The 60,948-nt window shown below is 42.5% G+C and overlaps 4 protein-coding genes and 1 long non-coding RNA gene across 10 annotated transcripts in view; 4 read left to right on the forward strand and 1 right to left on the reverse strand.

Annotated features, from left to right (window-relative positions):
• rps6ka5 (ribosomal protein S6 kinase, polypeptide 5) overlaps positions 1-6,270 on the reverse strand; it is an 18,421-nt gene extending 12,151 nt beyond the window's left edge. The window contains exons 1-9 of the mRNA XM_053434259.1: positions 5,982-6,270; positions 2,664-2,735; positions 2,297-2,515; positions 2,065-2,180; positions 1,837-1,938; positions 1,385-1,468; positions 1,158-1,261; positions 925-1,075; positions 568-729 (exon numbers count right to left, since the gene is read on the reverse strand). Coding sequence (XP_053290234.1) covers positions 568-729; positions 925-1,075; positions 1,158-1,261; positions 1,385-1,468; positions 1,837-1,938; positions 2,065-2,180; positions 2,297-2,515; positions 2,664-2,735; positions 5,982-6,051 — 1,080 coding nt within the window. The 5' untranslated portion in view covers positions 6,052-6,270. The remainder of the gene's footprint in view (positions 1-567; positions 730-924; positions 1,076-1,157; positions 1,262-1,384; positions 1,469-1,836; positions 1,939-2,064; positions 2,181-2,296; positions 2,516-2,663; positions 2,736-5,981) is intronic.
• A 1,640-nt stretch (positions 6,271-7,910) lies between these two features.
• On the forward strand, positions 7,911-16,978 carry hadhab (hydroxyacyl-CoA dehydrogenase trifunctional multienzyme complex subunit alpha b). Its single transcript, XM_053434260.1, has 20 exons — positions 7,911-8,069; positions 9,282-9,323; positions 9,433-9,503; positions 9,585-9,718; positions 9,873-10,011; positions 10,121-10,240; positions 11,478-11,580; positions 11,735-11,857; positions 11,960-12,078; positions 12,336-12,392; positions 13,663-13,772; positions 13,864-13,998; positions 14,358-14,529; positions 14,624-14,710; positions 14,806-14,946; positions 15,084-15,152; positions 15,258-15,453; positions 15,568-15,682; positions 15,904-16,049; positions 16,200-16,978. Exons 1-20 carry the CDS (start codon positions 8,003-8,005, stop codon positions 16,343-16,345), a joined length of 2,292 nt encoding a protein of 763 aa, XP_053290235.1. The 5' UTR covers positions 7,911-8,002; the 3' UTR covers positions 16,346-16,978.
• A 454-nt stretch (positions 16,979-17,432) lies between these two features.
• On the forward strand, positions 17,433-43,347 carry kif3cb (kinesin family member 3Cb). Its single transcript, XM_053434261.1, has 8 exons — positions 17,433-18,830; positions 18,937-19,038; positions 39,734-39,856; positions 40,113-40,231; positions 41,004-41,120; positions 41,963-42,077; positions 42,772-42,950; positions 43,145-43,347. The coding sequence occupies exons 1-8, from the start codon at positions 17,433-17,435 to the stop codon at positions 43,293-43,295; spliced, it is 2,304 nt and encodes a 767-aa protein (XP_053290236.1). The 3' UTR covers positions 43,296-43,347.
• On the forward strand, positions 33,174-37,199 carry LOC128450674 (uncharacterized). Its single transcript, XR_008340032.1, has 3 exons — positions 33,174-34,075; positions 34,803-34,856; positions 35,496-37,199. It is a non-coding gene; the product is annotated as an uncharacterized LOC128450674 (long non-coding RNA).
• Positions 43,348-45,478: 2,131 nt separating the features above from the next.
• On the forward strand, positions 45,479-57,844 carry asxl2 (ASXL transcriptional regulator 2). Of its 6 annotated transcripts, none has more exons than XM_053434252.1 (12): positions 45,479-45,651; positions 46,949-47,031; positions 47,992-48,100; positions 48,364-48,499; positions 49,672-49,790; positions 50,672-50,792; positions 50,998-51,060; positions 51,668-51,828; positions 51,953-52,049; positions 52,150-52,255; positions 52,559-53,303; positions 53,423-57,844. In XM_053434252.1, the coding sequence occupies exons 1-12, from the start codon at positions 45,595-45,597 to the stop codon at positions 55,154-55,156; spliced, it is 3,531 nt and encodes a 1,176-aa protein (XP_053290227.1). In that variant the 5' UTR covers positions 45,479-45,594; the 3' UTR covers positions 55,157-57,844. The 6 variants fall into 6 exon arrangements, with proteins under 6 accessions (XP_053290227.1, XP_053290228.1, XP_053290233.1 ...); XM_053434253.1 differs by having other exon boundaries at positions 51,001-51,060; XM_053434258.1 differs by having other exon boundaries at positions 45,598-45,651; positions 47,939-48,100; positions 48,364-49,533.
• The last annotated feature ends 3,104 nt before the right edge of the window (positions 57,845-60,948 follow it).

Genomic DNA, 60,948 nt, shown 5'->3' on the forward strand with positions numbered 1-60,948 from the left:
AGAAAAGCCTGTTAATGGATCTATTGATCTGCCAAGCTCAAGGATCCAGAAGGCAATCAGAGTTGAAATTTCATGCAATACATCAGACAGCCATCAGCTGGCACGGAGTTGTGGGCCACATTACGGTTCAAAGCTACATCAAAAATAGTCATTCACATCTGTTACTTCAATAAGAGCTGCATATGGCAGCAATTACCCCAATAAAAGCTCCTTTAGTCAATTTGAATACCAATGCACACAGACAGACTCATGTTGACTTACAGCAACCTTTTGAGGACATTCAAAACTTCACTTGATTACTTCAATTGCTGTTGAGTGCGTGGAATATAGTCACAGACAAAAAGTGGATCATGTATAAAGCTATTTTTCAGCCATGTCAACATTTCACTCTGCCTGCAACCACAGCCCAGACAAACATCGGCACAAAGGAGATGCAAATAGAGATGTTGCCCTGTGCAATGACCTGCAGGGGAGCACAAAGGAAATATTTCTGTCTGTAAACCACCAGACACTGAGTCACAACAAAAACCAGTCTGGTTCTCCAACATATCTCCCTCCCCTCCCCACCTGGAAGATGCGGTCACAGTTCTGAGGCAGCGCTGCGGGGGAGTAGGTGGGGTCCATCTCCGTGAACTCGTCTGCGAAGTTGCTGACGTCCAGCTCGTCCCGAATCACCGGCTTGAAGGGAGCAGGCATCTTCTTAGCTGCCAAGTCCTCCCAGTTAATTTTCTAAAGTGAGTTTTAGGGGAAAAAAGGAGACAAAAACATTGCGGTTGGTCCCAATCCTTATTAACACAGTGTAAACAAATTCCTTTAAGCTCCTCACTCAAAGTGGCCCGATTACATACTGAGGAGTAACAGCCCACCCTGCTATTTAGCTTTGTCTCAACACAGAAAAAATCCCTGAGAGGTTAAGAGATCCACCTGGTAAAAAGGGTGTTTCTTTATATTCTCTGCTCCATTCGGACCTGAGCCTAATCTCTTCTTTGGATCTTTGATGAGGAGTCTCTGGATGAGGTCTTTGGCGAGAGGTCCCATGTCTTTGGGGAACGGAGGATCCTTCTTTGAGATCCTCCTGTGATGTGTGAGACAGACACAGTCAGTGCTGCAGCATGATTATAACTGGGGATAAGTTGGGGATCGGGGAGAATCCATACTTGGCGATGTCTGTGTGAGAGTTCTCGTCTCCATCCACTGTGAAGGGGGATCCTCCGGTCAGAAGCTCGTACATCAACACACCGAGGCTCCACCAGTCCACCGCCTGGAATGCATGAAAGCAACCGCCCGTGACTTAGACTTATTAGACTGAAGGAAAAGAAAAACCCACTGAGGAGAACAGAAAGAGGAGACACACAATGCTATTAAACATAAAACTGTGAATTACCTTATCATGTCCAGACTCTCCTCCCTCCAGAATCTCCGGAGCCATGTATTCAATGGTGCCACAGACAGAGAAGGCCCTGTCCTCCTGTTTAAAGAAAAACATTAACGCATTAATATACATCTATCAAAAGACATATATACCTCAAAACACAGAGGATATCAGAGCCTGGAATATGACCGAACTGTCCAAGATTGAAAACCAAGAAAACCTGGTTTAAACTGTATTGTGACTTACAAAAAAACAATAATTAAATAACATAACATAACAACACTTAAAGATCAGAGATTAATGCGCAAAAGATTTCTTTCATATAAGATCATTTAAAACTAATTCGGCAGAAAATAGAAAATAGTGGCATTGAAGGTGCTGTTAAAGTGCTTAAGGGAAAAATACATGTTTTATAACTTATTAAGGGAAAAGAATAAGTCCCTAATGAATTATGACACATGTACCTGATCGAATTCCTTACTGAGGCCAAAGTCTGTGAGAACTATATGACCACTTGAATCCAGCAGAATATTCTCAAGTTTCAGGTCCCGATACACGATCCCAAGCTGCACCAAGAAAATGACAGAGAGAATATTGACATGTGACAGATAAAGTATGTAAACAGCATGCAAAGCAAGATGTCTATTCTAAAAAAGACACAACAGTTTGATTGTGTTGAATCCGAAGATTACCTCGTGTAGATGTTCCAGTGCCAGCACTATCTCTCCACTGTACAGGGCCACCTCTTGCTCTTTGAATCGCACCCTTTGCACCAAATGTGTGAAGAGTTCGCCGCCATTTACATAATCTGTTATGAAAGATATCATGTATCATCCAAACTAATATACGTTGTCGTGTATTTCTGACTTTTAACATACTGGTATAAACACAACACAGGGTTATAAACGTGAAAAATATCCTCACCAAGAATGAGGTGCAGCTTGGTGTCCGTCTGAAAGGCGTAGTGGAGCGTGACGAGGAACGGGGACTGGCGGATGTGCTCCAGCACTTGCCGCTCTGTGCGTGTGTGCTCAGCAGTTTTTGCCTTTTGTACAATGGTGGCCTTCTTCAAGACCTTCATAGCATACAGCTCCCCCGCATCGTGCCCGCTCACTTTCCGCACCAGGAACACTTTGCCGTACGCTGGTGGTTTAAAAATCAACAAAGGACAGATGGCAAAGTTCAGTGACAAGCGGTGGCTTGAACAGAAATGAATGTCAGTGTGACTGGTGTGTGCCCAATCATGTGTTTGTCGTGTTGTGTTCAACACAGAGAGACAGTTGTCACTCACCTCCTGTGCCCAGCACCTTTAACAGCTCAAAGTTTTCAATGCCCACCCTCTCTACATGGCCCGTCAGGTTGGCTGAGGTTCAAGGACAAATAAGAAAAAACACGCTTTTAATTACACAGTTTACATAACACAATAATATATAATCAGTCTAAATTTTTCCTCTGAAAAGGTTCAAAATGAAAGTTGCATCTCTATAACAAAAGCTCATATAATATACAGTATTAATGAGTAGCTAGACATGAAAAGCCCACTGTTCCACATGAGGTATTTTACTACTGATTGACCACATGATGCTTATCTGGGACACGGGGGAAATGTATGTTTATATTCACTACACTGACAGGTCTGTGGCTTGTGAGTGCAGCGGCTTTATAAAAAAAAGGTTTGTGCTAGTTGTCGATGCAGAGTATAAAGATGTAGGTTTAATCTAGCTCCTCTACAGTATAGATGTTCCTGCTCTGAAACAATGAAAGGTTAAAGAGGTACTTGGTTAACCAGTGAGCTAATGGGCTGACATTAAAGTGATAAAATCATCCTCATCTGGACAAGATCCTTGAAAACATTCTCATTATCTATGTAGCAATGTTGAAATAGCCAAATTGTAAATAGATTTGAGACTGATCATCTGTTTTGAACTGTTCTCTCCAACAGCTGTGGACTTTGCATGGCCACCAGAAGGCACATTGCATCACCTGACCAGTCCTCTAAACATCTTGTTCTGTAACTGGTGCCAACTCGTTAATAATGTATTCTGGTATTGTGATGCAAAGAGGCTCTCACTCGTGCTGCTTTGAGAAGACCGTGAGACAACAAGGTCAGACTCTGCCAGGCTAAAAAACGTTGGAGAACCGAGCTGTAATCTGGATCAGCAATCAAAAAGATACTGGGACCACGGGTAGAGATCGTTGGAAATACTGCAAAGAACTTGCAGAGGATCAGTAGACGTCCTTCTTATAAATAAAGGTTACAAAAAAAACATTACTCTTAACTTTCAGTCAAATAGTCAACAGTATAAAATGATCTTAAAAGCATCTGCATGCAAACATTAACCTGCAAAAGGGTAAATTTTCTTTCATCAAAGACTCTTCACTGAAACCAGCACGCACACTGGCTTCTTGTGTCTCTCTCGGCCACAGTCTCTCTCCACAGCTGACTGCGCATGGCATTCTCTTAGACATGCAAAGCCATTCTAGTGAACACATTCATTCTGTCTCACACATTCTGAAAATATGCTACTGAACAATTACAGCGCCTCATTTCATCTTGTTTCCCTGTTACACACGAGAAGAAATGCTGCCACTGCCGGGGGATCCAGTTGCATTCTTCACTTTCAAAACAAGAACACTATCCTTCGGTTTCAAGGGTCAGTGGTTCAGGTTGCATAACATCCTTGTCAGGCTGAGCCGGTCAAGGCCAAGTTGGATTCTGGATGTTTATTAATAGGCTAACAGAGGTGTACAAGGAGAAGATGCCTTGCTGCTTGAAAAGAGGAAGCTATTCAGTTTACAGGAGGGAAATATCAATGTCCTCAGATGAAAAAACTCAAATGGCACTTAAGATTCACAGATTTTTATTTGAATCTGCTCCAGATTAAGCACATTCATACAAACCACCTTCTAAATGAAATGGCTTCTTCCCTAAAATGTACCACATCCTTCCACCAGCTTTTGTAGTAAACCGTCCAGCAGTTTTTACATAATCTTTCTCACAAACAAACAAACCAACCCAGAAAACTAATAGGAATGAAAACATAACATCCACAGTGGAGGTACAAATATGAATAGGAATAGAGCATTGAAAAATGTATCCTGCAAACAGAGATCCTTCACATCTTGCAGGTGGATTAGTACAGAAAGGTATACTGCTGATGTTTGCTTGAGTCTGGCCTTTACTATACTACAAGGGTACAAAGTAGAGTTCAGTTGATCCAGTGGTATTTACAACTAAACAGACTGCATATTTGGGGCAGGGCAGTAAATGGGGGGTGCAGCATAGTCATGTTCCAGCCTGAGCAGCAGCACTGTGTCATTGTTAAGCTGTTACAACTGAGACAGTATGCAAACATCTTTCAGAGGCCCAGTAGACACGCAACTACACTCAGCTCAGCTGCCAGCCGGGGGTTTAACAAGGAAATAAGAAAAGAGATCACATTACTCTGGTTTAAGCGTCTTTACACTGACTTCCAGTATCACTGAGGATTGATCTGTTAAATGATTGTACTAGTTTTCAAGTCTCTTGATGGTAGAGCACCCTCATACAATACCGTTTGTTTACCGGAGTAAGTTCCAAACCGGTTCCCTGAGGTCTTCTACCTCCGGCTTGCGCAACATCCCAAAAATGAACTAGAACAAAAGTTTGGGGGAAGCAGCAGCTTTCTGTGGAGCTTTTTGTTTTAAGTCTGTGTCTTATTGATCTATCTTATTCCAGGTCTTTGATTCCACTGTAAAGCACTTTGAGCTGCATTCAATGTAGCAAAGGTGCTGAATAAATAAAATGTATTATTATTATTATAAGAGCTCAAATGTAAATTACAACAGCAACAAGAAGCATATTTCCTGTATATTCTTTTTAAAGTCACGTTGTGAGATGGTGCTGGTTCGTGTCCACACTACTTCCTTCTCGTGCAAACACAGAACAACCACCAGCTGATAACTGTGTGTGTGTGTGTGGGGGGGGGCAATGCATTGAAACGTGAAGCGTTATTACATAAAGCATTAAGGTGTCATGTGCAGCCAAGCTAACGTTAGCTTTGGTGACTTGACAGCATTGCAGCTGTGAGTGTGTTTGCGTGTGTGTGTCTGTGTGTGTGTCTGTGTGTGTGAGTGTGTGTGTGTGTGTGTGTGTGTGTGTGTGTGTGTGTGTGTGTGTGTGTGTGTGTGTGTTAGCAGCTAACACACCCTCGCAATGACAGGAAACTCTTGGTCAATACGAACTTGGTCGATGGTTGGATTTCACCTGGTTACACGTTAACTAGTGGCTTAAGCTAATGTTATTACCCCCGGGCACGAGCACGGCTATCAAGAGGCAGTAAGCTAACGTCGTAGGGGGGGGGGGGGGGGCGGTTAGGTAACATTAGTTAGCGTGAGTTAGCGGCACCGTTACAAGTATAACGAGGACACGTTCGCCTCCCGCCGCCCATTTCGGTTCGGGACTCGAGCAGCGGGAACGTTAGCTCTCATCGACTGTGACAGTTTGCTGCTGCGAGCTATTAGCAAGCTAACACCCCCCCCCCCACACACACACACACCAACCCTCCCCTGACACGTGTCTGCAAACAGAACCAAAAAGCCCAATACACACGAGGAGACTCGAACTCACCATGTTTCAGCTCGTGCTTCACAGTGAACAGGTCCTCTTCTCTGGAGGAGCCCTCCATCGGGGATGGCATCGAAATAGGGGTGGGGGGGGGCTTCTTGCTTTTTTTTATTGAAAGCTCGGCTCCAGCCCGCCGGGTTAGTTCTGCACCGCCGCCATGCAGAAGCTGAGATGAACCGCGATGTGCCTCGGGGGAGCGGGGATCTGAACCTGGAACCTGTCGGAGGTGCGAGCAGGAGACTGTTGACAAACCCCGGCAGCCTGCGGAGCCTGGAGGAAACACTTGCTCCCGCACATCAACACTGCCACTACCCTCGCGACCGGCCAGTCCCCCGTCGCTGATTGGTGTTGCTACGGGGGAATCTCGCCCCTGATTGGATGATTCTGTGCTGGCGACACGGAATCCCGCCCTCGTGCTCAACATCATGGCCAAAGTCAGAGGAATTAATTCACATGAAAATAAACAATACACTAAAATACACGCTAGAGAAGTGGATGTGATGTGAAGTGTAAATATTTGTGTTTGTTAAATTGGCTCAAGTTGATCTTAGTGATTTATAATGAGACAGACAGATGGGTAATTTTAAACATTCCAAATTAAAACTTTTGACATTTAGACAAATTTATACTTTTGATATGTGATGAAATACCCTCTGCAGATTTGAGTTTGAACAACTGCAGGTATAAGCAAATTAAGCTAAACATATAGATAGATAGATAGATAGATAGATAGATAGATAGATAGATAGTAAGATAGATAGATAGATAGATAGATAGATAGTAAGATAGATAGATGGATAGATAGATAGATAGATAGATAGATAGACAGACAGACAGACAGACAGACAGACAGACAGACAGATAGATAGATAGATAGATAGATAGATAGATAGATAGATAGATAGACAGACAGATAGACACATAGATACAGAGAGATATATATGGATAGATATATGTGCTAATGTGGATATGTAGTACTGCTTACGTGAAAATAATTTATGATATACAAACAATATAACACTATTATATCATAATCATTATTACTTGAGTAAAAGTACTTATTTCTGCAATGAGCGAGTACTACTTGGTTATTAGCTTAAACATCTATAATAAAAGGTTGTTCCTTTTTTAAAAAGCCTTCAAATTTTCCAGCAGCAACTTAAACATTTGGTTTTTCCCAAAGTGAATTTTGTGGAGAATGGTATGAGACAGTATATGATTGGGCAAGAAAGAAACCAGGTTAGTTGAGAATAGAGGTGACGGAGATTAAGATCATGATTAAATCATACGGTCAAGTTCATTTGGATATTTTCCTTTTCGTTATGGCAAATTCATTTGGTGTTTTCATTTGAGGGAACATGAGATATGTTCATTTTACAAGGAGACTTGCTACAGAAAAAAATGCTAAATAAGGCCAAGTGCTAATTAAAATAAATATAATCCATATAGTTCCATAAAGACATTAAACAATATTTGATGTATTTGCTCTATATCTGCCTCCTTCTTACCAAAACCGGACTTGTAACTCAATGCAAAGTCAAATAAAAGAAAGTTAAATGAAACCTGATGCAGTTTCTTAAATACTAGGATTTTATTCTCAGGTTCAAGTTTGATTTTGACCTCCGCCTTGTGGTAGCATACTGCCATTACTTTAATCTAGTCTAGGAATTTGCTCATTCTAAATTTAAACAGATTTAAAATTTGCCTGCAAACCTGTTTTTAAATTATTTGATTGACACATTAGATTTAATATTAAAAAGGGAGTTATTCATCGTATGTGATGATGAGGAAGTGTTGGAATTTAGAAGCATTTTACTGTCCTTGAACGTCTAATGAGCGGTGACAACGTCCGAGTCGGCCAATGGCGTGCGGGAATTTCTGACGAGCGCCAATCAGCATCTGCTCCGATTGTTCCGGGTTGTGGGCGGTAGCTCGGACTCCCCAGTCTCCTGACAGCACACTTGACAGCGAGCTAGCCCGCTAGCTTCACAGCCACCGACTCCTGACTGACCTCCGCTCCCAAGATGGCTGGTACCCGAGCCCTTGGTGTTCTCTCCGGATTCACATCGAGGAGATACGCGCTCCTCACAGGTACAAGCTGCCGAAAGAGATAAAGATATCCCGCGGGTCGCGGGGGCAATGAGAGTCCTTGATTAACTACGTGCCGCAGTTGGTAATTAGCTTGTTGGAGTAGCTGTTAGCTTCGGAGAATGTTACCCAGCAATGCGTGGTAGTGCTTTGTAAAACACTGTCCTTTTGTTTTTTCCACATATATACATGTCAGTGAACGTTTAAACTACAGCGTGAGTGTGGGACTTTGTTTTTTAAGTGAGGAAACTTGACTGCAAACGTGCTACATGTGCTAGCTAGCTAACTCAGCTGGCTGCTACGGAGTCCCGTGAGTTCAGTCAGGGAAGAGGAGGCTCGAAATAAAAGTTTTAAATCAGAGTGTTTACTTCTTCTCTTGACTGTAAGTGTCTTGGCAGTTTAAACAGGGATGTGACGGTGTGAGCAGGGTGTCGGGAGACGTGTGTCATCCATTAGCCTCTGTGATGGCAACTCTCTGTCTGATCTGTGGGCGGAGAATGTAGGTGAAGGGTCGTGTTCCAATGGGTTGCATAGCAGGGATCAGAGCGTTCGAGGTCACGGTTAGGATATATGAGCGTCTCATATACTCTCTCTGTGTGTGTCTCTGTGTGCGTGCGTGCGTGCGTGTGAGAGAGAGAGAGGACTTTCTGTCTGGATGCAGGTGTCAGGGCCTTGTGTTTAATATGTTTGAAAGGCTGGATCCCTTTAGAAATCTGCTTCAGGTTGTGTGTCTTATAAAAGAGGCCTGGACAATATCAAGATCAAAATGTTTATATAAATAGATTTCAATGATTATAATAGTTTGTTTGTGTAACATCTTTCAGAACGCACATAACTAAGTAAATATGTGTCGTGAGATTTGGAAACATTGAATAAAAATAATGAGTAATTGAACATTTAAGGAGTTTTACACACTTTTACAAAGTGCTTCACATGACAGATTAACACACACAAAATATGCATTAGCAATATTTCGATTATTGGACTTTAGTAAAACTGCTATTGAGGTCAAATATATTGCAATCATTTTTTAAATTGTTTTAGTGCCTGCCCCCGCCCCTTGGAAATTCCAATATCCTGTAGCTCACACTTAAAACAACAATAAAATAAAATTATTTACATTAGAAATGGGCTATTATAAGGCTATTTAAAAACTTGCTAAAATAATATATGTATAATAATGTTTTGTTTACTCTTGTTTTTCTTTATCCACAGGCAATAGCTTCCGCACCTTCTCTGTAGGTCCTGCCATGCTTGGTAATTCCCCCAAATAATACATATTTATATAATAAATAGTTAAAAAGTGGTCACCCTGTTCAATGACACAATTCTTTCTCACTCCACATTATCTCTCCTCTATTTTTAGCCCGTACTCACGTGAACTATGAAGTCAAGGACGACGTCGCTGTTGTACGGATCAACGACCCGAGTTCCAAGGTGTGAGCTCATTGAAAGTAAATATGACATGTTTTTACTGCTGGTATGAAAAGTCAACCTAATGGTCGCCTCTCTGTCTAGGTAAACACCCTGTCACTCCAAATGCAAAAGGAGATGGCCGAAGTAATGGATGAAGTTTGGGCCAACGATGCTGTTAAGAGTGCTGTCCTCATCTCCTCAAAGCCAGGATGCTTCATCGCAGGAGCAGACATTAAGTAAGACATAGCTCCTGATATCGACTCAATTCAAGAAACAAAGTTACAGTCTTTTGAACCTTTAACATTAAGATCTTCTGAATGAAATGTCAAAGAGGTTTGTCATGTCTTTCATTCTCCGGATGCCTTTTCACACGCTCCACCTCTGTTACAGTATGATCCAGGCCTGCAACAACGCAGAAGAGGTCACCAAGCTTTCTCAGGCAGGACAGCAGATGTTCGAGCGGGTTGAAAAATCTCCAAAGCCCATTGTTGCTGCCATCAATGGCTCCTGCTTGGGCGGTGGCTTAGAGGTGAACAAGAACATATTCCGCAACCAGCAACTTCTTACTAAACTGGAAATATTTGACATGGACTATTGATCATAATGTCTTATCTAATGGGTCATTTTTTCTATTTCAGTTTGCCATTGCCTGCCAGTACAGAATTGCAACAAAGAGCAAGAAAACAGTTCTCGGTACTCCGGAGGTCATGCTGGGTCTTCTACCCGGAGCTGGCGGTACGCAGAGACTCCCCAAAATGGTTAGTGCAGAAATTGTAATCATATGTTCTCTCAATTTGAAGAATATAAGTGCACTTCTGTTTTCCTTCCTCTTTTTTACCTTTAACAGATATTACATTTTGACCACAGATTGTCAGCCTCAGTGGAATCATTTGAATTGAAATGTCGATTTAGATAATAAAGAACTGGGAACAAAAATACATTTGTTTCTAGAACAACTTTTACCCAGCACTTGCAAAAATATATTGTGTGTGCCTCCTGGAGACTGCTATATTCCCCAAATTTGTATGGCAGTGTCTCAAACACTTGCTTTGTTATGAAGTATAAAAACTGCACACAGGGATTTAGATTATCTGCGGCTGCAGCAGTTTTGTTGGATTCCAGAGGGGGAGAGGGGTCTGTGTGCAGGGCTCCTCTTTGTTAGTATTTTCTCTCCTGACAGTGGAGCTGATCTGAGAGCACAGCTTGCGCTGGAATTGACCTTCCAGAGGTGCCATGTAGGCTGACAGTTTTGCAGAGTGGATCTGAAGAGGGGGGGGGAAACAAGGGAAAGAGTTTAACACAGTGAACAAACCTGCTGGGTTTATGAAACAGCAGCAAAACAAAGGTGGAAAGACAGCTAATGACCTAAATGCATATATTCATGATGCCCAGGGGCTTGTAGCATCACGCGCTCTGCTCTTTTTTGAGCTGCCTCTGCCTTTTTTGTTTACACAAAAATCTATGGGAAGTGACTTTAGAGCTTTGCATAAGAGCCAAACTGCCAGTTCAGAACTCTATCACAATTGTGGCACTTTTGTGAAGCGGTTAATTAATAAATAAAGAGACATGAAGATCAAATGATTCTAAGTTAAATCAGAAATAGGTTTTAAGTATCAATAGATCGCTCCTTTTTTTCTTTCATGCCTTCACACAGTTTGTAGGATGATGCAGAACATGGTTTGTGAACGCATCCCATTTAGTGGTAAATTGTGTGAGCATAGGCCTGAAAAGGCTCAGCCATAATGCAGTATAATCTGGCTAATGCTCATAATTGGTTTAGGATGTTTACACGACCCTAACAGATTATTTCCCCTCGCTTCACTTTGTCTATGTCCACTCGGTCCACCTCTCAACAGTCATGAGTACAACTGACTTCAGTTTAACTTGTGCTAAAAATCAAAATCACATTAATTCATCTATACACAGCACTAAACTGTCTATATTCATGAAGGGTCAGATCACGTTTCATGTTTGTTTTCTTGTTATTGTCTTTAGGTCGGTCTACCCAGTGCCTTTGACATGATGCTAACAGGAAGAAATATCCGAGCAGATAAAGCCAAGAAGATGGGGCTCGTCGACCATCTTGTAGACCCTCTAGGTAAACAAACATACAATAAAAAAAGACTTTGCTGTTTCAAGTAGGTACTTTTAAAGTTTAAGCACCTGTAGACATTATAATTCTTGCTCGATATTGGACTGTGCATGAATTGAAACTATTATGATTAATCTTATCATCCCTGCTTGTATTCTAGGACCTGGCCTAAAGAGTCCAGAGGAAAGAACGATAGACTACCTGGAGGAAGTTGCCATCGAATGTGCCAGAGGAATCGTCAACAAGAAAATCTCTCTTCACAAAGAGAAGGGCGCGATGCAGAGTCAGTTGTGCTGCATTTGACTTCCTTTTGTCACTTGAACGTATTCAATTCTATAGGTGGAAGAATAACTTTATTTAAGAGTTGATGTTCTTTTGCCCACAGAGGTTCAAGACTACATCATGGGCTTTGGGTTTGTGCGGAATCAAATTTACAAAACTGTCCGCGGAAAAGTTATGAAGCAGAGCAAGGGACTGTATCCAGCACCCCTACAGATAATTGATGTAAGTAAATACTCCCCATAAGCAACACGTATATTTGAAAACTAGGATGGCAGAAATTTAAGAAATTAGCCTGCTTTAAAAGGCTAAATTATTTGCTGGAGAGCAAATTTATTTTATGCAGTGTGGGAGATTATGTGAGTGTCAGTGTGATCATTCACTTGTCAGATGAAAATCACTGTTTAGTAAATACTGTAGAAGACTCTCTTCTGTCCTTTGACTTGAAATGTAACTGTGGTTTGTGCTGCTTCTCCTTTCAGTCTGTGAAAACTGGAGTTGAACAAGGTCCAGTTGCTGGATATTTAGCAGAGTCTCAGGTAAGGTTTGTTGTTCTATACCACTTTCAAATTTAGTATTTACTAGGGATGCACCGATATATCGGCCGAACATCGGTAGCGGCCGATATTCGCCTCGTTTACTGATATCGGCTTATCGGTAATAAACTTGACTTTCACCGATATCATTGGCCGATGTTCATATTTGTTGTAAAACCGCTGGGCACGTGCCGCGGCTGGGGGAGCAGTCACTCCGTCGCCCTCCTCTCCGCGCCGCCGGAGGCTCAGTGTGCGGCACCGGGAGGTCCTCATCCGGTGGCACCTCACGGCGCCGGCGCGGAAGGCGGGGAGGGGACTGGGTACGCGGTCAGCGGCGGCGACTCTGGACGCGTGTCGGGCCCTTCTCGCGGATCACCTCAGCTACGGCGACCGCTGGGGGAACCCTCTGTTCGCGCGGGGGGGGGGGGCACCCTGCGGTGCGCCTCGGCTGGCGCCTAGCAGCTGACTGAGAACTGGTGCGGACCAGGGGAATCCGACTGTTTAATTAAAACAAGCATCGCGAAGGGCCACGGTGGGTGTTGACGCGATGTGATTTCTGCCCGACACTAAAAACAGGTAAAACTGAGGAGGGCTTGTTAAGTTATCTTGACTCACGCAGTGTAACTTGGTTTAAAAAGTATGAGCGTAGCGTCTGTTAAAGTACTTTATTCTCATGTGCATCGGCTCTATTCATCCGTCTCATGCACAGGTAACAAGGGAATTGACAACATACGTTATACACACAGAAGCCGTAACACATCTAATAAACGGGCAATACTGCTACCGTAAATCAATGAGAAGAGCGTTCTCTATAATGATACTTTTAACAGGGCTGTTTTAGACAGGGTAAAAAGTGCTGTTTTAAATTATCCTTGTGGTATTTTGACCAAAATATGTTACAGACATTTCATTAAGATCCCAAGGAACCATTTCAACTTGCGGTAAAATGGGCATAATATGTCTCTGTTAAATAAAGTTTAGTTAAATCAGAGATTGTTTCATAAATCTGATTCAATTTGTGCTCATTAAAAGATAAGAGTGATGAATAGTGCTTTTTAAATAATGATTTAATTATTTTTCTGGCACAAAAGGGTGAATGAATAACAACAAAAAGAAAATAAACAAATATCGGTATCGGTATCGGCTATCGGCCAGATTGTTATTTTAAATATCGGTATCGGTATCGGCCAAGAATTTCCATATCGGTGCATCCCTAGTATTTACAGTAGCTCATTGTTTAAGTGAATAACACAAATTTCCATGGCTGTCACAGAATTTCGGGCAGTTGGCAAGAACCCCGGAATCAGGGGCCCTGATTGGTCTCTACCACGGTCAAGTTGCTTGCAAGAAGAACCGCTTTGGAACTCCCCAAAAGGAAGTGAAGTAAGTGTGTATCAAAGGGCTTGTGTGTGTGTGATGTTGGATAATCAACACATGTTTCACTTCAGTATGTGTCTTTGTTTTTCACCATTAGGACTCTTGCCATCTTGGGAGCAGGTCTGATGGGAGCAGGTATCGCTCAGGTGACGGTGGACAAAGGCGTGCACACAATCCTGAAGGACACCACAGTGGCTGGACTGGCCAGAGGAGAGCAGCAGGTTTACAAAGGGTCGGTTTTCACACAGCAATTATCACATCACACATTTTGATAATATATATTTGAATAAATTGTCATTATCAAACCATTATGACAAAGACCTGTAATATAGGCTTTATATTTTACAGTTTATAAAAAATAACATTATAAATGAAAAGAAAACTACAAATACAACCACTTGAAAATAGTAAACATTTTATATACTTATTTTAATCAACCAACTAATTAATTGGTCAAGCTCTTATTGTCATGTACTGTTGATTAGCTAGCATTACCTGTGATATGAATGTATTATATTTCAACCTACATGAACCAAAATGACAGGTCACATGAAAACCCCAACATTTATTTGAATTTTCATTCTTTTCCAGGCTCAATGACAAGACCAGGAAAAGGAACATCACGTCGTTTCAGAGGGACTCCATATTGTCCGGCCTGACCGGCAAGCTGGACTACAGTGGCTTTGAAAATGCCGACATGGTTATTGAAGCTGTGTTTGAAGACATTAAGATCAAGCACGCAGTCCTGAAGGAGGTGGAGGCTGTAAGTGTCACTGCAAAGATGCTGACTCTGCTTTTCTTACAACACCTAATCATTAATTGTGTGCGACTTTGAGCTGACAAACATTTGCCTGCAGGTCACCTCCCCTAACTGCATCTTTGCCAGCAATACGTCCGCTCTGCCCATCAAGGATATCGCTGCAGCCAGCAAGAGGCCAGACAAGGTTTGAACTTCGGAGCCGTGTATTTTAAATATCTGCACTTTCTTCTAAATTCAATTTAAAAAAAGCAATGATGCTGAATGTTGTTTTATCTCTAGGTGATTGGAATGCACTACTTCTCTCCAGTCGACAAGATGCAGCTCCTTGAGATTATTAGCACTGATCAGACGTCACAGGACACCATCGCCTCGGCTGTGGCAGTCGGCCTGAAGCAGGGCAAAGTCATCATCGTGGTTGGGGTGAGTTGAAAACAATACCTCTTTGGCAAATGCAACAATGAAGTTGTACGTGGCTGGAAATGAGAGTTCAGCATTATTTTCCACAATGCTTCAGATGTGAGTTGCTGCAGTAATATATCACACTAATGGCTTTGCAGGATGGACCTGGGTTCTATACCACAAGGTGTTTGGCTCCAATGCTGGCGGAAGCTGTACGAGTACTTCAGGTAAACTACAATCTGTAGATATTTATGTGATAAGATGAAATCCTACTCATTACAAATTATCGCTCTTTTACACATAGTATTCATGTATCCATTATGCACTAACAGGAAGGGGTTGACCCCAAGAAGTTGGATGGACTCACCACGAGCTTTGGTTTCCCTGTGGGTGCAGCCACGCTGGCCGATGAAGTCGGTATCGACGTAGCCGCCCATGTGGCCGAGGATCTGGGCAAAGCCTTTGGCTCTCGCTTTGGAGGTGGAAATGTGGAGGTTCTGAAGACCATGGTGGAGATGGGATTCAATGGTATGGCTGTGAAGCACTGTGGTCTGCTTTTAGTTGGAGGAAGAACTTCCCTGTTAATTAATGTGAGCATGTAATCTATGAATGTTTAATCCTCGTTTGTTATTTCCACTCAAGGCCGCAAGGCGGGGAAGGGCTGCTACGTCTACCAGCCAGGACTCAAGGTCAAAGAGGTCAACCCAGATATTGGAGAGATCCTGGAGAAGTACAAGCTAACACCAAATCCTGCTGTGTAAGTGGAAAAAGCAGAAGTTACAACAGTGTTAAGTCGACATTCACCTTATAAAACTATAATCGCACTCAGAGTTTTCACGCTGTTAACTTTAATATATTGTTCCATTTGTTCCTAATAAAGGTTTAATTTGAAAAGGATACAAAACCCTTTAAGCTTTTAAACTATTACATTGTTCATTTGTCACTTGTTTAACCATTGAAATACTTGTTTTCTTACAGTTCATCGGACTCTGATGTGCAGTACAGGCTTGTTTCTCGATTCGTCAATGAGGCCATACTGTGTTTGCAAGAGGGCATTTTGAACGGCCCTCTGGAAGGAGACATCGGGGCTGTGTTTGGACTGGGATTCCCTCCCTGTCTCGGAGGTCAGACTTCAACTTAAATCATGATTCTGAGAAACTTAACAGTGTCTGTATGCTCAATATATGTCAATGGGAGGAGCATCACCCACAATAAAGAGTCTCCTAGAATCATATATTCTATCTGATATCTAATCAAATCTATCTCGCTTCCAGGACCTTTCCGTTTCGTGGACACATTCGGCGCCGACAAGCTGGTGGAGAAGATGAGAAAGTACGAGGCCGTGTACGGAAACCACTTCACTCCATGCCAACTTTTACTGGATCATGCAAACGATTCCAGCAAGAGGTTTCACAAGTGACCGACTCACCACATGTGCCAGTAGCGCTTATTAACAATAATAATGCCTACATTTGATCCCATTGAGTGGAGGCCAGCATTCTGAAAGTTCCCACAGTGGCCAGTTTATTAGGGACAGCTAGCTAAGACTGATGTCATGAAGGTTATAAGATGTAGAAGGGTTCTCATCTGGGATCATTTTGTTGCTGTGTTGCAGTAAAATAGATGTGTTTTTGTTATTTAGCTGATATAAGTCTATAAAGGGAGTTATAAAAAGCCTCCAAAATGATCACACAGTTAAATAAACACCTTCGATAATAACTCTGTTTGCAGGACTATTAGTTTGATCTACATGTACCTAATAAACTGGCCACTGTGTTCAATATCAGCAGAAATTGATGGTTTTGTATTCCTTAACATTATTGATTTACGTAATGGTGTATAGATGGAGGAGGAGCTTAATTATTCACACACACTGCGTATGTAAAGACACTATGGAGGCAAAATAAATAAAAGCAAATATTCTCCTATTGGAAAATACATTAGTGATGAATGTGTACCAGTTTCAGCAAGTGTCTTTTTCTCTGTGTACATTAAAATATATCTCTGGCCTTTTTGGATGTAAAAAAAATAAATCTTTTGTTAATGAACCATATTTGTGTTATGTTTATTATTTATTTTTAAGGTGCGTTCAGGTGCTAATTTTGTTTCTTTCACAGGGTTATTTATCAGTGTCAGTGAATCAGACCATATGTGTAGGGAGAGCTCCAATCCAATTCGTCGCGCAGGTCACATGTCTCGTTCCCATTGTCCGCATAGCAGGGTGTGTACCAGCCGGGGGAGGCGGTGTGGGCTGGGTCGGCAGCGGCAGCAGCAGAAACAGCATCTTTTCCTTTTTTCATTCTAAACATCCTGTGACTTCGCATCCCTCTGTGGGAGATGCTCAGGGCGGAGGATGCGGCTCAGGGTGCGGGGCGGTGCGGGGCGGCGCCGGGCTGCGGTGGACCTCACGTGGGACAGAGGCTTGTTTTTATTCTAACGCGGTGAGCACAGGTGCGTTTGTTTTCGTTATCTAAAAAAAAAAAAGAAAAGAAAAAGATAAATACAAAATGTCTAAGAGCAAACAGTGCGAGTCGGTGCGCGTGGTGGTGCGTTGCCGGCCCTTCGGCACCAGAGAGGCGGGGTGCGACAACATCCTGGAGGTGGATGACAAACTGGGACAGATCACCATCAGGAACCCGAGGGCGCCACCTGATGAGCCCAGGAAAGTGTTCACGTTCGATTCCGTGCACGGGTGGGACTCCACGCAGAGCGACATCTATGACGACGCGGTGAGGCCCCTGGTGGAGTCCGTGGTGCTGGGCTTCAATGGGACTATATTTGCCTATGGACAGACGGGGACAGGTAAGACGCACACCATGCAGGGGGTTGTCAGGGACCCGGAGGGGAGAGGGGTGATACCCACCTCATTCCAGCACATCTTCACGCACATCTCCAGGACCCAGAACCAGAAGTACCTGGTGAGGTCATCGTACCTGGAGATCTACCAGGAGGAGATCAGGGACCTGCTGTTCAAAGACAACAACAGGAAGCTGGAGCTCAAGGAACACCCAGACTTTGGCATCTACGTGAAAGACCTCTCCTCGGTGGTGACTAAGAACGCCACGGAGATCGAACATGTGATGAACCTGGGCAACCAGTCCAGGTCCGTGGGCTTCACCAACATGAACGAACACAGCTCCAGGTCCCACGCCATCTTCCTCATCACCGTGGAGTGCAGCGAGGTGGGGCCCGACGGCGAGGACCACATCCGAGTTGGGAAGCTGAACATGGTCGACCTGGCCGGCAGCGAGCGCCAGAGCAAGACGGGCGCCAAGGGGAAGCGGCTGAAGGAGGCAACCAAAATCAACCTGTCCCTGTCGGCCCTGGGGAACGTCATCACAGCTCTGGTGGACGGGAAGAGCACCCACATCCCCTACAGGGACTCCAAGCTGACCCGCCTGCTCCAGGACTCGCTGGGGGGCAACGCCAAAACTGTCATGATAGCAACCGTGGGGCCTTCGCACAAGAACTTCGAGGAGTCCCTGGCCACGCTCAGGTACGCCAGCAGGGCCAAGAACATCAAGAACAAACCCCGGATCAACGAGGACCCCAAAGACGCCCTGCTGAGGGAGTACCAGGAGGAGATCGCACGCTTGAAGGCGCAGCTGGAGAAGCAAGGGATGCTCGCAAAGGAGAGGAGGATGAGGAGAAACAGCAAAAGGCTGAGCAGAAGCATGGGAGGCGTGGAGGAGGGGATGCTTACAGAGAGGGAGGCAGAGGTTTTGAGGGCCCTTCAGGGTGAGCCAGACGGGAGGCTTTACCTGAAACAGGGCGACGACTGCCCCAGGAGACTGATCTACCAGGGAGGCAGCGAGAGGCTGAGGCCCCTGAGTGAGCACAGGAAGAGTGTGGAGGACATGCAGTGGGATCAGGATGCTCTGGAGAAGATCATAGAGAAATACAAGGTACTGGTAAAGATTACACGTCTCATTATCAAAGCACCAGTGTCTGGTAATTGTAGGAACAATGAAAAGATGCGTAAATAATTGATCACATGTTCTTTGTTCACAGACTATGGAGAGCAAACTGTTAGTCGGAGGAAAGACGATAATCGATCACACCAATGAACAACAGAAGACCCTCGAGTTGAAGAGGCAACTAATTGCAGAACAGGTAATTAGGGCCCGAGCACCGAATGGTGAGAGGCCCTATTGAATCTGTAAGGATTTTTATTATTAGGGCCCGAGCACCGAAATCGGTGGGAGGCCCTATTGAAATTGAAATGATTATTATTATTATTATTATTATTATTTTTCTTAGCTTAAATGAATTGGCTTTTTGAGGGCTTTAATGTGCTCAAAAAGTTGTAGGAGTTTGCAGTAAATTCGAAGGCGGCGAAAATTTACGTATTCTGGAGTATTTTGAAAAGGGCGTGGCAAAATGGCTCAAGAGCGCCACCTACGGAAAAGCCCCTCATTTAGCATTCACCGATCTTCAAAAAAAACAAAGACTATTTTGTATCATGACTAGATGCACAAAAAAGTCCATCAGTGCATTATGAATAACGCAACAGGAAGCCCGCCAGTTTGACTTTAGTGGCCATTTTGGTCATATTCCATATTTTTTCTTTGATGTACTTGTCGTACAGCTTTCATCAGATCAACTTCAAATTTAGACGATCGTCATCACAACAAATTGGAGATCTAAAGTTATTGAAGGATTAAGTTTTAGCAAAACCGTCTGACCGTGGTGTGGCGTTAAAGTTTGATGAAACGCCATCAAAACACAAGCTTCCATATTTCAGACATAGTTTGTCCAATTGAGTCCAAACTAGACACATACGACAAGAGTCGCGACCAGAAGACATCACTGCAGAAATTGTGACTTACAATCACAGCGCCCCCTGGTGGCAACAGGAAATGTCTTGTTTTTAAGACGTGTTATGTTTTTATGTACTACTCGGAGAGCTTTCATCAGATCAACTTAAAAATTAGATGAGACTCTACAAAACAAGATGAAGATCTAAAGTTATCAAAATTTAAACTTTTCATCAATCCGTGTGACCGTGGTGAGGCTTAAAATCTTGATGTGCAAAATGAAAAGACCTGTTTTCATTTCAACCATGTATGTGTTTCATGGTCTTATACTGACCTCTAGTGGCTTTATATTGCCGGCACAACCTACTTGTACCGCAATATTAAGTCACTAGAGGGCAGTGTAGGATCATGGTTTGACCAAGGCACAAATTGTGTCACCTAAGGCAGGGGTAGGCAACCTTTACTATTTCCTCCACTCTTCCCCCAATTTAAAGCTGTCTGTTGCCGCACAACATATTTGATAACACAGGTTATAAAGTTATATATATATATATATATATATATAGTCATGCAATATATATAAAAACTATAGTTTGTTGCATTTATTAAATAATAGAACGACAATAAAGACAACTGTTGACATTTAACTGCTATTTTTACCTGTTACAAAATAGGAAAACACCAAACTCTGACCATGGCGTGGAGTCAAAGTCTGATCACACGCCATCAAAACACGAGTGTCTGTATCTTGGACATATTTGGTCCAATCAACTCCAAACTAGACATGTAAGACAAGGGTCGCGACCTGATGACATCTACAAAGACATCATGACTTAAAATCCTAGCGCCACTGGCTATAGGAAGTGAAGCGTTTATTGTTGCTGCAGAGCTTAAAACGCACGCAAGGCAGAGACATGCGCTTGGTCATCGATCGTTCTCTCTCCCCCGACCGCAACAGACTTGAAATTGCCTGTGCTCGACCACTCTTCCCCCAATTTAAAGCTGTCTGGTGCCACACAACATATTTGATAACACAGGTTATAAAGTTATATATATATATATATATATATATATATAGTCATACAATATATATAAAAACTATAGTTTGTTGCATTTATTAAATAATAGAACGACAATAAAGACAACTGTTGACATTTAACTGCTATTTTTACCTGTTACAAAATAGGAAAACACCAAACTCTAACCATGGCGTGGAGTCAAAGTCTGATCACACGCCATCAAAACACGAGTGTCTGTATCTTGGACATATTTGGTCCAATCAACTCCAAACTAGACATGTAAGACAAGGGTCGCGACCTGATGACATCTACAAAGACATCATGACTTAAAATCCTAGCGCCACCTGCTGGCTACAGGAAGTGAAGCGTTTATTGTTGCTGCAGAGCTTAAAACGCACGCAAGGCAGAGACATGCGCTTGGTCATCGATCGTTCTCTCTTCCCCGACCGCAACAGACTTGAAATTGCCTGTGCTTGACCACTCTTCCCCCAATTTAAAGCTGTCTGGTGCCGCACAACATTATTGATAACACAGGTTATAAAGTTATATATATATATATAAAAACTATAGTTTGTTGCATTTATTAAATAATAGAACGACAATAAAGACAACTGTTGACATTTAACTGCTATTTTTACCTGTTACAAAATAGGAAAACACCAAACTCTGACCATGGCGTGGAGTCAAAGTCTGATCACACGCCATCAAAACACGAGTGTCTGTATCTTGGACATATTTGGTCCAATCAACTCCAAACTAGACATGTAAGACAAGGGTCGCGACCTGATGACATCTACACAGACATCATGACTTAAAATCCTAGCGCCACTGGCTACAGGAAGTGAAGCGTTCATTGTTGCTGCAGAGCTTAAAACGCACGCAAGGCAGAGACATGCGCTTGGTCATCGATCGTTCTCTCTCCCCCGACCGCAACAGACTTGAAATTGCCTGTGCTCGACCACTCTTCCCCCAATTTAAAGCTGTCTGGTGCCGCACAACATATTTGATAACACAGGTTATAAAGTTATATATATATATATAGACATACAATATATATAAAAACTATAGTTTGTTGCATTTATTAAATAATAGAACGACAATAAAGACAACTGTTGACATTTAACTGCTATTTTTACCTGTTACAAAATAGGAAAACACTAAACTCTTACCATGGCGTGGAGTCAAAGTCTGATCACACGCCATCAAAACACGAGCGTCTGTATCTTGGACATATTTGGTCCAATCAACTCCAAACTAGACATGTAAGACAAGAGTCGCGACCTGATGACATCTACAAAGACACCATGACTTAAAATCCTAGCGCCACCTGCTGGCTACAGGAAGTGAAGCGTTTATTCTTGCTGCAGAGCTTAAAACGCAAGCAAGGCAGAGACGTGCGCTTGGTCATCGATCGCTCTCTCTTCCCCGACCGCAACAGACTTGAAATTGCCTGTGCTCGGGCCCGTTAGTGCTACAACGTAGCCCTAGTTATTATTATTATTTTTCTTCGCTCAGTGAATTGGCTTTTTGAGGGCTTTAACGTGCTCAAAAAGTTTCTAAAGTGTACAGTAAATTAGACATGTGCGCAAGTTTACGTATTCTGAAGTATTTGGGAACGGGTGTGTCAAAACCGCTCAATAGCGCCACCTACGGAAAAGCCCCTCATTTAGCATTCACCGATCATCAAAAAAAACAAAGACTATTGTGTATCATGACTAGATGCACAAAAAAGTCCATCAGTGCATTATGAATAACGCAACAGGAAGCCCGCCAGTTTGACTTTAGTGGCCATTTTGGTCATATTCGATATTTTTTCTTTTAAGTACTCCTCCTACAGCTTTCATCAAATCAACTTACAATTTAGACGATCGTCATCACAACAAAATGGAGATCTAAAGTTATTGAAGGATTAAGTTTTAGCAAAACCGTCTGACCGTGGTGTGGCCTCAAAGTTTGATTAAACGCCATCAAAACACAGGCTCCTGTATCTTGGACATATTTTGTCCAATCGAGTCCAAACTATACACATAAGACAAGAGTCGCGACCTGAAGACATCGGTACAGAAATCGTGACTTAAAATCACAGCGTCCCCTGGTGGCAACAGCAAATGTCTTGTTTTTCTATGTCTTACAGTTTGACTCACTTCTCGTTATTATTAGGGCCCGAGCACCGAATGGTGAGAGGCCCTATTGAATCTGTAAGGATTTTTATTATTATTATTATTATTATTATTATTATTATTATTTCCCTTTGGGGGGCTTTTTCAGGGTCTAGACATGCTCAAAAAGTTATGAAACGTTGCAGGAAATTCAAGGTCTGCGGATATTTTAGTATTCTGGAGTAATTGGAATTGGGCGTGGCAAAATGGCTCTACAGCGCCCCCTGGAACCAGCCCCTAGGTTTCCACATAACGGATTTTCATCAAAATCTGGATATAGGTGTATCGTGACCAGTCATGAAAAAAAGTCTCATGGAGCATTATGAAAAACGCAACAGGAAGTCCGCCATTTTGCTTTTAGTGGCCATTTTGGCAATATCCCACATTTTTACTTTTACGTACTTGTCCCAGGGCTTTCATCAGATCAACTTCAAATTCAGATGAGTGTCATCACAACAAGATGGAGATAAAAAATGATTGAGGGATTTTTTTTTTATCACACCGTGTGACCGTGGCATGGCGTTAAAAATTGGTTACACGCCATCAAAACACGGGCATCTGTATCTCGGACATACATGTTCCAATCAAGTCCAAACTAGACATGTAAGACAATAGTCCCCGCCTGATGACATCTATGCATAAATGATGACTTAAAACCGCAGCGCCCCCTGGTGGCAACAGGAAATGTCTTGTTTTTTGCTTGTCTTACACTTGGATGAATTTCTCCTCATCCACTGACCTCAACCATGTCAAACTGTATCAAATGGGTCCCAAGACATTGACAATGAAGACATAAGATTACCGTGACTTTTCGTCAAACGCCATATGAATGGCGTGGCATTAAAGTTCATCAACTCGCCGTGAAACACGAAATTGCTGTAACTTCAGTGTTCATGATTCTATCTCTCTCAAACTACATGTGTGTAACAACAGCCCCCCCCTGAAGATATTCATATGGTTTTAAGAAATGGGCGTGGCAAAAAAACTGACCAGCGCCCCCTATAGGGCAACCCCGGCACTACGATGGCCGACATTTATACAAATCTATCGGGACATGTGTCGTTTCATAACAAACAAAAAAATATCTTGGATAGGTATGCTTGACCAAACAGGGAGGCCGCCATTTTGGATTAAGTGGCCATTTTTTTTCCATATTCCACATTTTTACTTGATGCACTTGTCCCAGGGCTTTCATCAGATTAACTTCAAATTAAGATCAGTGCCATCACAACAAGATGGAGATAAAAAGTGATTAAGAGATTGACCTTTCGTCACACCGTGTGACCGTGGCGTGGCGTCTTGAGTTTGATTAAACGCCATCAAAACACGAGGTTCTGTATCTCGGACATACATTGTCCAATCGAGTCCAAACTAGACATGTAAGACAAGGGTGCCATCCTGATGACATCTACACAGAAATTATGACTTGAAATTACAGCGCCCCCTGGTGGCTACAGGAAGTGACATGTTTTATACTTTGATGAACTGCTCCTGGCTGCTTTAAGATATACAGCTCAAATGAGCTCAGTCAAGTCATTGAATCAAGGTCAGAATTGTGACTTTCCTCAAACCATTTAAACGTTGAGGTGCGGCGAAGGATCATCCTTCGCCAAAGGACACGATGTTTTCATAAGTCCACTGTGCATTGTCCTATCACTACCAAACTTCTGTCACATGATAAGAGTACAAGCCTGAACAGCTCTATGTGTCAATATTTCCTCAGTGTCATAGCGCCACCTACTGATTCGCCAGGAAACAGGAAGTACTTTGTTAATCCACTCTGCATTATCCAACCGGCTCCAAACTACTGACCTATGATCACAATACTGATCTGAACAGCTCCACATATAAATATTAGATCAGGGTCATAGCGCCACCTACTGATCAGTGTGAAAATTAAGTTGTGTTAACATTGTCCAATTGACACAAAATTGCTCACGCTACATCAGAGCGCCTACATGAACAGATATATATGTCTGTGCCTAATAATAGTGATGGCGCCACCTACTGGCAAACCTACTGCCGCAGAGCGCAAAACGCATGCAACGTGGAGAAGTGCATGCTCGATCGATGATGTGCGCTTGGTCATCGATCGCTCTCTCCACCGACCGCAACAGGCTCCAACGTGCGGGTGCTCGGGCCCGCAAGTGCTACAACGTAGCCCTAGTTATTATTATTATTATTTCCCTTTGGGGGGCTTTTTCAGGGTCTACACATGCTCAAAAAGTTATGAAACTTTGCAGGAAATTCAAGGTCTGCGGATATTTTAGTATTCTGGAGTAATTGGAATTGGGCGTGGCAAAATGGCTCTACAGCGCCCCCTGGAACCAGCCCCTAGGTTTCCACATAACGGATTTTCATCAAAATCTGGATATAGGTGTATCGTGACCAGTCATGAAAAAAAGTCTCATGGAGCATTATGAAAAACGCAACAGGAAGTCCGCCATTTTGCTTTTAGTGGCCATTTTGGCAATATCCCACATTTTTACTTTTACGTACTTGTCCCAGGGCTTTCATCAGATCAACTTCAAATTCAGATGAGTGTCATCACAACAAGATGGAGATAAAAAATGATTGAGGGATTTTTTTTTTATCACACCGTGTGACCGTGGCATGGCGTTAAAAATTGGTTACACGCCATCAAAACACGGGCATCTGTATCTCGGACATACATGTTCCAATCAAGTCCAAACTAGACATGTAAGACAATAGTCCCCGCCTGATGACATCTATGCATAAATGATGACTTAAAACCGCAGCGCCCCCTGGTGGCAACAGGAAATGTCTTGTTTTTTGCTTGTCTTACACTTGGATGAATTTCTCCTCATCCACTGACCTCAACCATGTCAAACTGTATCAAATGGGTCCCAAGACATTGACAATGAAGACATAAGATTACCGTGACTTTTCGTCAAACGCCATATGAATGGCGTTGCATTAAAGTTCATCAACTCGCCGTGAAACACGAAATTGCTGTAACTTCAGTGTTCATGATTCTATCTCTCTCAAACTACATGTGTGTAACAACAGCCCCCCCCTGAAGATATTCATATGGTTTTAAGAAATGGGCGTGGCAAAAAAACTGACCAGCGCCCCCTATAGGGCAACCCCGGCACTACGATGGCCGACATTTATACAAATCTATCGGGACATGTGTCGTTTCATAACAAACAAAAAAATATCTTGGATAGGTATGCTTGACCAAACAGGGAGGCCGCCATTTTGGATTAAGTGGCCATTTTTTTTCCATATTCCACATTTTTACTTGATGCACTTGTCCCAGGGCTTTCATCAGATTAACTTCAAATTAAGATCAGTGCCATCACAACAAGATGGAGATAAAAAGTGATTAAGAGATTGACCTTTCGTCACACCGTGTGACCGTGGCGTGGCGTCTTGAGTTTGATTAAACGCCATCAAAACACGAGGTTCTGTATCTCGGACATACATTCTCCAATCGAGTCCAAACTAGACATGTAAGACAAGGGTGCCATCCTGATGACATCTACACAGAAATTATGACTTGAAATTACAGCGCCCCCTGGTGGCTACAGGAAGTGACATGTTTTATACTTTGATGAACTGCTCCTGGCTGCTTTAAGATATACAGCTCAAATGAGCTCAGTCAAGTCATTGAATCAAGGTCAGAATTGTGACATTTCCTCAAACCATTTAAACGTTGAGGTGCGGCTAAGGATCATCCTTCGCCAAAGGACACGATGTTTTCATAAGTCCACTGTGCATTGTCCTATCACTACCAAACTTCTGTCACATGATAAGAGTACAAGCCTGAACAGTTCTATGTGTCAATATTTCCTCAGTGTCATAGCGCCACCTACTGATTCGCCAGGAAACAGGAAGTACTTTGTTAATCCACTCTGCATTATCCAACCGGCTCCAAACTACTGACCTATGATCACAATACTAATCTGAACAGCTCCACATATAAATATTAGTTCAGGGTCATAGCGCCACCTACTGATCAGTGTGAATATTAAGTTGTGTTAACATTGTCCGATTGACACAAAATTGCTCACGCTACATCAGAGCGCCTACATGAACAGATAAATAGATGTCTGTGCGTAATAATAGTGATGGCGCCACCTACTGGCAATCCTACTGCCGCAGAGCGCAAAACGCATTTATTGTGGAGAAGTGCATGCTCGATCGATGATGTGCGCTTGGTCATCGATCGCTCTCTCCACCGACCGCAACAGGCTTCAACGTGCGGGTGCTCGGGCCCGCAAGTGCTACAACGTAGCCCTAGTTCTTATTATTATTCTTATTATTCTCCGAACAATGAATTGGCTTTTTGAGGGCTTCAACGTGCTCAAAAAGTTTTTAAACTTTCCAGTAAATTAGAGAGTGGTGAAAATTTACGTAATCTGGAGTATTTGGAAAAGGGCGTGGTAAAACGGCTCAACAGCGCCCCCTGGAACCAGCCGCTAGGTTTCCACATAAGCGATTTTCACCAAAATCTAGACACTGGTGTAACGTGAATAATCATAGAAAAAAGTCTCTTGGAGCATTATGAAAAACGCAACAGGAAGCCCGCCATTTTGGATTTAGTGGCCATTTTGGCCAAATTCCACATTTTTACTTTTACGTACTTGTCCCAGGGCTTTCATCAGATCAACTTCAAATTCAGATGAGTGTCATCACAACAAGATGGAGATAAAAAATGATTGAGGGATTTTTTTTTTATCACACCGTGTGACCGTGGCATGGCGTTAAAAATTGGTTACACGCCATCAAAACACGGGCATCTGTATCTCGGACATACATGTTCCAATCAAGTCCAAACTAGACATGTAAGACAATAGTCCCCGCCTGATGACATCTATGCATAAATGATGACTTAAAACCGCAGCGCCCCCTGGTGGCAACAGGAAATGTCTTGTTTTTTGCTTGTCTTACACTTGGATGAATTTCTCCTCATCCACTGACCTCAACCATGTCAAACTGTATCAAATGGGTCCCAAGACATTGACAATGAAGACATAAGATTACCGTGACTTTTCGTCAAACGCCATATGAATGGCGTGGCATTAAAGTTCATCAACTCGCCGTGAAACACGAAATTGCTGTAACTTCAGTGTTCATGATTCTATCTCTCTCAAACTACATGTGTGTAACAACAGCCCCCCCCTGAAGATATTCATATGGTTTTAATTAGGGCCCGAGCACCGAAAGGTGAGAGGCCCTATTGAAATTGTAAGGATTTTTATTATTATTATTATTTCCCTTCGGGGGGCTTTTTCAGGGTCTAGACATGCTCAAAAAGTTGTGAAACTTTGCAGGAAATTCAAGGTCTGCGGACAATTTAGTATTCTGGAGTAATTTGAATTGGGCGTGGCAAAATAGCTCAACAGCGCCCCCTGGAACCAGCCCCTAGGTTTCCACATAAGCGATTTTCCCCAAAATCTAGACACTGGTGTAACGTGACTAATCATAGAAAAAAGTCTATTGGAGCATTATGAAAAATGCAACAGGAAGCCCGCCATTTTGGATTTAGTGGCCATTTTGGCCAAATTCCACATTTTTACTTTAATGTACTTGTCGTAGAGCTTTCATCAGATCAACTTAAAAATTAGACGGGTGTCATCACAACAAGATTGAGAAAAAAAATGATCAACGGAATTTTTTTCCGTCACTTCGTGTGACCGTGGCGTGAAGTCAAAATTTGGTTCCACGCCATCAAAACACGTGCATCTGTATCTCGAACATACATGGTCCAATCAAGTCCAAACTAGACATGTAAGACAAGAGTCCCGGCCTGATGACATCTACACAGAAATAATGACTTAAAATCACAGCGCCCCCTGGTGGCACCAGGAAATGTCTTGTTTTTTGCTTGTCTTACACTTGGATGTATTCCTCCTCATCCACTGACCTCAACCATGTCAAACTGTACCAAATGGGTCTCAAGACATTGATAATGAAGGCATAAGATAACTGTGACTTTTCGTCAAACGCCATATTAATAGCGTGGCATCAAAGTTCATCACCTCGCCGTGAAACACGAAATTGCTTTAACTTCAGTGTTCATGGTTCTATCTCACTCAAACTACATGTGTGCAACAACATCCCCCCCCTGAAGATTTTCATATGGTTTTAAGGAATGGGCGTGGCAAAATAACTGACTAGCGCCCCCTAACGGGCAGCCCGGCACTACGCTTGGCCGACATGTACAAAAATCGATTTGGGCATGTGTCTTTTCATAACAAACAAATAAGTCTCTTGGATAGATATGCTAGACTAAACAGGAAGCCCGCCATTTTGGATTTAGTGGCCATTTTGGCCCTATTCAACATTTTTACTTTGATTTACTTGTCGTAGAGCTTTCATCAGGTCAACTTCAAATTCAGATGAGTGTCATCCCAACAAGATTGAGATAAAAACTGATTAAGGGATTTTTTCCCCTTCACACCGTGTGACCGTGGCGTGGCGTTAAAGTTTGGTTACACGCCATCAAAACACGAGCATCTGTATCTCGAACATACATGGTCCAATCAAGTCTAAAGTAGACATGCAAGACAAGAGTTCCGGCTTGATGACATCTACACAGAAATTATGACTTGAAATCACAGCGCCCCCTGGTGGCAACATGAAGTGACATGTTTTATACTTTGATGAACTGCTCCTGGCTGCTTTAAGATATACAGCTCAAATGAGCTCAGTCAAGTCATTGAATCAAGGTCAGAATTGTGACATTTCCTCAAACCATGTAAACATTGATGTTTGGCGAAGGATCATCCTTCGCCAAAGGACACGATGTTTTCATAATTCCACTGTGCATTGTCCTATCACTACCAAACTTCTGTCACATGATAAGAGTACAAGCCTGAACAGCTCTATGTGTCAATATTTCCTCAGTGTCATAGCGCCACCTACTGATTCACCAGGAAACAGGAAGTACTTTGTTAATCCACTCTGCATTATCCAACCGGCTCCAAACTACTGACCTATGATCACAATACTGATCTGAACAGCTCCACATATAAATATTAGTTCAGGGTCATAGCGCCACCTACTGATCAGTGTGAAAATTAAGTTGTGTTAACATTGTCCAATTGACACAAAATTGCTCACGCTACATCAGAGCGCCTACATGAACAGATATATATGTCTGTGCGTAATAATAGTGATGGCGCCACCTACTGGCAAACCTACTGCCGCAGAGCGCAAAACGCATGCAACGTGGAGAAGTGCATGCTCGATCGATGATGTGCGCTTGGTCATCGATCGCTCTCTCCACCGACCGCAACAGGCTTCAACGTGCGGGTGCTCGGGCCCGCAAGTGCTACAACGTAGCCCTAGTTATTATTATTAGGGCCCGAGCACCGAAATCGGTGGGAGGCCCTATTGAAATTGAAATGATTATTATTATTATTATTATTATTATTTTTCTTAGCTTAAATGAATTGGCTTTTTGAGGGCTTTAATGTGCTCAAAAAGTTGTAGGAGTTTGCAGTAAATTCGAAGGCGGCGAAAATTTACGTATTCTGGAGTATTTTGAAAAGGGCGTGGCAAAATGGCTCAAGAGCGCCACCTACGGAAAAGCCCCTCATTTAGCATTCACCGATCTTCAAAAAAAACAAAGACTATTGTGTATCATGACTAGATGCACAAAAAAGTCCATCAGTGCATTATGAATAACGCAACAGGAAGCCCGCCAGTTTGACTTTAGTGGCCATTTTGGTCATATTCCATATTTTTTCTTTGATGTACTTGTCGTACAGCTTTCATCAGATCAACTTCAAATTTAGACGATCGTCATCACAACAAATTGGAGATCTAAAGTTATTGAAGGATTACGTTTTAGCAAAACCGTCTGACCGTGGTGTGGCGTTAAAGTTTGATGAAACGCCATCAAAACACAAGCTTCCATATTTCAGACATAGTTTGTCCAATTGAGTCCAAACTAGACACATACGACAAGAGTCGCGACCAGAAGACATCACTGCAGAAATTGTGACTTACAATCACAGCGCCCCCTGGTGGCAACAGGAAATGTCTTGTTTTTAAGACGTGTTATGTTTTTATGTACTACTCGGAGAGCTTTCATCAGATCAACTTAAAAATTAGATGAGACTCTACAAAACAAGATGAAGATCTAAAGTTATCAAAATTTAAACTTTTCATCAATCCGTGTGACCGTGGTGAGGCTTAAAATCTTGATGTGCAAAATGAAAAGACCTGTTTTCATTTCAACCATGTATGTGTTTCATGGTCTTATACTGACCTCTAGTGGCTTTATATTGCCGGCACAACCTACTTGTACCGCAATATTAAGTCACTAGAGGGCAGTGTAGGATCATGGTTTGACCAAGGCACAAATTGTGTCACCTAAGGCAGGGGTAGGCAACCTTTACTATTTCCTCCACTCTTCCCCCAATTTAAAGCTGTCTGTTGCCGCACAACATATTTGATAACACAGGTTATAAAGTTATATATATATATATATATATATATATATATATATATATATATATATAGTCATACAATATATATAAAAACTATAGTTTGTTGCATTTATTAAATAATAGAACGACAATAAAGACAACTGTTGACATTTAACTGCTATTTTTACCTGTTACAAAATAGGAAAACACCAAACTCTAACCATGGCGTGGAGTCAAAGTCTGATCACACGCCATCAAAACACGAGTGTCTGTATCTTGGACATATTTGTTCCAATCAACTCCAAACTAGACATGTAAGACAAGGGTCGCGACCTGATGACATCTACAAAGACATCATGACTTAAAATCCTAGCGCCACCTGCTGGCTACAGGAAGTGAAGCGTTTATTGTTGCTGCAGAGCTTAAAACGCACGCAAGGCAGAGACATGCGCTTGGTCATCGATCGTTCTCTCTTCCCCGACCGCAACAGACTTGAAATTGCCTGTGCTTGACCACTCTTCCCCCAATTTAAAGCTGTCTGGTGCCGCACAACATTATTGATAACACAGGTTATAAAGTTATATATATATATATAAAAACTATAGTTTGTTGCATTTATTAAATAATAGAACGACAATAAAGACAACTGTTGACATTTAACTGCTATTTTTACCTGTTACAAAATAGGAAAACACCAAACTCTGACCATGGCGTGGAGTCAAAGTCTGATCACACGCCATCAAAACACGAGTGTCTGTATCTTGGACATATTTGGTCCAATCAACTCCAAACTAGACATGTAAGACAAGGGTCGCGACCTGATGACATCTACACAGACATCATGACTTAAAATCCTAGCGCCACTGGCTACAGGAAGTGAAGCGTTCATTGTTGCTGCAGAGCTTAAAACGCACGCAAGGCAGAGACATGCGCTTGGTCATCGATCGTTCTCTCTCCCCCGACCGCAACAGACTTGAAATTGCCTGTGCTCGACCACTCTTCCCCCAATTTAAAGCTGTCTGGTGCCGCACAACATATTTGATAACACAGGTTATAAAGTTATATATATATATATAGACATACAATATATATAAAAACTATAGTTTGTTGCATTTATTAAATAATAGAACGACAATAAAGACAACTGTTGACATTTAACTGCTATTTTTACCTGTTACAAAATAGGAAAACACTAAACTCTTACCATGGCGTGGAGTCAAAGTCTGATCACACGCCATCAAAACACGAGCGTCTGTATCTTGGACATATTTGGTCCAATCAACTCCAAACTAGACATGTAAGACAAGAGTCGCGACCTGATGACATCTACAAAGACACCATGACTTAAAATCCTAGCGCCACCTGCTGGCTACAGGAAGTGAAGCGTTTATTCTTGCTGCAGAGCTTAAAACGCAAGCAAGGCAGAGACGTGCGCTTGGTCATCGATCGCTCTCTCTTCCCCGACCGCAACAGACTTGAAATTGCCTGTGCTCGGGCCCGTTAGTGCTACAACGTAGCCCTAGTTATTAGGGCCCGAGCACCGAAATCGGTGGGAGGCCCTATTGAAATTGAAATGATTATTATTATTATTATTATTATTATTTTTCTTAGCTTAAATGAATTGACTTTTTGAGGGCTTTAATGTGCTCAAAAAGTTGTAGGAGTTTGCAGTAAATTCGAAGGCGGCGAAAATTTACGTATTCTGAAGTATTTTGAAAAGGGCGTGGCAAAATGGCTCAAGAGCGCCACCTACGGAAAAGCCCCTCATTTAGCATTCACCGATCTTCAAAAAAAACAAAGACTATTGTGTATCATGACTAGATGCACAAAAAAGTCCATCAGTGCATTATGAATAACGCAACAGGAAGCCCGCCAGTTTGACTTTAGTGGCCATTTTGGTCATATTCGATATTTTTTGTTTTAAGTACTCCTCCTACAGCTTTCATCAAATCAACTTACAATTTAGACGATCGTCATCACAACAAAATGGAGATCTAAAGTTATTGAAGGATTAAGTTTTAGCAAAACCGTCTGACCGTGGTGTGGCCTCAAAGTTTGATTAAACGCCATCAAAACACGGGCTCCTGTATCTTGGACATATTTTGTCCAATCGAGTCCAAACTATACACATAACACAAGAGTCGCGACCTGAAGACATCGGTACAGAAATCGTGACTTAAAATCACAGCGTCCCCTGGTGGCAACAGCAAATGTCTTGTTTTTCTATGTGTTACAGTTTGATTCACTACTCGTAGGGCCTTCATTAAATCAACGTAAAAATGTGATGCATGTGTTCAAAACAAGATGAAGATCTAAAGTTAACGAAATTGCAACTTTTCATAATACTGTGTGACCGTGGTGTGGCTTCCAGTTTGAGGAATGAAAACATCTATATCTGGCAGATGTGCTGCAATATTTAGTCACTAGATGGCAGTGTCAGACCATGCTTTGTGTTATCTATGCATTAACAGACTGTGTTTACAGGGTGGCCAACTTTAGAGGAGAATTAAACCTTTTACAGCATTGCTCAAACTTTGGTTTTAGTCTCAATCGCTAAGTTCTTCCTTCATGACAACTCTGAGGGGGGTGTATTTTATTTTAACTCCCTCGTTTAAGCGATATAGATGTTTGAAATTCACGTGACGTCACAGTGTAAGCTGTGCTGTGTGTTGTGAGTTCGGCTTTCACCAGTTACACGTGAACGCCTCATGAAATGGCTTACACCCACATACCCGGTAAATTACACACTTTGATGTTCTGCTCCTTCTCCTGACGGTCACGGTAACGATGTCTGCGCCTCCGTTTCTGTGGTAAGTCACGTTAAGTATTTTATTTCGATGTGATTCGCAGGGTGCCTTTGAATCAGCCGTGATAGCTACGGGACGCTAATCCGGGAGCTACATACCAGCTCAGTGTATATCAACGGGTTCGATGCGAATGCCAGCTGTTACCGAAACAACCGCCATGAACCCAGGTCCACCAAGCAGAGATAAGCGTTCGTTTATAAGGATGACTCTGAGACAGGAGACTGTGTGTCGGCTTCATTTTCGCTAGCGCCGGAGGCTAACTAGCTCGCTAACAAGCAAGCTAACAATATCTTCGAATGGGTGCAGTAACTGTTCTTCGATTCGATTGGGGTTATTACCGACAAACACCGACATGAAACGACATGAGCGGGTCCACCCAGCAGATATAAGCGTTACTTTATGCGGATGACTCTGAGACAGGAGACTGTGTGTCGGCTTGTAAGTTAGTTTCGCTAGCGGGCTAGCGATGCTAACTGAAACCTGAGAAACCTGAGTGTTTAAAGTCACATCTGCATTGCAAGAGCAGCTGTTCAAAGGAGCATTACGTGTCCTAAAGCTCTTTCTTCAGAGTAGTGTTGTAACGTCTACCTATTTCCTAAGCTGAAATGATTATGATCTGATTAACTTTGAATTAATATTTTATTATTACCATGTAAAAGTCTGTTAAGCAGATAACATGGCACATGTATGACTTAACATATCTGTGTATTTGTGTTCAATGTTCCTCTAGGATGTCCAGCGTGAGACACAACTTGAATCCAACCAGACTGAACACTGACTCCAGGTACAGACCTGTTTTCATTACTTACAAAGTATTGCACATAATACATAATGTGTTAAATTATAATGCAATACTTTTAATGTGAAATAGCTCCATACTAAACATTCATTGTCATGGTAGTGCACGTTTTAATCCAAAAGCATATTCAAATACATAGTTGAATATCCACCGAAAATAAGAATACACACTTTGTTCATATGTAACTCTAATAAATACTGTATAAGTTACATTTTGCTCCGGAATTGAACTGTGTTAAAGCGGTTCACATGGAAAATATATGTTCAATTATGTGAAGGGTGATTTTCATTACTATTATACTAATGGAGATTTAGCACTTGCTACACATTGTAAGAGCAGCTGTGCAAAGGAGCACTACGTATCCTAAGGCTCTTTATTCAGAGTCACAGTGTTGATGTCCTGTCACGTGTTACAGTGAAAAATAACCGTGTCTACTAGTGTTTACATCGTTAATCTCAGGCAGACTTCCCTGAATTATTTTGTTAAATATAAATACATTATAGCCGTGAACTTTACTAGAACAGACAGTGTTCATAGAGAATTTGAAAATGATGTACACTACCTATTTCCTAAGATGAAATGATTATGATCTGATTATTTTTATGTTTCCTCTCATTTTATTAGGGACGGACGAGCCTGAAGGACACAGCTGTGATGACCAATTGACCATGTTTTGTCTCTTATGGCAAAGCACAAATATTAAACACTGGGTTCTTATCTAAAGTGTATCAAATCAGAAAGCAAAAGATACACATTGTTGTTATAAGTTTTTATTATTTTAACCAACCATAATGAAGATAGAAATGAATTCTTATCCATGCCACTTAGCAATGACTGCCACCACCAAACAGTTGCAGGCCATCTTTATTTAAGGGAGGAATTTAGAAGTGTTGTGTAGCTTCTGATGATGATGCAGTCGTCCACGTGTTGACCACCATGTTGCTGCTGACGACGTCAGGTGCTGCAGTTCCTCATCTATGAAGAGAAGAAACGGACTGTTAAAGAATGTTTTGAGTTGTGTATGAAGCACAACAGATTTCAGATAGAACCGTTGTACTGTGGTCTGGGTTTGTATCCTAATGGTTAAATGCACATATTTTAAGTCGCTTTTGATAAAAGTACTGAAAGAAATACAACATTGTAAAAATAGATAAAATGTCTTTTTACCTCATCTGTAATATTCAAGGTGATAATCTCCCACAGAGCTATTGATAACAGTCCACATCAAGTCTCTCCACTTCCCTCAGTGTGAAAACATAATTATATAATTAATTTGAGAACTGTTTACAACACTGATGTGTGGAGATTAAAATCATATCTAAACTGTCTAATTCACTGTAAAACTCCATGACATTCGCAGGCCATCTGTAGTTAAGGGAGCAACGTATGGAGTGATGTGTAAAGGGCAGAAACTTGGACTATGGGCAGAGAAGGTCTCTGGTTCGTCTCCGGTTCGACTCCACGGAGAGACAACAAAAGACAAACCTGGATTGATCTGTCCAAAAATCCAAGAGTCTCCCTACCCTCTCTAGTGCCCCTGAGCAAGGCACCTCACTCCCCCAACATCTGCTCCGTGAGCGCCGTACATGGTCGCTCACTGCTCTGTGTGTCCTGCACCAGATGGGTAAAAAGCAGAGATTAAATTTCCCTACCTGCATGAGTGTGCCTTTGCATGTCTGTGCATGTGTTTGGGACGAATAAATGGATCTTAATCTTAATCTTTTAATCTTAATCAGTTGTCTTCCAGTTGACCAGCATGAAGCTGCAAATCTCCACCATGTTGCTGCTGAGGACATCAGGAGCTGCATTAATGAGGAGCAGAAGCGCACTGTTATGAATGTTTTGTGTTGTGTATGAAGCACCACATATTTCAGATAGAACCGATGTACTGGGGTCTGGGTTTGTATACTAATGGTTAAATGCACATACTTTAAATCGCTTTTGATAAAACGTGAGAAAGAAATACAACATTGTACACAGATAAAATGTCTTTCTACCTCATCTGTAATATTCAAGGTGATGATCTCCCACAGAGCTGTTGATAACAGTCCACATCAAGTCTCTCCACTTCCCTCAGTGTGAAAACATAATTATATAATTAACTGGAGAAGTGTTTACAACACTGATGTGTGGACATTATAATCTTATCTATACTGTCTAATTGACTCTACAACTCCATGACAGACTAAATTAACGATGTGAAAATAGTAATGGTGGATATATCAGCCTGTATCAGAATAATGGTGAAACATAGTTATTATCACATGCAACTTACACATGTAGCGTATTGATATTAACTTATTAAAATAAAACAAAGTCACAGCCAAACATACGACTCTGCAGTTAACTTGCTTCAATGTGTTCATTAGACGTGTTAAATAAACTAACTTTTATAACAATTTTATATTAAAAAAGCCTTGAGGCATGTAAGTATATGGTGATAGTTAAAGCAATAGGTTTGGTTGTATGGTTTCAAGGTTACTTACCTCTAGTTAATAGAGCCTCCTGCTGGCTACAGGAAGTGAAGCAATAATCCTTGCCGCAGTGCACAAACGCATGCAACGCTGAGACGAGCGCTTGGTCATTGAACGTTCTCTCTTCACCGACCGCAACAGAATAGAAATTGCCTGTGCTCGGGCCCGTTAGTGCTACAACGTAGCCCTAGTTATTATTATTTCCCTTTGGGGGGCTTTTTCAGGGTCTAGACATGCTCAAAAAGTTATGAAACTTTGCAGGAAATTCAAGGTCTGCGGATATTTTAGTATTCTGGAGTAATTGGAATTGGGCGTGGCAAAATGGCTCTACAGCGCCCCCTGGAACCAGCCCCTAGGTTTCCACATAACGGATTTTCATCAAAATCTGGATATAGGTGTATCGTGACCAGTCATGAAAAAAAGTCTCATGGAGCATTATGAAAAACGCAACAGGAAGTCCGCCATTTTGCTTTTAGTGGCCATTTTGGCAATATCCCACATTTTTACTTTTACGTACTTGTCCCAGGGCTTTCATCAGATCAACTTCAAATTCAGATGAGTGTCATCACAACAAGATGGAGATAAAAAATGATTGAGGGATTTTTTTTTTATCACACCGTGTGACCGTGGCATGGCGTTAAAAATTGGTTACACGCCATCAAAACACGGGCATCTGTATCTCGGACATACATGTTCCAATCAAGTCCAAACTAGACATGTAAGACAAGAGTCCCCGCCTGATGACATCTATGCATAAATGATGACTTAAAACCACAGCGCCCCCTGGTGGCAACAGGAAATGTCTTGTTTTTTGCTTGTCTTACACTTGGATGAATTTCTCCTCATCCTCTGACCTCAACCATGTCAAACTGTATCAAATGGGTCCCAAGACATTGACAATGAAGACATAAGATTACCGTGACTTTTCGTCAAACGCCATATGAATGGCGTGGCATTAAAGTTCATCAACTCGCCATGAAACACGAAATTGCTGTAACTTCAGTGTTCATGATTCTATCTCTCTCAAACTACATGTGTGTAACAACAGCCCCCCCCTGAAGATATTCATATGGTTTTAAGAAATGGGCGTGGCAAAAAAACTGACCAGCGCCCCCTATAGGGCAACCCCGGCACTACGATGGCCGACATTTATACAAATCTATCGGGACATGTGTCGTTTCATAACAAACAAAAAAATATCTTGGATAGGTATGCTTGACCAAACAGGGAGGCCGCCATTTTGGATTAAGTGGCCATTTTTTTTCCATATTCCACATTTTTACTTGATGCACTTGTCCCAGGGCTTTCATCAGATTAACTTCAAATTAAGATCAGTGCCATCACAACAAGATGGAGATAAAAAGTGATTAAGAGATTGACCTTTCGTCACACCGTGTGACCGTGGCGTGGCGTCTTGAGTTTGATTAAACGCCATCAAAACACGAGGTTCTGTATCTCGGACATACATTGTCCAATCGAGTCCAAACTAGACATGTAAGACAAGGGTGCCATCCTGATGACATCTACACAGAAATTATGACTTGAAATTACAGCGCCCCCTGGTGGCTACAGGAAGTGACATGTTTTATACTTTGATGAACTGCTCCTGGCTGATTTACAATATACAGCTCAAATCAGATCAGTCAAGTCATTAGATCATGGTCAGAATTGTGACGTTTCCTCAAACCGTGTAAACATTGATGTTTGGCGAAGGATTTTCCTTCGCCAAAGGACACGATGTTATCATAACTCCACTGTGCATTGTCCTATCACTACAAAACTTCTGTCACATGGTCAGAGTCCAAGCCTGAACAGCTCTATGTGTCAATATTTCCTCAGTGTCATAGCGCCACCTACTGATTCGCCAGGAAACAGGAAGTACTTTGTTAATCCACTCTGCATTATCCAACCGGCTCCAAACTACTGACCTATGATCACAATACTGATCTGAACAGCTCCACATATAAATATTAGATCAGGGTCATAGCGCCACCTACTGATCAGTGTGAAAATTAAGTTGTGTTAACATTGTCCAATTGACACAAAATTGCTCACGCTACATCAGAGCGCCTACAGGAACAGATATATATGTCTGTGCGTAATAATAGTGATGGCGCCACCTACTGGCAAACCTACTGCCGCAGAGCGCAAAACGCATGCAACGTGGAGAAGTGTATGCTCGATCGATGATGTGCGCTTGATCATCGATCGCTCTCTCCACCGACCGCAACAGGCTTCAACGTGCGGGTGCTCGGGCCCGCAAGTGCTACAACGTAGCCCTAGTTTATATTTACTTTTTTTTCCCACATTGGAAACCTGACTATATTTAAGGTTCCCCCTCTTTGTGTTGAATTCCAACTAAGCTGAGCATTTGCCCGTGATTCGCAGATAAGGAGCGAGCGAGAGATCCAGCAGCAGATGATGCTACAGGACGAGGAGACGGTGGAAATGAAGGAGACCTTCTCCTCGATGCAGCAGGAGGTGGAGCTGAAGACAAAGAAGCTGAGGAAGGTAGGATGAGTCACAGGAGCAGTTAATCGTATTTGCACGTGAGGAGACGTCATAAGGGAGGCGGCTCGTGTGGGTCCAGGTTTCTCTGAACGGAGAGATGTCTATTTCTGATGTGTAGGAAATAATTCAACTCTGAATTTCTGTGTGTCTCCACTAATGGCTTCAGATAAGTTAGTTTCAGTAAGAGGCTACCACCGATTTAATCCATTTCCATGATAACATGTGTTAACGTCTCTGATACGTCTGCTCTGGACAGATCTATGCCAAACTACAGCTGGTGAAGGGAGAGATCAAAGACGTCATTGATGAACACATCATGACCAGACAGGAGCTGGAACAGACACAGACCGAGCTCACCAGGGAACTCAAGTACAAGTAAGTACACTACCTACATCACTGAATACACAGATACATGTACAAAACTACAGATTGTGTAGTTTGTTACATAACTACTGTATATTCATGGCCACATCGGATCATTACATGTATGTTTTATTTTATTTTATTGTTTGGTGTCTCCATAGAATGTCACCCTGCTTTTATTATGATTATGATTATTATTATTATTCTAATAATTATTCTAATTATTTCACACATCATAAAAACATGAATGAAATGTACAAGTACATGTAAGGCTTAGTTATCTCTAATATAAGATAAGATAAGACTGTAAGGAAAACTTTATGCAAAAGAAATACAAAAATACAATTCACAACATCAAAGTCACTGATAAATTACATTAGTGATAAACAATGCAGTGTATATATTAAAATGCATAACTTCAACAGTCCAATGAGGCCACAGCCAACACGGATGAAAGTAATTTAAGTCTGCTATCTGGTATCCAAGATTATATATATATGTTTATATTTATAAAAAAAGAGTTAAAATAAAAAAAAATTTGCCTCATCTAAACGCGTGAGGAATAAAAACTTTAGGGCTCCATAAAACTTTAAGACTGTAAGCTACTCACTTATAAACAGTTCATTTATTTATAGGGCAGTGAGACAATAACACAATATATCTGGTTTGTTAACATTTAATCTCAATTTTAATGTGTATAACTCTGTCGATACTTTCCAATGTATTTTGTTGTGGTATGAATGAAATACTGCGGTTGAACACATTCCTTTGAATTATTTTGCAGATATCTCTTGATAGAGAATTTTATACCTCCTGAAGTAAAGAACAAGCTCATGAACCGGCTGTACTTTGACGGTGAGGAGGACCAGTGGAGACTCAGGCCGGTGCTTCCACCAGAGAGGTCAGTGAATAATTCATAAATCATCTAAAAAGACCATAATGCACTGCAGCTGTAAGGGAACATTTGTGAGGTGTTAAGTCAAGGGTGCAAACACTCCTTCATTACAACTACTTTCGTTGTTATAATTGAGGATGAAACACATTTTGTTTTAAATTGTCCCTATAATCAGGAGTTAACAATATCTTTATTAAATTAAGTTTTCTTCAAAATAGTTACTTCGGCAAAAACATTTGTTCTCTACAAGGCCTTCAATAACTGACAGACAGATGATATAACAGAGTGTTGGAAAAGCTTTTTTAGTTTTACTTGCAGATGCCAACATTTAGTTTTATTCTTAAATGTAAACATAAATCTAAATCTTTTCTTCATGATAGGCTGTGAAAGGCTTGTATCGGGGCGATTTAATTTGCCAACCGATATTAGTATTCTAATCTATATCAGGTTCTAATCTTTATGTGATCATAGCATCTTTCAAATTGTTCTTGCAACGCACACATTTTTGCATAGTGGTCAAATGCTACCACTAGGAGGCGACCAAATCAAACCTTTTCCAACCCAAAGGAGTTTAAAATTAAAAGAGATTCTATCCTTTCAATAATTCATGTATTCTGTCTGCGTCTTTTTTTTCCACAAATGAAACCAGTCACCCTGGCCGCATTGATTTTATATATCATCATTATTAGGTCCATTTAAATTAAGCTGATTAATTGGTTTATTTTGATTATCAGTTGATTGTATATGAGACTTTTTGTTTTCCAGCAGCTTCCATCTCCCCTGCTGAGCGAGCTCTAAGTGGATTTCACTGAACCTGGATCCTTCCTCTTCTCTCTCTTTTTCTCCAGTGCACCAAGTCGGGTCAAGAGACGTCCTCTGTCGGCCGTGGGCTACAAGAGGCCAATCAGCCATTATGCACAGATGGCTGTCGCCACGGCAACTGGGGCCCCGTCGAGATACCAGGTCAGTGCTCAGATATTCACGAGGACAGCTGGGAACAGTACAGCATGTGAAATATGGATCCTACGCTTCATATTTTTAAAGACGCCCTCTTCACAGCCTAACTTGTTGCAGTGAATAATCAGTGTAGAGCAGGCTCTGTAAAATCTCAAATAAAAGGCAGAACTGAAATAACATCAAATTAATAGCATTGCACTGAAAGGGAGGGATGACACTACCTATCTGTGCCAACACCTCATACAAAATAATAATATAATACAATTCAGCATGATATCCATTTTAATAACAGAATTTGTAACAACAACAAGAATGTACTGATTCTTTTTTCCATGTTACATTATTCTGAGTTTATAAATTAAGCTTGAGCCGACATGGAGACTCTTATTTATAAATATATAAAATTAAAAACGAATCAAAAATATAATTTAGTACTTTAATACTTCTCAAGCTGTTCAGTTTTAAAACATGCACAAAAATGAGGATGTCCTGGTTGTCTGAATCAGATGTTTACCTCTGTCAGTCCAGAACTGCTTAAAGGTGCAATGTAAGTGTCTGTTATGTCTGTTAATGTTTGTGTGATTGTTTCCCTCCTGGGACAGATAAAGAATTGATCTATCAAATAGAAGCAATCAAAGGTTTACATAGCAGTTAGGAGCAGGAAACAACTCTGTAACTCCACTGTTGTCTCCTCTTACAGGCTGAGAACATCATGCTGCTGGAGTTAGACACGTCCCCACCGACCATGTTCGCCTTGAACCTTAACGGCGCTCACCTGGAGAGGGCCTTCTCTCCGAGGCTGATCGGGGATCTGGTGCTCAATGCTCCGGTTGGAGAGAGGAGTGCTGCATCCCGGAGGGTCCGGAAGTCCCAATCCTGGTGAGAGAAAGGCTGAGAAAGGCAGATGTTATAAAGGAAGATTCATATATGATTAGACTGAACATAGCCAGAGCAAAGTTCTGTGAAGAATTGTTAAGAGTTGCATCAGGTTTTGTAGTCATGCTTCAAACGGCCCCTTCCTCTCAAACATGTTGGATGTTTAACGATGTCAATCTGTGTTTTATGGTCTCCAGGTATCAAGCACCACAAGCAGCATCTGTCACCTCATCGTCCTCCTCCAGCGCTCTGACGTCAGCGTCTCAGAGCTTCTCTCCCTCTCACAGACGGAGACCTTCCTCTGCTGCCTTTCTCTCACTGGACGGTCCGGTTCACACAAGCCCCTGATATGTGTCCATAGATCTGTGTCCATAGATCTGTACTGTGGGACTGACCTGAGCTCAGGGTGGGACCAGGTTCTCCAGGGGCATTAAGGAGAGGTGTGTGGGGGGGGGGGGGGGGGGGGGGGGGGGGGGATGTTAGGCCTCTATTGCCTTTCTTTACTTTTGAGTAAGAATGATTTAAGTCAGCACGTATTCAACATACCGGAGAGATCCCTTAAATCCAAAAGAATGTCTGACACATGAATGCAGAGGATGAATCTGTTCGCTGGCTTGCCTCCTCTGCTGGGCAGGTTATGTTTTCACCCCTGTCTGTGTGGTTCTTTGTATATATGCAAGATTAGGCCAAAAAAAAAAACTTGACGGATATCCACAAAACTTGGTGGAAGGATTGAGTATTTGTCGGGGAGGAACCAATTCAATTGTGGTTCAGATCCTAGATCAGGGGGCAGATCTAGGATTTCATTTCTCACTTTCTTTAACTTTGCGAGATAGGGCGTTTTTATTTGTTATTTTTTTAAATTTTCACCATTTTCCTAAAGATGAATTCATGTATCTTGATGGGAAAAAAACAGGCACATTTAGGGAACTTATATCTATGAGTGGTTGAAATTTAGCGCAACTTGACTGAATCTAAAAGGACTGTTAGGCTTTTGGGGGGGCATGGTTCGAATCCCGGTTTGGCTGAGGTCTTTCTGGAGTTTGCATGGTCTCACTGTGGTTGTGTGTGGTTTTCTCCAGATACGTCTTTCCCCCCCACTACTTCCCTGGGTGTGAGGTCAATTGAAGACTCTTAATTGACCGTAGGTGTGAATGTGTATGGTTGTTTGTCTCTTTTTATGTTGACCCTGCGATACGCTGGGGACCTGAACCCCACCTCTTGCTCCAATGGGATTGGCTCCAGCTCTCCCTGCCATCCTCAAAGAAAAAACTGTATAGATACTAGATGGGTCGATGTTGGGCCTTGTCCGAGGTATATGCGCCATTGTACTTTCTACTGGTCTACCCGAATAGCACAGATCAAACTTCCAAGCTTGGGAGATTTTTTCACGACTTGATTTAATTTCATGTTTTTGCATAGACAATGTAGCATGATCGGGGCCCTTAACGTTTGAGGGCCACCAGTGTTTAATGAAACAATGCTTGATGAATTGTTGTGAAAATGTTCAGGCACCATTAATAGACTCTCACCTTAGATGCTATAGTTTGGATAATTCATGTATTCTGTGTGCATCTTTTTTCAACAAAGAAAAAAAAAAACAATCACCCAGGTCACATTGATTTTATATATTATTATCACTTTCATCTCTATTTAAATTAAGCTGTTAGAAAGCTGATAAAAGAGGAGTGATTGATTTCAGGCTGATCAGTATGTGGGACTTATTTGTTTCCCAGCAGCTTACATCTCACCTGCAGAACAAACCTGAAGTGTATTTAAAGGTTCAGTGTGTGGAATTCAGTGACATCTAGTGGTGAAGTTGCACACTGCAGCTGAACAGCCCTCACCTCACCCTCCCCTTCCAGACATGTGGTAAACTTCAGATGTCATAAAAACTCAAAATGTCTTTAGTTTGTCCAGTTCAGACGACTGTAAAAAAAACATGGCGGCCTCCGTGGAGACGACCTGCTCCTTATGTAAATATAAAGTTTTTAAATATAAAGGGTCCATTCTATTGTATAGAAAACAATAATTTGTGCAATTTAGATAAAACACACAAGTGAAAACATCACTGGGATTATTTTAAATTCAATTTCTGCCAATAGATTTCCTCTTAATCTCACACACTGAACCTTTAACTGGATCTGGATCTTTACCCTCCTCCCTGTGTCTTTATTCCCAGTGGCCCCAGAGATGGAGCTTGATCGGGGGCCCCTAAACTTTCACGTTTAACTCAAACGCTTGATGAACTGTTGCTTGAATTTGTAGCTACTGTAACCGTGAGCCAAAACAAAACAAACATGTGAAGGAAGCTTGCTGCTGTGGATTTGCTGCCTTATTTTTTATTCCCCCACAGCTGAGGAATCGTGCAAAGTCCATGTGCTTAACGAAAATAAACTGAAATGATCTCCTGCAGTTTTCCTGTCGTCCTGGTCCCGATCTGCATTTGACAGCTCAAATAAACACGTGTGATTGTGTGTCCGTGTGCGTGTGTGTGAACCTGGGATCTATATACAGTAAGATGACGTTTCCCTCGCGGTCACATGACTCTGTACAGTAAGTCCAACATGGCAGACCGAGTGGATCTTACGCGGTAACTACAGCAACATTTCCACCGAGGCGCACGAAGCCGACAGGTCGAGCCAGGATGAGGGAGCGACCGAAGAGGAAGAAGGGCCGGACGTGGGCGGAAGCCGCTAAAACGGTACTCTCGCTTGTTGCGCTTGTTTTGTGCCACTTCGTGCGAACTGTGTTGATGAGTTCATGACCCGCTGCCGGAGCAGAGATGTTGCGTACGCCCGCCGCGCAAGGCCCGTGTTGACACGGAGGCGCCGCCGCCTCAGCAGCCGCCGTCCCCCGCCTCGCCTCGCTCGTTCCCTCCCGCAGGTTGAGCGCAAACGCGGGGCGAAACGAAAGCGCAGTTCCCCGCACCGAAGCACGTCTCCAACCCCCCCCCCCCCCTTTCCCCCCCTGCTGTGCGTGGTTTGCTGCGGGTGACACGTCTGGAAAGTAAAGTAGCCGCGTTAGCACGCTATGCTAGTGCTAACTCCGCTCGTCAACAAGTTGTGTGTCCGCGAGCAGCAGCGAGTGGAACCCGAGCAGACACACGCACAGTCCTCATTCACTAACATGTCCTACAAGTTACCCTACACAACACGTGGGTCGGTTGTTATATCTAATCCATGCTAACGTGTGGTTAGATACTCAAATGAATGTTGCAAGCAGCCTAGCTAGCAGCCTAGCCTAGCATGCTAACGAGTTGATAATGTCAAAACTCCCAATCAGCTGTCTCATAATTGGGTTTGATGTTGTTGTCTGTGGAGATTGTCCCGGTTGTGTTGATGCATTTTGCACCACACAGCTGATGTCACGCTCACACAACGTAGATTTCAAAGTAGTGATACATGTAAACATCAATAAAGTATCAGTTCAGTGATCAACAAGAAGAGAGGGAAGTAAAAAGCATCACAGTTATTTGAAATCCACATGTGTGTGTTTGTGATGGTGTGAAAGGTTGTGGGTTCTGGGCTCATGTTGAAGTGTTTGTGGTTCTGCACATGTTAATAACATCTTAGTATTGATCACCTGTTATTTATTGAACACCATCCTTTTATGTGCATTTTGCCCCAGAGAGTGAATCCAGCATCATGTCATGTTTTCATCTAAATCTAATAATCTCCAAAAAATCTGTGGTCTGGAGTATTCTGATGATCACATCCTGCATTTACACAATTAAAGGAACTGTCAGAAGGTTTTAGTTCAACCCCCAAAATGAATCTACTCAGCACTATGCTGATGTAGGTGGTGGGTGAAGTGTTTGAGTCCACAAAACACTTCTGGAGTCTCAGGGGTAAACAGCGTCTCAGCCAAATCCAATCCAATAGAAGTAACTTCCTCTTTAACTACTGCTTTAAGGAGGTTGAGATCATTTTCTGTTAAATGAAGATCCCTCTGTAGAATTGCATTATGGGTCCTGGATAATGTTGTGTTGTTGTTTTCAGGTGTTGGAGAAATACCCAAACACGCCCATGAGCCATAAAGAGATCCTGCAGGTGATCCAGAGAGAAAGACTTAAAGAAATAAGGTAAATATCCCCCCCCCCCACCCACTACAGTGGATGTCCTTCTGTTTACACTTTAATGAGAGAGAGAGAGAAAGAGAGAGAGAGAGCGAGCGTTCTCCCTCCGTCATTGATTGATCACGTTCTTTCTTTCCTCTCGATCACGTAGTCGGGATCATTTCCACATAGAATTAATAATTGTTTCATTTCTTTTTGTTTCATTGTCTCTGTTCTCATCCAGAAGGTAAGATAAAGGCTAGCCCCCCCCCCCCCCCCCCCCCCACCAACCTCAACCCCACTTACCTTAACCAAACTCACTGCAATGCCACTTTGTTTGGTTTGACCTTTTGCATGTTATTAACAATAACATGTCCTAGATTCAGTTGCTTAAAGACGCAGTGTTACACATACATGTATTAATTTAACATGGATGTCCCAGAGCCACCTGTTGCATAAAAAACATCTTATTTTCACTATATTTTTCCATTATTGTAAAATATTTGTGACAAAACTAAACATGACATCTGATGCCAGTTGTTTTATTTTATATTTAGGAAAGTTCAGTAATGGTACTTTATATAATCCAAAGGAATAATGAACAATAATGTAAATTAATCAGACAAACAATCAAGCAGACATATCTGATCTCTTGCCTGACTGAGCTGATGTTTGACTGGACCTCATTTGATTTTTATGCAACAGGAAAGTTCATATCAGACTATTTTAATCTGAGATTATCAATCCTGATTAATGCTGAGAATAGAATCAATTTTATGGAACTGATTCTGCATTAAAACATAAAGCAAATATGCCCATAGCTCCAGTGACGTGAATCTGAACCGAACTCACACATGTCCTCTTGATGCATGACAGCAGTTCCTCCCCAGATATCAGTCCAGCCTTTTACCCCTTCTCGCGTCTTTCTCCCCAGCGCAGTGATTCGTTGGACAGATGTGTGATTTGCATTTTTCTCCCATGATCCAGTGGAACTTCACCGCTGGCATGTCTGAATGCGATGCTGCACACAAACTCTCGTGGCGAGGAGGGGATTTTCTACAAAGTTCCAGGCAGAATGGGAGTCTACACGTTAAAGGTTCGTCACACTGAAGAAGAAGCAGATTTTATTACTCAGCGCTTCTAGTTAAAAAATGCTGCTTACTGTGGAAATATAAAGATGACCAGCTAATCAAGATTAGTCAGAAAATCCGCCCTGTGAGATAGGTTTTGACTTTTGAAATGACTGTACACTTGACACAGAGTTTTTCTATTCTTAACCGACTCTGCCCTGCTCTTCCTCTGCTTTATCTATCCACCTGTAAACATCATACTGAACGTGCTCTATCATATTTAATGCAGAAGGACATCTCAGACGTGGTGAAGGAGCTGTCTGAGGAGAGCTCCGACGAGAGCAGCGACAACCTGTCAGACTCCAGAAGCTCAGAAAACAACAGCATCTCCCAGGAGGGCAGGAGAGGACGCTGGATGCGCAGAGGTACTGTGCACCGGTTACAGGATCATTACTTACACATTGTACATCACTGCATCAGTTAAGTTAATTTTATTTTGGCACAGTTAATTAAACATCTCTTAAACCTGATACTTGTTAGCATAGTCTGGAAAAAGTTTATTGTTTAAGGAAAATACAAAAAAAAAAGAAAGAAAGATATCTCCTTCTCATCACCTTGATCGATTATAACATATTAACGAAGGCGTAGAGCTCTGTCTGTGGATATATTTTTACTGATTGCTTTCTGAGCTGTATCATGGCAGTAAGAGTTGACGCCCCGTCTCAGCAGCTGTTTAAAACTCATCGCGGAAACACAGGAAACCAGCTGAAGCAGCAGTAGACGAGGCAAGTTGAGGGAAAGTGGCTTCACCACTTCAGAAAACATAAATGACACCATCTCATCCACCAATATTTCCCTGGAATATACTCAGAGCATCAAACATGATGATGGCAGAAGGTGGGTTTTGTCTTTAGAGAAACAAGCTGTGTCCGTTATGTTTTCTGTCAGCAGAGAAGCTTCAGGCCGAACACCATCATCTCATCGCAGCAGTCTTTCTCTCCGGGAGTCAAATCCAAGCTCGGTTGTGAATCGCGCACCTGATTGTTCCTGATTGAGCCTTTTCCTCAAGTGCCAATTATTTTGTTTTCCTCGGGCTGTGCTCTCACCGACTCTCATTATTTTTTCTCTGCCACTTGAATATTCTTAAGCGACTGTTCAAACAGGAAACAGTATTTTTTTGCAGTATGATCCGTGCCCACTTCCTCATAATGCACACGTAAGGAGCTGCCAAGCAAGTGGGCGGACTCCGATAATGTGGTATTTTTGAACTAATCAATGCAAAGAGCCACAAAGTCAAATGCAGATAGAGCGACATCCAAAGGAAGCAAGTGGCACATCTACGGTATGTAGAAGATATGTTATAGTGGCGATAGACAGCAGAGAAGGCGGGGTTCTAATAACTAATCTTCCTTTTCAGATGCTCTGTGCTTTTTTTTTAGTGATGTGACATTTTAGCAAGGTAATGTAATCTGCCTCTTTGTGCACCGTGTTGGTTTCAGTTTCGTCAACACAAAAGCACGATGTGATTGAGTCTGAACACCACCCTCAGGAAGTGTATTTTGTAACATCTGTTTTTGTGCTCTTTTTATTTTGGTAGTTCCCTCCAAGCTGCAGTCGCAGCCGTCTTCGCCTCAGCCTCGATGCTCGTCGCCCTCCGTGCCCTCCAGTAAGCTCATCTCGCCCTCACAGAAACACAGCAAGAAAGCTCTGAAGCAGGTACTGGAATCTGGCTCTTATTTCTTTTCTTTTTTATCTTGCATTCAAGTTGTTTCTCAATGGAGTTGACGTTTGTACTTTCTGTGTAAGCACACATCTCAAAGGATGTGAGTTCCTGCCACACCCTTCTGCAACCCCTAAACACATCCTCACCAGATATACTTATGTGTCTATTTTATTTTGCTGTAATATACCAAGATGCATATTCAGATTTATCTATCTCTGCATATTTAAATTCACATATCTCAAGTCTTTTGGTGACACATTTTTGATAAAGTCAACGTTGTCTTTCAATTCCCTGTTGCAGACTATTTGAAACCACTGAGGTGTTTGTGAGAGTTGCCTAGAGCAGGTTTTTACAGTATTGTGTTCTCATAATCCACCCATTCAACACCTTTCTATCAGCTGCTTTGTGTATTGTGTGTTCCATTTAATTTGATACCAATTGGTTGCACAGCTTGTAATTCACTCCATCTGTGCTGGTGTGGATGTTCTGCTCTGTAAGAACAATGTTTATTCATTTATGGGATGTAGGCAACACTAGAAGGCGACTGAGTGTTGGGCTGAAATATCAGTGTTTGAGAGACCTGGTGTAAAACGCCCTCCAGGGACTTCCTTCACGTTTCAAACCGACTTTTTCTCTTCACCCTTTTCACATTGTGCTTCTGAGGTGATCTGACGTCTTGACAGATTTACGAGGAGATGGTTTATGCTTTTGTTAAGCATCCTGTGCTTCCCTGCTGCTGCTGCTGTTATTTAGCTGTTATTCAACCAGACAAGTAGCTGCAGTTGGGTAGTTGCAGGGAAACAGAGGATTACACACATTCACACTCTTTTTCTCACCCTGCGGCCTGTTCCCCTCATTGTTCCTCATTGTTCAGGCCTTGAAGCAGCAGCAGCAGAGAAACCAGCGCAGACAGGTGGGGATGCCAACCACCTCCAGTCCCAGACTGCTCCTGAAAACCATCAAAGACATGGCTGACAACATAACTACAAAGGCTGGTAGGTGGTAGCTGTTATACTGTCAAACGGAACATGAGGAACAGAGGTGTCATATTCCTTCAAGTGTTCGTTGTATGATATTTCACACGGTTTCGAAGGTAAATGACTGATGCAGTACCTGGTGTTTGGTCTTAAACAAGTGCCTGAGACACAGATCTCAGTCCTGCAGTTTCTCAGAGCTTTTCCTCCTCTTCGTCTTTCCCAGCAGACTTAGGCCATCCGGTCGTACCGAGGAAGGTTCCACAGAGGGCAGGTCGCCTCAGTGCAGGTCAGTCTGACATCTGCCTGAATTCAGTCCAGGGGTTTGGACATTATAAGAGAAAGAGCTGGTTGATGTCGACAAATCCCATGAAAAGATTGAAACTAATTATGAAACATAATGCCCAGTGTTGTCAAGGCCTGGTAAAGCATATTCCTCTTTGCCGTAGATTTCTATTGTTGTCATCACATTCATGTTCTTAATTAAATCAGACACTGTAGTTTATTTTGAGTCAATCCTCCATTTAATGACCGAATGTGTATTAATCTGCTGAAAATAGACCCAAACAAAACATTTAATTAAACCTACAGTGGCTGGCTGTTTGTGGGGCTTATTGGTATAAAGCTGCACATTTATGATCTGTTTAACAAATTGCACCTTTAATAGGATCTAATGTTCTTTGTGCCCTGAATGGAGTTAGTGATTTGTTTAAGGAGAGAAAAAACTGTTTCAAAATAAGTTTTCTGCAAACTTACACGTGCCTGCTGGATGAAATACTTTCTCTTTAGATGTCAGGAACAAGGGACATTATACAATAATTTATGTGACTAATTTTGCAAAGTTCAGCTGCAAGATTGAGGCTTGGCTAATATGTCTGTGTTGTCTTGTCTTGCAGGGCAGATCAAACGTACCAAGTGCACCATCGACGTGGAGACTCCAGACTCGATCCTGGTGAACACCAACCTGCGGGCCATCATCAACAAGCACACCTTCTCTGTCCTGTCCTCCGACTGCCAGCAGAGGCTGCTCAAACTTCTGCCTGAAGTTGACCGGCAGGTGGCTCTCAACCTTTTAACGCTTCTTCTAAATGATCATTTTTATATATTGAAGTATCTCAATGAGTCGAGGTGCTGACACAGAGATGTAGATTGTGTCATAACATTGTGCCTCCTCTCCTCAGGCTTGTATGGACGGACTTCTCAAGGTCACTAGTTCTGCATTAAACAACGAGTTCTTCACATCAGCGGCTCAGTCTTGGAAGGAGAGACTGTCTGAGGGTATGTGTGAATTTCTTTCAACTGATGATTGCAGAGAATTAACAGAATTTATAGAAACATGTCATCTTAAAAACGAATTTTCTAAATGTTTTCGTTACAGGAGAATTCACGCCGGAGTTGCAGCTACGAATGCGTCAAGAAGTGGAGAAGGAAAAGAAAGTCGAGCTCTGGAAGGAGGCCTTCTTCGAAAACTATTACGGTGAAAGGTAGGTTCTCCCGGAGTCATTTTAATTTTGATCATTTCTTTTGATTTTCCAGACGCCAAAAGACAATTTTTTTCCAAATAAAACACATTATTCATAAGATATTTTCTTTTAAAGCTAATTTCAGAAATCCATTTTTACCAAGTAGTAGCATTAATTCAGAGTTGGATGAGATGTAGGATTTAACCCCCACAAATACAAACAAATGTTGTTTTGTTTTGCTAACGTTTTCTTTTAAAACCTCAGCGGTAAATAAATAAATAACATTTGACCTTTGTCTGTTTTCCGACTCTCCTCTCTGTTCAGTTCTGGGCTCAGCTATGAAGAATCCAAAGAGCTGACGAAGGCTGATCAGAATCAGGCGTCTGCCAGGCCCCAGCCCCCCCCCCATCAGACAAGACTGGCCACTCAGGCATCAGAGGAAGCCAAGGGCAGAAAGGAGAGCAGCCAGACCGATGCTGCTGCTAAAGACGTGAAGACAACACGGGCATCGTCGCTGGAGCCTCAGAAAGCATCGCCCGCTGCCAGAGAGCCAGTGGCCGCCACAGAGCCCATGAAGACCCGGCGCTCCCAGTACGCGGAGGAGCGGAGGTTGAGCGCCACGGCACAGACGGAGACAACACCTGCAGTGAGAACACCTGCAGCCGAGAGTCGGACTGAGAGGAGAGCGGTGGCTGCGCTGCCTGAGAAGGAGCCTAAAGAAGAAGTGAAGGAGGAGAAACCCAATCTCCCCCCGTCACCTGTGAAGAAGAGCCCTCCCCCGCCAAAGGGCAGTTCAGAGCTAAAGCAGGATCCACCGGTGGATCAACCGATGGCTGTGGTTAAACCTGCCGAGAGCGAAGAGGTCCTCCCGGAGCCCGGTGGCCCCGCGGAGCCGCTGAAAAGAAAATCTGTCAGTGAGACGGAGGCTGAGCTGACACCAGAGAAAAGACCACGGATGTCCTCAGTGTCCTCCGTGTCTTCGGTCTCCTCCGTCTCCCCGTCAGCATCGTCCATATCCAGCCCTGCGACACCGACGGCATCGACCAATCCGAGGGTTCCACCACTCAAGGTTAGTCTCGTCTGGAGCACTTCTTTGAGCTACTGTGGAGAAATGTTTAGTTTCTCATTTAGTATGTATAAGAATATCTAGAAATCGTTCTCTAACATGTCTTCCTTCTCCCGTTTCAGATCCAAGTGTCCAGACTCCTTTCCGTTCCTGTGTCCCCCAGCCAGGTCTCACCCCGGACCCCGGTCCCCGCCCCGCTCAGCAGCCCGGGCCGCACTGGTGCTCGCACTCTGGCGGACATCAAAGCCAAAGCTCAGCTGGCCCGAGCACAGCGAACAGCAGCCGCCGCGGTGTCGTCTGCGTCGAAGGGAGCGGTGCCAGGCCCGGGGCCGGGAGGAGGCAGTGGTGAGCAGACGCATCCTTCACCCAGGTCCTGCCCAACATCCCCACAGACACCAACCAGGTTACAATCCACCTCCACCCCCGGCCATCAGAGCAGTCCTCCTCCTTCTCGACCACAGGACTCCTTTACTCACATTAGCCCAAACGCGTCTCACACATCTCATTCGAACAAACCTCAAAATACTTCAACACAATCTTTATCTGTGCAACCCAAGGGACCGGAGAACCCAGCTCCTGGTGGATCCTCAACCAGGACCAGCTCCTGCATCCCGGCCAACAACCCACTGGTCACTCAGCTCCTGCAGGGCAAAGAGGTTCCGTTGGAGCAAATCCTCCCGAAGCCACTGTCCAGGGTGGAAGTGGAGATGGCCAACTTACCCTCTGGGAGTAAGGGGAAGACGTCCCACTCTGCTGAGCACAGGGCTGATGTGCACATGTCCCACCAGTTCAACACAGCAGCACGAGCTGGAGTGTTCTCTGAATACTCGAGACATCACAGGGAGCTTCCTGACAAGGAGACTCAGGAACAGATCCTCCAGGCGCTGATGCAGAGGAAGGTCCAGCAGCCCCAGCCCTATGGAGTGTTGGGGCCTCAGTTCAAGGCCCATCCACTGGTGCATGCAGAGGATCATCAGGCCAGGATCTGCGTTGGCTTTTTGGGTCGTAAGAGGATTCCCAGGCCCGCCATGACAGGACACTACCTGCTCAACGTGTCCACGTACGGCCGAGGACCAGAGAGTAAACGACTGCATCAGTCTGCCATCCCCAACACGTCTGTGTTCGGTTTAAAAAGTGAAAACCTCGAAGTAGAGCCGGTGCTGAAGGAAGAAGAACCAGTCAGGAAAGTTTTCTCTCCTGTTCCCGGGATTAAAACGGAGCCGCAGGGAGTCACGTCAACCGAGGCAGGAGAAGCAGCGAGTTTTCCACATGTGAAAACTGAGCCTGGATCAGAGGACGGTGCAGCTGCTTCCGACCACAGCAGCACCAGTGAGACAGCCAAAGACACCAGTCCCTTTCCCCAGTCCCACCGAAGGCACCTCCAGCTCTGCAGTAGTAATCAAGGAAACTCCGAGCCATATCTCACCCAAGTGGACGCCGGTCACCAGCAGCCGCCGGCCTTCCAAACCCAGAGGACGCTCGATCACCAGGAACCTGTTTCGTGCTTCGGTGGCACGATCAGCATGTCCGTACCTCACACTCTGAACCGTGACCCCCCCGGCACCTGCTCCTCCACGTCCCCGTCCGAGGCCGACGGCAGCGGCGTCCACGGCAGCGTCATGTCCTTCTCAGTGACCGTCACCACCATACCCGCCGGTCACCCGCTAGACCACAGCGGCCAGGGCGAGCCCTCGCCTGAGCAGTCCTTCATCGAGGGCTCCAACATGGAGGAGGTGCAGTCTAAATGTTACTGCCGCCTGAAGGCCATGATCATGTGCAAAGGCTGCGGCGCCTTCTGCCATGACGACTGCATCGGCCCCTCCAACCTGTGCGTCTCGTGTTTAGTGGTTCGATGACCTGAAGCTGAACCTGAGGCGGTTCATACAGGATCGGTGCAGAACGGGATGAAGCATGTTCGCCACGCTCCAGAGAAAACAGCCAGCACGTGTGTGCGTGTGAGTGTGTGTGAGCGTGTGTGTGTATGTGTGTGTGTATGTGCGTGTGTGTGAGCGTGTGTGTGGTCGCTGTTGGAAAGCTAAGGATTTACACTGGATGGTCTTTTGTTTCACCAACGTCTGAGAGAAGTTGTTTTGTGCAATCGTTTGTGTAGAAAGGTCGAATCAGTTTCCAATCAGATGAGTAAAGTGTCAGATGTGTGACAAAGATACAATCTGGCAATGTTTGCACTTGGCTAGGATATAATATATATATATATATATATATATATATATACATATATTTATATGTATATGTGTGTGTGTAGTTTCTAAAAAAGGAGGGAAAATGAATGTTGATATTTTTGTAGAACGTAATGACTGTTGTGTGTTAGACTTACACTTTTTATTATTATTACTATTGGACCTAATCAGTCGCGATTAAAAGGCAAAAAAAAGGGCGCTTATGATAATCATGGGTTGTAGAGAAACTCCTATTCGGCATTTCTGCACGCATGGCAGGGAAGTGCAACTTACAGTAACTATTTTTATTATAAAAACTCTACATTTAGTACTGAACACACTCAGATTCAGAACGTGTATAGTTTTAGATGGAGAATATTAATAATATGGAATTTTTTTGAACGGTGACTTTATAAGAATCAACGATCGCGTTGTTTTTAACTGCTGAAGGTTGAAGCACTTGAAAACCACCTGGAGACGAGAGGATGACTGTGTACAGCACTTAAATCCAAACACACGGAAGAAGAAGAATCATTTATATAAATATATATATATATATGTTTTAAAAAAAAACGTTTTTACAAATCAAGTCTTTTCCATTCATGGTTGAGATGTGACGTCACTTCCTATCGTATGAACCTGCTTTTATTTTTACCCCGAAACGTGTGTAGATATCGTCTGGATATGGGTTTCCTCGTGCTTGTGTGTGTCTGTACACATGGATCAGCAGTGGCAAAGTAAAACACTCGACAGCGGGGGGGTTGTTCACTGTACATATTTGCTCATGTATGATATATATACACCTAGATGTAGAAAGATTTTATTTTATCGGTGCAGTACACTTCGCTCGAGCATATCCAGCTTGTTTATTTACAAAAAATGATTTTCACTGTGGAAAACTGAGAGGGAGAAAAATAAGTAAATTGTGCTAAAATGCTTTATTCTGACCCGAGTCAGCGCAGCACGTTTTGAGAGGAATAATTTGGACGTGACACCGACTAACAGGAAGGTGCGACGTTTCAAACGTCCTCTTTCCTGCAAACGGAGGCCGTGTTAATGTGGTTTAATGAAGTGTTACAAGCACACAATGATGCTGTGTCACGCACAATGTGTGTGGTGTACAACAGTGAACCAGCACGTGCTTTATGATCGTGTCAACACAACAAACCCATTAATGTGCAGGAAGGCCAGTGTGAAGTGTTCCTGCCGCAGGTTTTTTCCGGGTGCTTGTTTTTACTGAAATTTAAAATGCATCATTTATATTTCAGTGATGCAAAGTAATCTTTTTTTATAGTAATCATTTCCAAGGTAATATGCCAAAGTCACCTTAAGAAAACAAAAAAATAATCCGAACTTGTTTTTAATGTCTGACTAGTTAATCAAAGTAATATATTTTAATTAATATATTTTAATATAAATAAAAAAAATCTATTTGCTAATTGTTTTTGACAAATCAACAGGGTATTTACTATAATAATATTAATAATAATATATTGGCTGTACGCTTTTTCCAATAATCTAGTGGTGAGCGGACAGACCCCCGGACAGAGACTCGCTCTGACCCAAGTTTTTAAACACATCCATTCATTCTGTGTATTTTTCCATAGAGGAGTCGTCCAATGTGTTGTAGTCATCTACCTTTGTGTCATCACCCAATGAAAACAAAATGTGTGTAGCTCAAAGCACAATCTTTAGTTGAGTGGATTAATCCCAGATCAATATTTGATGGTCTCTGGTATAAAGGAGTTGGAGTTGTGTTGTTGGTAGAGAAGTTGGTTTCCAGATGGTAGAGCTAGAATCTGGAGAAGTTTCCACTGATGTAGTTTAGTCACGTCACTAAAAATAAACTGATTCTGCTAACACAAAGCTAATTCACTATCCCCCTCTTTGAATAGTTAGGTCTTCGCTTGGTGGAACGTGATGGTAGAAAAGTGTGTGTGTGTGTGTGTGTGTGTGTGGGGGGGGGGACGACTGTGACAATAAAGTTAACGAAGATATTCAAACTTAGCAGAAACGGCAGCTCACATCTCTGATAATGACTGAAACATGAAACATGACCCAGGAGCAGTCCTCCTCCTCCTCTTCCACCTCCTCCTCCTCCTCAAGGTCACTGTCAAACTCACCTGTGTGTGTGTGTCTGTGTGTGTGTGTGTGTGCACCTAGAAGCTACCATCACCGTTTATTTTTTAAAATGTCACGTTCGTCACTACAGGTGAATTTGTAATTTTTTTTTTTAAACGTGTCTCGTGTCATTTTGTCTCCATTTTAAACTCTGGTTGAATGTAATATAGTAATCATCACTTGTAAGCAAAGTGTATTTTATCAAAAGTTATAGACTATTATGAATAAATAATGAAGAGAAAAGCACGTTGTTATGTGTCCTTTTGTGTTTTACTCACGGAGGAGGAACAGTTCCAAAATGTTCTGAGGGAGTTTGGTGAAGTTTGTAAAGAAACCCACCAGCTGGTTTCACAACAGCGCCACCCACTGGTCTGTGTAGGTCAGTACAACTCAACCTGAATCAACATCCGTGACAAAGTTATCTGTTGTGTTGGATAAGAGAAAAAACAACAACAACACAGACACGTCCAGAGTCCTGCTGAATATTTTAAAACTTTAATATACAGTGCTTCATGAATCATTACTAAAAACACAGGTGGTAAAAATCAAAACAAATAAATTACACTAGAAAAAAAAACAAAAAAAAGCACTTGAGATTCCGTTCTGTTTTCCCTATAGTGTGAACCCCATATGAAAATAGCATAGAAAGTCTGCAACATAGATTTTCATCCATATATATATCTTCTAATCTTTTAGCTAAATAAACCTTTGACCCTGAAAATGTCCCTTAATGAACCATCAGGATGAAACGAGGACATTGGCCTCATCGTCACTTCTACTTTTAAAACAGCTTGAAATTCCTTTTTACATGACAACCCCCCCCCCCCCCCCCCCTTCGCGAGAACCTCGAGTTGAGCCCAAACAAAAAGGAGATATATAAATTAACATTACCAAACGTGAACAGTCTGCACAACTTGTTTTTCTCATTGACTGGCATACGGATAAACATTTGACCTCGAGCAGTCACACACACACACGCACACACACACACACAGGCTGTGCATAGACCCAGGTTTAACTTGTGGAGTAACTGGTAATTGGAGCCGTTTCTCCCCCAACTCCCCGCTGTGGTTTGCCCTTTAAAGGAAAATAACCCTTTAACCTATCTGTTGCAGCGGGGACAGAAGCTGGCTCGGGGCCGAGGGGCTTAACGTGGAGATATGTGGGCGAGCGAGAGGAATCAAAACACCGTGTTTCCATCGAGCGCCTCGCTGGCTGCTATCAGCAACAGGGTGACACAACAACAGGAGACCATAGATACACACTGTGGGTGTGACGTGTGTAAACACTGGGCTGACACTCACTTGTACCACACACAGGGAAGGTTTGATGTGTTAGATTCTTTCTCAAACCACCACCAGGCTCCAGCAGACTTGTATTTATATAATGTTGCTATATTTTGCACATTTTCTTTCATTGAATTATTTAAGTTTCCCTCAATGTGAACACAAGCAGAGGCGTGTGGCCCTGGGGCGACGGCCGACCCACATAGTCCAGGTTCTAACTGGAATTCAGACACCTCACATATCGCTCAAAAGGGCTTTACTGGGAAAATGTTCCTTATGTGTGGTTTTGAAGAAAATTATGCTTCTGCCTCTTTATCTCTGTTCTTTGATATTAAATAATTTACTGTCAAAACTGAACACTTGTGTAAAAACTCAAACATTGTAGATGTTGATTTGAGTTTTTAAAAGCAACAGAGCATTTTAAGTTTCACGTCTCGAATCGAATCTCTGATAAAAACCTGTAAACTTTGACCCAAGTGAGATTAGCACAAAAGTAGAATCTGGTTTTACGCACTAACTATAATAATAATAAAACATCTCTGCACTCAGAATGTTTCAGGAATCTACAAAATCTGACTTAATGGTGGTTTGCAGCCAGGAATTCTATTTCTTATTGACTTTAAATTATTTTTTTTAAGTAAATTATTTATTATCAACATTTTGAAGGTGTCAAATATAAAATCTGACCTCAGTCTGGTTTGCAGTTAAGAATGTTGCAGCATTTAACGTGGGTTTGCAATTTTTGTGAGTAAATTATTTGTCGTCAACAGAAAGTGTGAAATGTAGATATTTGGTTCAGAAAAATAAAGAAAATGCCAGAATTCCTCATTTCTATTTTCTTAGTGATTCTTAACAGTCTGTGGAGAGTAACACTGATGATGGATTATGTGTGTGTTACAGTAAAGTTTCTCTTAGTGCCGGTTTGGATTGTGTTGTGTATTTTTTTCACAACTATTAACAGTCTGTGTGAAACAGTAGATGTTGATATCTGGGTCAAAATGTCTCGTAGGAACTTTCTGACGCTCTGTGACATTTCGGTTTTGTCTGGTTTCCGTTGAACAATATCTCTCTCTCTCTCTTTTCTGATGTGATGATGAATAAATTACTGAAAAAATTGACAGACATGTCTACAATAACAAAAATCTGAAAACTGACTCGACTGTCGCGGTCGAGAGGAAACTTGTTGAACTCGTCCGTCTAGAAGTGGAAAAATAACTTGAAGATTTGAGTTGGGTTTGGTTTTACCGAAAGTAAATTATTATTATTAATATCAAGAAAAAAAAAAACCACAGTCACTTATGCCTATTTATTTCCAAAACTTGTTTGTTGAATGAGTTTGTGCTGTTGTCGTCTTTCCCGCCACGTTGTGTGCATCTATAGAGACCTGCAGAGTCGATCAGCTACTGTGTTGACAGCGAGGCATCCAACACATAGGAGGGGGGGGGGGGGGGGGGCTGGACGCTCTGGTAACTGGGGGTCAACTGGTTTCTATTGCACATACGTTTCTGCCGTTTCGTCACATCTGGCTTCCCCCCCCCCTCCAAAACAGGCAGCAAGTAGCATTATTTTAGTTTTTCATTTAAATAAAATTTTAAAAAAAAGAGAAAAAGTTATGGACATGACCGGTAAAAAGCGCTCAATTCAATTGCAGCCCAAAACAGAATATAATAATAATAATAATAATAATAATAATAATATTAATAATCATCAACAAGAACATTTCAGGAAAAACAACAACAATAACCATGTTTAGCTACACAGGCAGAAAAAGTAACGTTCACCTGCATATTTATATATATATATATTTATATAAAAACAACAACAACAACAGTGTAAAATTGATTGTCATTTCCAGATAAAAGTTATCAAAACATCCAAGGCATCAACCGTGAGGAGCAAACGGTGAACTGTAAAAAGTGACATGGGGGGGGGGGGGGGATTCACAGAACTGACGCCCAGAGGAACGACTCACAGAGGAGACGGGACCCGATCGGAGCACGCCACGCGTCTGAGGAAGAGTCCGGCAGCCGGGGGGGCAGGGGGGGGGGGGGGGCTGTCCATTCC

The sequence above is a fragment of the Pleuronectes platessa genome, chromosome 11, assembly GCF_947347685.1.
Source record: "Pleuronectes platessa chromosome 11, fPlePla1.1, whole genome shotgun sequence".
NCBI lineage: Eukaryota > Metazoa > Chordata > Actinopteri > Pleuronectiformes > Pleuronectidae > Pleuronectes > Pleuronectes platessa.

Coding starts and splice junctions, on each gene's coding strand:
- hadhab (XM_053434260.1), top strand. CDS start 8,003: ATGGCTGGTACCCGAGCCCTTGGTGTTCTCTCCGGATTCACATCGAGG. Junction 9,719..9,872: donor ATCGCAGGAGCAGACATTAA/GTAAGACATAGC, acceptor CCTCTGTTACAG/TATGATCCAGGCCTGCAACA. Junction 15,683..15,903: donor CTAACACCAAATCCTGCTGT/GTAAGTGGAAAA, acceptor GTTTTCTTACAG/TTCATCGGACTCTGATGTGC.
- kif3cb (XM_053434261.1), top strand. CDS start 17,433: ATGTCTAAGAGCAAACAGTGCGAGTCGGTGCGCGTGGTGGTGCGTTGC. Junction 18,831..18,936: donor AGATCATAGAGAAATACAAG/GTACTGGTAAAG, acceptor CTTTGTTCACAG/ACTATGGAGAGCAAACTGTT. Junction 19,039..39,733: donor GGCAACTAATTGCAGAACAG/GTAATTAGGGCC, acceptor CGTGATTCGCAG/ATAAGGAGCGAGCGAGAGAT.
- asxl2 (XM_053434252.1), top strand. CDS start 45,595: ATGAGGGAGCGACCGAAGAGGAAGAAGGGCCGGACGTGGGCGGAAGCC. Junction 49,791..50,671: donor GCAAGAAAGCTCTGAAGCAG/GTACTGGAATCT, acceptor CTCATTGTTCAG/GCCTTGAAGCAGCAGCAGCA. Junction 53,304..53,422: donor CGAGGGTTCCACCACTCAAG/GTTAGTCTCGTC, acceptor CTCCCGTTTCAG/ATCCAAGTGTCCAGACTCCT.